The sequence below is a fragment of the Sus scrofa genome, chromosome 13 (assembly GCF_000003025.6).
Source record: "Sus scrofa isolate TJ Tabasco breed Duroc chromosome 13, Sscrofa11.1, whole genome shotgun sequence".
In the NCBI taxonomy this organism is placed as follows: domain Eukaryota; kingdom Metazoa; phylum Chordata; class Mammalia; order Artiodactyla; family Suidae; genus Sus; species Sus scrofa.
Window position 1 is genome coordinate 133,599,340 of NC_010455.5, and position 71,848 is coordinate 133,671,187.

General features: G+C 41.7%; 2 protein-coding genes across 5 annotated transcripts; both read left to right on the forward strand.

Annotated features, from left to right (window-relative positions):
- Positions 16,058–21,742, forward strand: SMCO1 (single-pass membrane protein with coiled-coil domains 1). The gene is made up of 3 exons (XM_021070156.1): positions 16,058–16,241; positions 20,003–20,152; positions 20,914–21,742. The coding sequence occupies exons 1-3, from the start codon at positions 16,192–16,194 to the stop codon at positions 21,356–21,358; spliced, it is 645 nt and encodes a 214-aa protein (XP_020925815.1). The 5' UTR covers positions 16,058–16,191; the 3' UTR covers positions 21,359–21,742.
- RNF168 (ring finger protein 168) lies at positions 26,195–59,914 on the forward strand. 4 transcript variants are annotated; one of them, XM_021070157.1, is made up of 8 exons: positions 26,207–26,459; positions 26,782–27,122; positions 37,058–37,134; positions 37,745–37,924; positions 40,811–40,932; positions 47,920–48,001; positions 51,784–52,687; positions 57,770–59,914. In XM_021070157.1, exons 2-8 carry the CDS (start codon positions 26,822–26,824, stop codon positions 57,829–57,831), a joined length of 1,728 nt encoding a protein of 575 aa, XP_020925816.1. In that variant the 5' UTR covers positions 26,207–26,459; positions 26,782–26,821; the 3' UTR covers positions 57,832–59,914. The 4 variants fall into 4 exon arrangements, with proteins under 4 accessions (XP_020925818.1, XP_020925816.1, XP_020925819.1 ...); XM_021070158.1 differs by having other exon boundaries at positions 26,455–26,694; XM_021070159.1 differs by having other exon boundaries at positions 26,195–26,459; positions 51,784–59,707.

Here is a 71,848-nt window from a genome sequence, read left to right on the forward strand (position 1 = left end):
TGAGGACAAGGGTTCGATCCCTGGCCTCACTCAATGGGTTAAGGAGCGTTGCCATGAGCTGTGGTGTAGGTTGCAGACACAGCTTGGATCTGGCATTGCTATGGCTGTGGCATAAGCCGGCAGCTGTGCTCTGATTCGACCCCTAGCCTGGGAACTTCCAAATGCTGTGGGTACGGCCCTAAAATGACAAAAAGGCAAAATAATAATACACACATGTAGGCATGACAGAGTAACTGGTCCCAGACTAAACCTCCTGTCTTAAGCAATTAGATAGCTGTACAAAATATATGAAACAATTGTCTTCAGTCATTGAACCATAGGCAGCTCAGGACAGTAATTTCTGAGAGAAAGGGAAAGAGGAAACGCAACCTATAATTTCCCTAGCATTCCGCCTGTTGGCATTTACCAAATATCAGCATTGGAAAGGGGATCGCAAGTAGAGCACGACAGACTTGCAGAGCTGAGGAGAAAAGAGTCAGAGCCTGTAGAGACTGAGGCAGCTAAAATTTGTGGAGCAGAATACAAGAAAGATGGGAGCTATGCAGAGAAGGAGATGCAGAAATCTGCGCAGAAGTTCCCTCAAGGCTTTGGCCAAATACAGATCTGAGCGAGCTGTGACGAGACTCCACGAGGTCAAGCCAAGAAACCCGAGGGGAGAATCCTTCCCGACCTCTTCCTAGCTTCTGGTGGTTTTCCAGCAATCCTTGGTGTTCCTTGGCTTGCAGCTGTAGGGCTACAATCTGCCTTGGTCCTCACATGGCAGTCTGCCTTTGTGTGTCTGTGTCTCTGTGTCTCTTCTCCTCTTTTCTATTTTTATTTGATTTTTATCTTTTTTGTCTTTTTAGGGCTGCACCTGCTGCATATGGATATTCCCAGGCTAGGGGTCTAATCAGAGCTGTAGCCACTGGTCTACGCTACAGCCACAGCAATGCCAGATCCAAGCCTCTTCTGAGACCTACACCACAGCTCACAGAAACGCCGGATCCTTAACCCACTGAGTGAGGCCAGGGATCGAACCTGCAACGTCATGGTTCCCAGTCAAATTCGTTTCTGCTGTGCCATGATGGGAATTCCGTCTCCTCTTTTTTTTAGAAAAAAATTTCTTGCAGCCACACCCACAGCATATGGAGGTTCCCAGACTAGGAGTTGAATTAGAGCTGTAGCTGCTGTCTACACCACACATGGCAATACCAGATCCTTAAACCACTGAGTCAGGCCAGGGATTGAACCCGAATCCTCACAGAGACAATATCAGGTCCTTAACCCACTGAGCCACAGCAGGAATTCCATTTCTTCTCTTCTTTTTTTTTTTTTTTTTTTTTTTGTCTTTTTGCTATTTCTTGGGCCGCTCCCGCGGCATATGGAGATTCCCAGGCTAGGGGTCTAATCGGAGCCGTAGCCACCAGCCTACACCAGAGCCACAGAAACGCGTGATCCGAGCCGCGTCTGCAACCTGCACCACAGCTCACAGCAACGCCGGATCGTCAACCCACTGAGCAAGGGCAGGGACTGAACCCGAAACCTCATGGTTCCTAGTCGGATTCGTTAACCACTGGGCCACGACGGGAACTCCCATTTCTTCTCTTCTTATAAAGACACTTGCTATGGTCTGAATGTGTGCCCTCAAAAGTCATATGTTGAAACCTCACACCAGACTGAATGGCTTAAACAGCAGAAAATTATTTGTCACATTTCTGGAGGCTGGAAGTCCAATAACAAGGTGGAGCTATGTTTGGTATCTCTTGAGACATCTCTCCTCGGCTTGCAGATGACTGCCTTCTTGCTGCGACCTCACATGGCCTTTTCTCTCGTGCATGTGCCTCCCTGGGGACTGTTCTTCTTCCTATAAGGATATTAGTCATATTGGATTAGGGCTCTACCCTATGACCTCATATAATCTTAATCACCTCTTTAAAGTCCCTGTTTCCAAATATACGTATATTGAGTGTTAAGTCTTAACATATGAATTGGGAAAGGAGACACACAACTCAGTGCATAGCAGCACTACATAATGGAATATTATTCAGCAGTAAAAAAAAAAAAGGTATGAAATACAGATATGTTCTATTATGGATGAACCTTGGAAAATTCATGCTAAGTAAAAGAAGCCAGTCACAAAACACTACATATTGTATGATACCATTTGTATGAAATGTCCAGAATAAGCAAATCTATACAGACTGAAGGTAGACAACGGTTGCTAGTGCTGGAGGCAGGGAGAAGAGGGATTGGGAAGGAACTGGGAGTGACTGCTGTTGGGTTATAGGGTTTCTTTTTGTGGTGATGTAAATGTTCAAAAATTGATTGTTGGGCTTTTTTTTTCTTTCTTTTCTTTTTCTTTTTAGGGCCACACCTGTGGCATTTGGGAGTGCCCAGCCTAGGGGTTGCACTGGGTTGCAGCTTCCAGCCTACATCACAGCCACAGCAACGCCAGAGCCAAGCCACATTTGCAACCTACACCACAGCTCACGGCAACGCCGGATCCTTAACCCACTGAGTGAGGCCAGGATCAAACCCACATCCTCGTGGATACTAGTTGGGTTCTTAACCCACTGAGCCACATTGGGAACTCGCAAAAAATGATTAGGGTAGTGGTTGCACAACTCTGTGAACATGCTAAAAACTCTTAAATTTTATATCTAAAATGAGTCACTTGTATGATATATGAATTATATCTCAGTAAAGCTGTTATAAATACATACTGTTTGATTCAATTTACTAAACATACCAAAATAGGCAAAACTAATGTAGAATAAGAGATAGTGGTTGTATTTTAGGAAGTGAGGGAGTGAAATAATTGGGAGGGGCCACAAGGGCCATGCCCAATCTGGAATGTTGGTAATATTCTATTTTTTCATTTGGGTTAAGGTTATATGAGTGTCTTCACTTTATGATAAATCATTAAAAGGAAAAAACACTACTTTCTCTCTATAGTCAATACTATCTGATACCAGATGTGTGGGATTTTCCACACCAAACAGTTCTCCAGGTCTTGGCAGACATTGGCTGAGTATCCTATAATTTAACTCAATTCTATAAACTACCCAGAGTTGGCACAGACCCACAGGTTAAGGGCTTAGTCACATAGCATTGCCCCCACTTCAGACAGAAATCAAAAGTCCTATAATTTGCATCTGTACATCTGAATGACTAGCTATAAATCAGGAGTCCCATGACCTCCTCCTCAAGTTTGATAATTTGCTAGAATGGCTCACAAAACCTAGGGAAATAGTTTACTTTTACCAATTTATACAAAGGCTATATTAAAGAATACAAATGACAAAGAATACAAATGAAGAGCCAGACGAAGAGAGACAGAGGGTGAGGTCCAAACGGGCCCTGAGCAAAGGAGTTTTTTTCCCTGTGAGGTTTGGGGTACACTACCCTACTGGCATATGGGTGTGTTTGTTTTTTGTTTGTTTTTTGTTTTTTTGTCTTTTTGGGGCTGCACCTGTGACATATGGAAGTTCTCAGGCTAGGGGTTGAATCAGAGCTGCAGCTGCTGGTGTACACCACAGCCACAGCAACAACAGATCCGAGCCGAGTCTGGAACCTACACCGCAGCTCAAGGCAACATTGGATCCTTAACCCACTGAGTGAGACCAGAGATTGAACCCCCATTCTCATGGATACTAGTCAGGTTCATTACCACTGAGCCACAACAGGAACTCTATACAGCTGAGTTCTTGTTCACCCAAATGGAAGCTCTCCAAACCCCTTTGGTTCAAATTTTTATGGAGGCTTCGTTAAAGTAGGTGTGATTGAGTAATTTACTGGCAGTTAGTAATTAACTTAACCTTTAGCCATTCTTCCTTCCCCGGAGTTTGAGGGGTGGAGCTGAAAATCCCAAGCCTCTAATCAAGTGCTTGGTTCTCCTGGCAACCAGCCCTACATCCCTAGGGGCTTTCTAAAAATTACCTCATTAAAGTAAATTCAGGTATGGTTGAAAGTGGCTTGTTATGAATAACCAAAGATAATCGTTTCACTTTTATCACTCTGGAGCTATTTTCCATAACTGGGGGTGAAACCAAATATTATAATAAAAGATGCTCTTTTCATCTGTTTTAGGACCCAGGGACAAAAAATAATTATAGCAAAAAATGTTATTACTCTTATCACTTAGGAAGTAACAAGAATTTTAGAATCTCTGTTCCAAGAACTGAGACAAAGACCAAGTAACGTATTTCTTATTATATCAATAACATCAGGGAGTTCCCATCATGGCGCAGTGGTTAACGAATCCGACTAGGAACCATGAGGTTGCGGGTTCGATCCCTGGCCTTGCTCAGTGGGTTAACGATCCGGCGTTGCCATGAGCTGTGGTGTAGGTCGCAGACGCGGCTCGGATCCCGCGTTGCTGCAGCTCTGGCATAGGCCAGCGGCTAGGTCTCCGATTCAACCCCTAGTCCTGGGAACCTCCATATGCCATGGGAGCAGCCCAAGAAATGGCAAAAAGGCAAAAAAAAAATAACAATAATAATAAAAAATAACATCACAGTCATGGAGTCTGTTGACATTAAAAATGTAACAGTCAGTTATTTACCAGCAAAAATGGGTTTAACTGGAAATAGCATAGAGCTGCAATTCAGGACAAACAAGTTACAGCAAAAAACATAGGGAAGTTCAACAAAGAAGATTTCTGAAAGGAGGAGTTGGAAGATGTTGTTTTGAAATAAAGTCCACTGGAGAAAAGTGAGAATTCAAGGCAATGACACTTTCTCATTGGCTGAGTTGCTGAGGTGGTAGTTGATTTCTTGTAGGATATTCAACACATGTCTTTTCTTGTTGGGGCCTGTGATTGTTGAGGCCATCTGATTGATGATTCTTCCGTTGTGTCTGTAACTGACAATTTACCTGTAATTGACTTTGCGTGGTACTGCAAGAAAGCGCCCCCTTCTGGCCTCCTGATGCCATTTTAGTGAGGTTTCCCTTTATGACACACAGCTTTCAGTGTGTGTTAAACTTCAATTTTTTTTTTTTAAATGGCTATACCTGGGGTATGTGGACGTTCCCAGGCCAGGGACTGACTCTGAGCCACACCAGTTCCTTTAACCCACTGCACAGGGGCAGGGATCAAACAGTGCCTCACCTTCCCAGCCACCCAAGTCACTGCAGTCAGATTCTTAACGCACTGTCACAGTAGGAACTTAAACTTTGACTTTTTAAAAACCATTATTAATTTTTAAAAATCAGTAGATTTGAAGTAGAGTAACCATTTGTATGTTTTCCGCAAGTTCCTTTTTTTTTTTTTTTTTTTTTTTTTTTTGTCTTTTTGCTATGTCTTGGGCGGCTCCCTCGGCATATGGAGGTTCCCAGGCTAGGGGTCTAATCGGAGCTATAGCCACCGGCCTACGCCAGAGCCATAGCAACGCGGGATCCGAGCCGCGTCTGCAACCTATACCACAGCTCACGGCAACGCCGGATCGTTAACCCACTGAGCAAGGCCAGGGATCGAACCCGCAACCTCATGGTTCCTAGTCGGATTCGTTAACCACTGCGCCACGACGGGAACTCCCCGCACGTTCCTTAATGGAAGTTTCCTTATGAACCCCACTGTCTGTGTGTATGCTTACATATGAAAAATAAACTAGAAACTGGAGTTCCTGTTGTGGCTCAGCAGTACAGCCTAGAAACTTCCATATGTCACACCTGCAGCCCTAGTGGCTCAGCAGAAATGAATCTGACTAGCATCCATGAGGACTTGGATTCAATCCCTGGCCCTGCTCAATGGGTTAAGGATCCAGCATTGCCATGAGCTGTGGTGTAGGTCGAGATGCAGCTCAGATCTGGTGTAGCTGTGGCTGAGGCTGTGGCCAGCAGCTACAGCTCCAGTTCGACCCCTAGCCTGGGAACCTCCATCTGCCACAGGTGCAGACCTAAAAAGACAAAAAAAAGAAAAGAAAAAAGAAAAAGAAAGAAAAGAAGAAAAGAAAAAGATACAACTGATAAAGTACTATTATTCAAAATATACAACGAAAAGGGAGCTCCTGGCTCAGCAGTTAACAAACCCAATGAGGATCCATGAGGATACGAGTTCAATCCCTGGCCTTGCTCAGTGGGTTAAGGATCTGGAGTTGCTGTGAGCTGTGGTGTAAGCCAGTGGCTACAGTTCCGATTTGACCCCTCACCTGGGAACTTCCATATGCCACAGATGCAGCCCTAAAAAGACAAAACAAAACAACAATAAGAAAACAATCTGATATTTAAAAGGACAAAACACTTGAACAGACATTCCACCAAAAGTAGATATACAGATAGCAAGTAAGCATATAAAAAGTATTCAGGAGTTCCCGTCCTGGCACATCGGAAATGAATCTGATTAGGAACCATGAGATTGGTGGTTCTATCCCTGGCCTCACTCAGTGGGTTAAGGATTCGGTGTTGCTGTGAGCTGTAGGTTGCAGACGTGGCTAGGATCTGGTGTTGCTGTGTCTGTGGTGTAGGCCAGCAGCTGCAGCTCCAAGTAGACCTCTAGCCTAGGAACCTCCATATGCCAAGGGTGCAGCCCTAAAAAGACAAAGACAAAAAAAAAAAAAAAAAAAAAAAAAGATTTTCAACATCATTTGTCATTAGGGAGTTGCAAGGTATAATAATGAAATACTGAGTTCCCATCGTGGCTTGGCGGGTTAAGAATGTGATGTAATATCCGTGAGGATTCCAGTTCCATCCCTGGCCCCACTCAGTGAGTTAAGTAAGGATCCTGCGTTGCCACAAGCTGCGGTGTAGGTCAAAGATGAGGCTTTGTTACCGTGTTTGTGGCTGTGGTCTGCAGCTACAGCTCTGATTAACCGCTAGCCTGAGGAACTTAACATATGCTTCGGGTGCAACTGTTAAAAAAAAAGAAGAAAAAGAAGCACCACTGCATACCTACTAGAATGGCCAAAATCAAAACCATTACAACACCAAATACTGGCAAGAATGCAGAGTCACAAGAACTCTCATTTGTTGCTGGCAGAAATATAAAGTGGTACAGCTACTTTGGAAGACAGTTTGGTCGTTTCTTACAAAACTAAACAAATTCTTACCATGTAATCCAGGAATTGAGATCCTTAGTATTCACTCAAATAAACTGAGAACTTATGCCTACACAAAAAAACTGCACATAGGTGTTTATAGCAGCTTTGTTCATAGTTGCCATGCCTTAGAAGCAACCAAGATTCCTTCAGCCGGTGAAAGGATAGAGAATCTGTGGTACGTTTAGATAATGGAATATTATTCAGAGCTAAAAAGAAATGAACTATCAAGCCATGAAAAGATGTGGAGGAAACTTAAATGCATATTACTAAGTGAAAGCAGCCAATTTGAAAAGGCTACATACAGTATGATTCCAGCTATGTGAAAAGACAAAACTGTGAAGACAGCAGTGGCTGCCAGAGGTTTGCATGGAGGGACAAATGAATGGGCAGAGCATAGAGAATTTTTAGGACAATAAATTATTCTGTATGATCTTACAATTGTAGATACAAGTTATTATACATTTGTCAAGAGCCATTGTCTGGACAGCACCTAGACTGAACCCTAATGTAAACTATAGAGTTTGGGTGATAAGAATGTGTCATTGTACAAAACTCTACTTAAAAGAGACACATGCACCCGCATGTTCATTGCAGCACTATTCACAATAGCCAGGACATGGAAACAACCCCAATGTCCATCAACAGAGGATTGGATTAGGAAGATGTGGTATATATACACAATGGAATACTACCCAGCCATAAAAAAGAATGACATAATGCCATTTGCAGCAACATGGATGGAACTAGAGAATCTCATCCTGAGTGAAATGAGCCAGAAAGACAAAGACAAAGACCATATGATATCACTTATAACTAGAATCTAATATCCAGCACAAATGAACATCTCCTCAGAAAAGAAAATTATGGACTTGGAGAAGAGACTTGTGGCTGCCTGATGGGAGGGGGGGATCGGGAGCTTGGGCTTATCAGACACAACTTAGAATAGATTTACAAGGAGATCCTGCTGAGTAGCATTGAGAACTTTGTCTAGATACTCATGTTGCAACAGAACAAAGGGTGGGGGAAAAATGTAATTGTAATGTATACATGTAAGGATAACATGACCCCCTTGCTGGGAAAATAAAAAAAAATTATATAAATAAAAGAAAATCTGGCAGAAGGGTTCTAACCAAAAAAAAAAAAAAAAAAAAGAATGTGTCATTGTAGGCTCATCGTTTGTAGCAGATGTACCACTGTAGTGCAGGATTCTATCTTGGGGAAGTTTGAGTCCCTGTGAGAGCAGGAATATATAAAAACTCCCTGTACTTTCTTCTCTTTTGCCTGTGTACCTAAAACTGCTCTTAAAAATAAAGGTCAATACTTAGGGGGAAAAAAAAGTTTGGAAAGCAAATATGACAGGGGACAAGTAGGGCCGGGAAGGTGAGTCTGGCATTAGAGATGAGGAAATTCAAAAAATTAGGCAGACAACAGGCCAAATACCAGACAGGCAATCATAGATGGAATGATTAGCAGATACTGTTTAGGTCTGTGTAGACAAGAGGTGGTCACTGCAAGTCGAGGGAAGGGAACACATTTTGGGTCTGGATGAGCAGGCAGCGTCCTAGAGGAAGCAGAGCTAATGGGTGGAATTGCTGGGATCTGATCCCAGAGCAGAAGCATTTGCTTTTTGCCCTGTTCTAAACATTCTTCCAGGGGCTGGGCACTGGTCCCCTGAAGGCTTATTCTGAGTGAGCTGAAGACAGAGATACTAGGTCACATCAGAGTTTCCACCATTGTTTTCTTCCTTCTCTGTCTTATTTCCTTGTCAAGGTTCTGGCCACAGATCTACCCGTAAGGAAGCTAATGTAAGCTCCAGAGAAATGAAGGGCTTCAGAAGAAATTCCAGCAGAGAAGAATCTAATATATAAAGTCTCCTTCACCGAACTGCCAATTCCTTAAGGACAGAGCCCCAATTATAAAAGGCTTACTCAGGGAGTTCCCGTTGTGGCTCAGTGGTTAATGAATCCAACTAGGAACCATGAGGTTGCAGGTTCAATCCCTGGCCTTGCTCCGTGGGTTAAGGATCTGGCATTGCCCTGAGCTGTGGTGTAGGTTGCAGACGCGGCTTGGGTCCCGCGTTGCTGTGGCTCTGGCATAGGCTGGTGGCTACAGCTCCAATTGGACCCCAAGCCTGGGAACCTCCATATGCCATGGGAGCGGCCCAAGAAATAGCAAAAAGACAAAAAAAAAAAAAAAAAAGGCTTACTCAGTAGGGCAAAGTTGTTATTCATCCTAATAAAAACACTAGCGATGAAACAGGTCTAGGGGAAGTCCTTGGGGAGTTATACCATCTCAACTCTGTCCTTTTGCCTTTCCACTTCCAGGATCGACACTGGAATCTAGGCCCTCATCACCTCACATCCGAGTGTGACACCAGTCTCCTGAGGGACATCTCTGCCTCTAGTTTAAGTCCCATGCCGGGGCCAGCTCAGCGGGATGGGGCTGAAGAACGGGTGCTGTGGAACTTAAGGAAAAAGTTAACATAAAACAAGACACAGAGACATTTATCTTAAGTAAAGGTGGGAACCGGGGGACTCAAGGTCCTGCCTCAAGAAACCACACGCTTTTATTGTGCTCTTTAGATGAGATCACGTGAGGAGTGGCTATGGGTGGATGATACAGGGTTTGTTTACTATTATATAAGTTCTTTTACTATTTTAAAAGCCACTTAGCTGGTAAAAAGTTAAGCTCTTACTCTGACCTCTAGGCACATAACAGTTCTTAAGCTTAAGCCATTTACTGTTTTTCAAGCAGGAAGATGGGATAAAGTAAGGCAAGAAGATGGGATAAAGTAAAGAAGGACAAGATGGAGTTTTCAAAGAAACATGTCTTGCGACATCTCCCCTTTTTTGTTTTTGCGGGAAGACAAAAATAGTTCTTGCAACTTTTTTCATTTCTTCTTGAATTATTCACTTCTTACATCTATAGACAGAACACAGTCCAAGTTAAGTCTCAGAGTCCAAATTAAGTCTCACGTGGAACTCCTTGGGCTTCTGCTGTGCGTAGACTGACCAGCTTCCAGGGGTGGCCAGAGCAGGGCTTAGCACTCTGATGATGGCGAAGGGATTCTCTGGAACTTGACCATGAAGAGATTCTCAAGGTGCTGTACAGCCTCCCTGGTGTCCATGTCAGCAGCGGATGCAGCCTTCTTCACTCTGATGTGATGGATCCATGGGGCAATACCCGCAACCTTTATAGCAGTTGGGCTTGCTATGCGACCCTCAGTTTACAAATGTTAATAAATGGCCACAAAGAATGTATCAAAGCCCATATCCCTACGCTGACTGAGTTAAAAATCTGCCTTAATTCCCCCCCTTTGAGTTGGAGACTCTAACTGTGGGAAAAGGGGCGACGACTGCTCTAACTTCTTCCTGCTGAAAAGGGGCATCGTTAGGGAAAGCAGTTAGGTCTCCACTCATGGAATGGTCAAGTGGGCTTTGATACATTGCTTTGGATACCTCAAAGAAATATTTTCACCAGGAGGAGGAGGTCAGCTGGTTCCACAGGGCAGCTCCAAAAGCTGGAGCTAGATTGGACAGCTCATGAATCTACTGATGAAGATCTAGCAGGGAATTAGACACATTCTGTGAACAATCAGGAATACAACATTTAGATTTTATAATAGCAGAGGTAACTCATATGATTTTTCTGATTTCTCTGGCTGGTTATGAAACATTTGCATGCCTTGGTCGGCATGTAATTGAAAGCTACCTTATGTCCTTTTGAACAGTATGATTTATGGCATCACCTTACTTTTAAAGTTAACTTACTCAAATATATTCTAAACAGTCCCCACCATGTTCAAAATTCTCTTCTCGATGTCCACTTGCCATACACCTTGTATCACTTTCTGTATCCATATTAGTCTGTCCCTTATTTTCCAACCAGAGCAATCAGCTTAAGACAGACTATCTTTCTTTTGCCTTAATAAGATGCAATTCCATTCCTCATTCCTTATATATTGGAAAACACACACATTCTACTTTTCTAAGGCAACCACGGACTGTCCTTTATAATTTCTAAAAACATGTTTTTCTTATAGAGACCATCTCAGGGTGGCACTGATCATATTGATTAATCATTTTAAATACCTTTAGTTTCTGTTTAGTAACTGATGTTTCAGTGTCTCATTTGACTTCTGTTAAACCTAGGTAAGATAAGATATTTTACCTAATGTTGACAGCTGTAACAACATGTATGTAGTTACCTTCCACATTTTAAGAATTTGTATATGCAAAACCTTAGTCAAGGAAATGCAGAATAAAGGCATCTTTTAAATCTAGTCCATTAAAAGCAGGCATAAACCTTGATTAGGCTCCATTGGCATGTGCATTGAGGCTTTAACCCCTCACAAAATCTCTTTCTAAAAGAGGAGTTGGACTCTGAAACAATCAGAAAGGTATTGAGAAAAGAAAATGGGTTCCCAGTCACAACTCAAAGGTTGTGTAAAGAATTTTGTAACTGGCTTGCCAGAAATATAAATGTGGCAGATTCATAAGGGAGGGGCCCAGGATTGGAGAGGAGGACTGAAAATTGGCTCTGTATTCCTGCATTTAGAGTCACCCAGGGCTGAGTGGTGATAAGGACAGGAGCCATTATGGAAATGTTCCATCAGTCTTGATCCTGGGCCTGAGGGGTCAACCACAGAGACCTTCGTCTTCAGGGGGGATCCCTCTTCCAGTGATCTCTGAGTCTTGGGGCATTCCCATTTAAAGGGTCCCTCTTTTCCACAGAGGAAACAGGCTCTGGGCATAGGTCTGCCCTAGTCTTCTCACCTTGGAAACTCCCAGGTTGACTCCCTGTAGCACCATAACTAGAGCCTCAGACTTTTCTCAGTCTCTCCTCTTGTTCTCTATTCATTCTTCCTGGCCCCGATTATAACATACTTGAGTTGCTACTCTGAGGAGGTGCTTCAGGTCCTGATGAGGGCCAAAAGCCAATTTTTGGAGCTTTCTCCATATATCTGGCACCAATTGAGCTATGAATTTATCCTTAAGAATTATTTGGCCCTCCATTGTTTCTGGGTTCCTTTGTATGTTTTCTCAATGCCTTTCTGAGTCTTTCTAAGAAAGCTGATGGACTCTTTTTCCCCTAGTAAACCTTCAATAGTTTTTAATGGGCTTTACTCATGAGGCTTTTAATCCCTGTACTATACAAGTAATAAAATGATTTCTATGCCGGTTGTGAGAACACTCACTGCGATGGAAACCAAAGTAAAGAGAGCTAGGACCAAATTATTTGGAGTGAGAGGCTTTCCTTCTCTTAGTAGATTTTCAGCTTCTCGGGTTAGATGTTTGATCTGACCCCAAGTGGGAAGATGAGCCCTTATCATCCTCCTTCTGGGGTCTGGAGGCAAGGGATGCTTCACAGCCTTGCTTATGATATGGTTTGATTCTTCTTGATGGAATCCAAACAGGTTGTAATCCATGACCTGGTGAAATACAAGCATATCCCTACCCCACGTGATAAGTTTTCCTGGAGACCAGAAGTTTGTTAATGGATCCTGCCACCAAATCAAGGGCTGTTCAGCATGAGAAAAGTTAATCTTATTTTGTTCTGTATAAAAATGTCTCTCTGCAGCTGTTTTTTCACCAGAGACCAAATTTAAAAAATTTGAAGTGAGTAAGCTTTTGTTTAAAAGTATTTGTTGTGACTTAACTATTTCTGGGTCTCCCCCTTTTTGTTTTTGAAAAGCCTGTTTTACATATAAATTGGCTCGTTCCACAATAGCCTGTCCTTGGGGGTTGTAAGGGAGACCAGTAGAGTGAGTAATATGCCATGTATCTAGGAACATTTTAAGTTGAGAACTGATATAAGCTGGACCATTAGCAGTTTTAATTGCTTGTGGCAGGCCCATGACTGCAAAACAGGCATATAAATGATGAATAACATGTTTAGCAGATTCACTAGATTGCGGAGTAGCCCAAATAAATTTAGAGTAAGTGTCAATACATACATGAATAAATGACAATTTCCCAAAAGACGAATAATGAGTAACATCCATTTGCCAGAGAGCATTTGGGACAAATCCCCTAGGGTTAACTCCAGGCTTGGATTGAGAAGGATTGTTAATAATTTGACATGCAGGACATTAGCGACAGTCATCCTAGCTTTAGCCCATGTTATTCCAAATCTCTTTTTAAGGCCTTGAACATTTACATATGTTAAATCATGAAAATGTTGAGCTTCTTGTAACACAGGTGTCACCAAGCAGTCAATTTCTTTATTTCTTGCAACTAGGGGCCCAGGTAAGTTAGTGCTCTGATATGAGTAATATAAAATGGGTATCTTCTTTCCCTTACAACAGTTTGTAATTCTGTAAACAAGTCAAATAACAAGATAGGTAAATTTTGTTTAATGGTAGCAGTTTCAATCATTTTGGCAGCATGAACGAATCAGAAAGACTATTGATAGGCTCAGGATAATCCCTCAAGGCATGGATTACAGCAGTTAGTTCAGCCTGAAAGCCCAGGTGTTTCTATAATTTTAGATTGATTAGCCACATAGCCTTCCCTTTACTACTCCCATCAGTAAAGATCACAGGGGCTTCAATGATGGGTGAATCCTTCACCTTTTTTGGAAGACTCCATTGAGTTTGCTTTAAAAATTGTAAAATAGGGTTTTTTGGATAATGATTATCTATTGATCCTACATAATCTGCAAAGGCAATTTGCCAACCTATATGGTTTTGAAAAAAAATTTGGATTTCCTTAACAGTTAAACTAACAATTATATGATTCAAATCTTTTCCGGACATTTGTACACAATGAGTACGACCTTTTAGAATAAGTTGTGCCATCAAGTCCAGGTACGGAGACAAAGACTTCGTGACATTATTGGGAAGAAAAAGCCATTTGAGAATATTTTCTAATTGCATCAATATTCCCATGGGGGAATGAGGAGAAGGTATAATTACTAACTGAATGGGCTGTTTTAGATTGACCCGACTTAGTTGCGAGTTTTGTATTTTACTTTCAATCTTCTTTAGTTCCTCTTCCGCTTCTGCAGTTAGAAAGTGGGGGCTGTTTAATTTAGAATCTCCCCTAAATAAGGAGAAAAGGTTTGACAGTTCATATGTAGGAATCCCCAAACAAGGTCTGAGCCAATTAATGTCTCCTAAGAGTTTTTGTAAATCATTTAATGTAGAAATTTGATCTCTTCTCAATTCTACCTTTTGAAAGTAAAGAAGGACAAGATGGAGTTTCCAAAGAAACATGTCTTGCGACAACTTCACATATGTCCAAACTCCCTATCAGGCTATCTAGAACGACCCACTCTTTTAAAAAAATTTTCAATTGGAATTCCCGTGGTGGCGCAGTGGAAACGATTCTGACTAGGAACCATGAGACTTCGGGTTTGATCCCTGGCCTCTCAGTAGGTTGACGATATGGCATTGCCATGAGCTGTGGTGTAGGTCACAGACGTGGCTCGGATCTGGCGTTGCTGTGGCTGTGGCATAGGCCGGCGGCTACAGCTCCCATTCGACTCCTAGCCTGGGAACCTCCATATGCTGCAGCTGCAGCACTAAAAAAACAAACAAAAAAGACAAAAAATAAAAAGACAAAAATAAATTTTTTACAAATTAAAGTATAATTGATTTACAATGTTTTGCCAATTTCTGCTGCATAGCAAAGTGACCCAGTCATATATGTGTGTGTATATATATATATATATATATATATGCATTCTTTTTCTCATATTATCTCCCATCATGTTCCATCACAAGAGATTAAGTGTGGTTCCCTGTGCTGTACAGTAGGATACTCACTCTTTTATAATCCGTGTTTGTCTCCTTACTAGCATGTTTCTTAGGACAAGGATTTTGCCTTACTCAGTCTTACTCATCATTTTATTCCCAATACCTAGAATAGTGCTGACCATTCATTCATAGGTTTTGACTATTCAATTGGTATTTATGGTGTTCAGTAAGTATTAAATAAGTGAATAAATCATTTGATGAATGAATAAATCCACAACCTGACTCTTATCAGTTTAAATGTTGTTGTTTTTCTTTTTCTCATGTGAATCTTTTGCTTGAGAGCTACTCATTGTTCCCTGACCGCATCATGTAGCTTGCCCCTCTGTGATTTTACTCACACCGTTTCTGCAGTTTGTAATATGCTTCTCTCTCTTTTCTGATAAAGACCTCCATTTCCTTTATGGCCAAGACCAAATCCCACCTTCAAGGTGAATTTTGGTCCAATCATCCAAAGCTTCATTGACCAACTCTCTCATCTTCCATGATTTTTATGGTCTGTATCTATTCAGCACACATTTTATGTACATTTTCTTTTAAGTATCTATTCTAGTCTAAGTACTTTCCCAGTTACTATTTAAACCCTTTGAATTCAGGAATCCTGTTTTATGTCTGTTTTTATTTCCAATACCTAATCTAATACTACAAGTTTTTTTTTTGTTTTTTTTTTTTTTTTGGTCTTTCTGCCTTTTCTAGGGCCGCTCCCAAGGCATATGGAGGTTCCCAGGCTAGGGGTTGCATCAGAGCTATAGCCACTGACCTACGCCAGAGTCACAGCAACGCAGGATCTGAGCCGAGTCTGCAACCTACACCACAGTCACAGCAATCCCGGATCCTTAACCCACTGAGCAAGGGCAGGGATCAAACCCACAAACTCATGGGTTTTTTGTGTTTGCTTTTTGTTTTTTTTGCACTGATACATGTCATAAGAGACCTGGGACTTGATTTAGATTATAAAGGGAATAATTTAGATTGTAAGTGAATCTAATACCTAAATGAATACCTACAAGTGAATAATTAAGCTTTTAAAACTTGGGGGTAATATTTCCATCAAATTTAATCCTAGTCTATATATACATTTGTGTACCCATATATCCATTTACCAGAATATGCACAGAGCTGCAATTACATCTGGTTGTTGCCCTATGTTGATGTAACATGGATCATTTTTCAAAGGCAAATATTATAGTGCATCCCAGGACACCTGTGTTCACACGATCAGTTCTTTGAAACTATATTTGGATGTACAAGCTATTAAAAGCTTCTTGTACTGAGTGACCTTTCAGGCAGAATTTAGATTGAATACTCACACGGCTGCGGCCTGTTACTGAGTGGAAGACAACAGGAAGCCCTGGATTTGGAGCTCTATTGGGGGTTTTGTTTTATTTGTTTTGTTTCTTTTCATTTTGTCTTAAGAAGATGAACCGTGAAACCACAACCCTGATATCCTTAAAGGAGACAATGACAAGGTTGCTAAGGGCTACAGGGAGGGAGCAAGCATGGGTTTGCTTTTCTGGGAAGATGGGTAAGAGGAGAAGAAGGAAGAATAAAAGTAGGCAAAGAACAAGAGACGTGCTAATTAGAATTCTTTCTCTGTCAAAGTGTTTAAAATTTTCCAGGTTTTTAAAAAAATGTAAATAATAAAAGAAAATCTACTCTCAAGTGCTATAATTCTAATTCTGTTAATGCATGTGTTATATGCTAGGTTTACAAAAAATAAGTAAAATGTGGTTTCTGCCCTCAAGGAACTCACAGCCTTAGGGACAGCAAAAGTTCAAAAATACTTAAAAATTTAAGGTGACCAACCTTATAATGGTGATGTTCTTAAAGGGCTATGAGAACATGAAGAGAGAAATTAATTTTGCCTTTGACACTAGGAAAAAAGAACCCTTCAAAGAACCCTTCTGGGAGTTGTCATTGGGGTGCAGTGGACATGAATCCAGTTAGGAACCATGAGGCTTCAGGTTTGATCCCTGGCCTCGCTCAGTGGATCAAGGATCTGGCGTTGCCGTGAGCTGTGGTGTAGGCCGGCAGCTATAGCTCCGATTGGTGCCCTAGCATAGGAACCTCCATATGCCTCGGGTGTGGCCCTAAAAAGTAAAACAAACAAAACAAAATCTTCTGAAAGTGTAAGTAAGAGTTTGTAAGAAATAAAAATGTGGGTGGGTACTGGCCGAGGAAATAGTACATGAAAGCCACCGATGCTTGGAATCGCATACTGTATTTAGCAGCTGGATGTCTCACTTGAGGGGTGGTTAAACTGTGTGAGAGGACCAACAAAAGATGGGGGCAAAAGGTAAAGAGGTTTATGTTTCCTGCTGAGGAGATCTGTCCTGGCACTAGCACTATCAATGGGCAAATCAGGGCTGCATAAAAGATATATAATATTTGAGTTATGAGATCAGAATTGTGCCTTAGAAGACTATCTCTGGAGGACAGATTGGAGGTGAAAAGAAATCCAGTTAGATTACTGTAATCCTGGTGATTCATTGTTTTAGTAGAGATGAAGAGGAGGGCATAGGTTAGAGACACATTGATGAAGAGCAAGAAAAAAAAATGATGAGTTATTCTGAGATTTCTAGTTCAAGGAATTGGGTAGATGGTGATGCTATGAGCTGAGCTGGAGAAGTGTAGTAGACACACAGATGTGCAGACATTTAGGATTTATTTGGAATGATCTGGAATGCCTTTTGGTGAGAGGATTCTGAACTGTTCCAATTGTAAACTTTTATACTGATTGGCAAAGTAGAGTTTATCTCTAGAGTTCCAGCTGGAGATGACTTGGAAGCAATATGTTTTTAAGGTCTAAACGTTAATACAAAGTGTTTGCCAGATAAATAGTTTTGATTTATATATAGAGAGATTGCTGGCATATTAGGTCATACAAGCCAGTTCTCCTCCAAAAATGCACAGTTCATGCGGAGCCTTATCTGTATGTAAATAGAATCTGAGGCAGTGAGAAAATTCCATTGCCAAAATCTCAGAAGATGGGGCAGGAGAGGACTGGTACTTAGTAGATTCAGCTTAAGACAGTTGAGTTTGACAGCACCATCCAGGTGGAGAAGTGTAAAACATAGTTGAGTATAAAGGTCTGGCGCTTAGGTCTGAAGCTAAATTAGTCTTGGGAGAAAGTGAAGACCAAGAGAAGGTGGTCAACGATAGAACCCTAGGGAACCACAACAGTGTTCAGGTCACTAGGGACATAGAGACTCAGGGAAGTTCCTTTAAGAAAGACAATGTGGGGAGTTCCTGTTGTGGTGCAGTGGTTAATGAATCCGACTAGGAACCATGAGGTTGCAGGTTCAATCCCTGGCCTTGCTCCGTGGGTTAAGGATCTGGCGTTGCCATGAGCTGTGGTGTAGGTCGCAGACGCAGCTGGGATCCCTCATTGCTGTGGCTCTGGTGTAGGCCGGCGGCTACAGCTCTGATTTGATCCCTAGCCTGGGAACCTCCATATGCCGTGGGAACAGCCCTAGAAAAGGCAAAAAGACAAAAAGAAAAAAAAAAAAAGAAGAAAAAGACAATGGCTTCAGACGAGTGAGTTGTTCCCATTCTTTGTGGTTTATTTTTTCATTTTTTTGTCTTTTGTCTATTTAGGGCCCGCACCCTCAGCATACGGAAATTGCCAGGCTAGAGGTCTAATCAGAGCTGTGGCCACGTGCCTACACCACAGCCACAGAAACGTGGGCTCCAAGGCACGTCTGTGACCTACACCACAGCTCACGGTAATACCGGATCCTTAACCCACTGAGTGAAGCCAGGGATAGAACCCACACCCTCATGGATCCTGGTTGGGTTTGTTAACCGCTGAGCCAAGATGGAACTCCAGTTCTCTGTGGTTTAGTCACATAATTCTGGTGCCACAGCATCCTCTGATGATCAGGGCTGTTCAAAGTTACTCAGACCCCTCCTTGGGTTATACTGCTTATAACCCAATTCACGAACATCAGAGATATCAATGATAAGAGACATGTTTTATTACTTCTTTGTACAACCTCTGCTGTTGGGGGACAGGCATAGAGATGCCCAAGAAACAGCCCCTGGAATTTCCCTTGTGGCACAGCAGGTTAAGGATCTGGCTTTTTCGCTGCAGAGTGGCTCAGGTCGCTGCTGTGGTGTAGGTTCAATCCCTGGCCCCAGAAATTCCATATGTTGTGGGCGTGTCCCCCCCTCAAAGAAATAGTCTCTGATCCCCTCCATCCAAGAGCTTACAATTCATGAAAAGCTAACTCTAAAAATAAAGCAGTGGATGGGAAACAACAAGTAATAGAAACAATCCCTGTGAGAGAGACAGAGGCTGGAAGGAGCTCTCCAGGTAGAAAGGCTGCAAGATTCAAGAAGGAGCAGAATTTGAGTTTATCTTTGATGAATAGGACTTGGACAGCCAGAATAATGTAGAGGAGTTCCTGCTGTGGCCCAACAGGTTAAGAATACAACCGTAGTGTCTCAATCGCTGCAGAGGTGTGGGTTCCATCCCTGGCCTGGTGCAGTGGGGTTAAAGGATCTGGTGTTGCCACAGCTGCCACATAAGTCTCAGCAGTGGCTTGGATTCAATCCCTGGCCCCCATTCCCCCCCACCCCCAAAAAAGAATAATGTAGAGAAAGCCACCTTGATAAATATTGGTCTCAGAACCAGTTAGCTATAAGCTGTTAGGCCTCAGTCTTTTTGGAACTCAATTTATCCGCAAAATAGTAAAAGTGACTTCACTTCTTATGGTTGCAATAAGAATCAAATTAATTCTTGTACAAAACGCTTTCTAAAATATAAACTGCAATGGAGTTCCCATCATGGCTCAGCAGGTTAAGAACCTGACTAGTATCTGTGAGGATGCAGGTTATATCCCTGGCCCTGCTCAGTGGGGTAAGAATCTGGCATTGCTGTGGCTATGGTGTAGGCTGGCAACTGCAGCTTCAATTCAACCCCTAGCCTAGGAACTTCCATATGTCATAGGTGTGGCCCTAAAAAGAAGAAAAAGGTATAAAGTGTGATACAGAGATAAGACAGGGCAGATATTGAGGTAATTAGACAATTCACATGTTTGGCAGTGTATGGAATGCAAGAACTAGGATGGATGACTAGGGAGAATGGCGAATGGGAACATGTGTTCATAACCTTAAAATTTCAATAGCTACCCAAATTTGGTAGTGCTTTTATTATCCCCTTACCTTAAAGCAAAACCTTAGTTTCGTGCCTTGACCTAAATTAACTCTTGATTTGTTTACACTATAGAGTAGACCACAAACTTCAAGCTTTAGAAGCACAGTTTAAAGAACTGGACTTTACCAAGGATAACCTGGCACAGAAATTTGAACATCATAGCAAGACTTTGGCAAACCAAGTAGCTCAAGATGAACTATGGACAGCAGTTCTGTCACTCAAGTGAGTATCCAATCAGAAATCAGTGAAAGAAACAAAGAAAAAGAAAGAAAAGAAAGCAGTAGATTTTGTGGTTCTGTGAGAGCCTGCAGTGGTCATTCTAAAATTGGATTTCTTGGAGGAGTTCCCGTCGTGGCTCATCTGGGAAGGGGCCTTAGTTTCTACAGAATTCAAAGACATACATCAATTACTACTATTTGCGTGTGTGTGTGTGTGTGTGTGTGTGCGCGCGCGCACTTTTTAGTGCTGCAACTCCCATGGCATGTGGAGGTTCCTGGGCTACGGGTTGAATCGGAGCTGTAGTTGCCAGCCTACACCATAGCTTGTGGCAAAGCCAGATCCCCAACCCACTGAGCAAGGCCAGGGATCAAACCCACAACCTCACAGTTTCCAGTCAGATTCATTTCCACTGTGCCACGATGGGAACTCCTTCAAATTGTTGTGTATCCCTTGAGGAGGAGCTAAGACTCTTAATGCTGAACTATTGTTTCTTGATAGCTTTCCCTGTTCTTGCATTCCCTCACTTCCCTTAAGATCATTGATTACTGAGACCTGTTCAAGAGCAAGCTTTGTGGCCAGGCTTAGACCCACAAGATGGCTTCTCTTACGTCAAGAGAGCCATGCCTGGTTCTATTTTTCTGGGGACCTGCTACCCCATTGGCTTGCAGTTCTCCTAGTAGTTTAGATACTTCCTTGAATTATCCTAACAAAATTCATTTTACGTTGGTACATAGAGCTTAAGATGCTCTCCACATTTTTTGTAGGTTCACCCCAATGGAATTGAATATTTTATACAGCTATGTCATTGAAGTCCTCATTTGCTTGCACACCCGTGTACTTGAGGAGCTGCCAGACCTGGTGAGAGGTCTTCCCACCTTAACCTCCATCCTTAGACGAAAAGTCAAGAACAAGCGCATTAGAGTTGTGTGGGAGTCTGTCCTGGCGGAGTGTGGGCTGCAAGAAGGAGACATCACAGCACTTTGTACCTTCTTTGTAGCACATGGTAACAAGGCAGAACACTATATTGCTAAAGTAAGGCAGATGTATATAAGGGATGTCAATTTTTTGATCACTAACATGGTAAAGAACCAAGCTCTGCAGGATGGTTTGCTGAAGGCTGTTCAGGTCATTGAGAAGGGGAAAGCAGTGAGGGCTCCCGAAGAGCAGAAGTCATCCCTCAAAGAGTTGATGCCAACTGTCAAAAGCTAATCTGTTACCCTAGACCCAGAGATTCCACTTCAAGTTTTTGCTCTTGCAAATGGGAAAAAAAAAAAATATATATATATATATATATACACACACACACACACAATTTAGTACAGGCTTATTTTTACAGCAAAAGTGAGGGGAGTATTAAATTGTGATATACTGATGCAATGGATACTTTCTGTGGAGTAATATAAGAGAATGAAGAAGTTCTTCATGTAATTGTATAGTAGTATGGAGTTATCACCAAGATGTGTTGTTTGAAAATATTTATTTCCAATGTATATTTTTAAAATGGAAAAAAGGCAAAAACAAATATACAGGTTAATATATCTATAAATGTCATAAACTTTTTCTGGAGAAATACATTAAAAAGTGATAACAGAATTCCTATTGTGGTTCAGTGGGTTAAGAACCCAACTAGTATCCATGAGGATGTGGGGTTTGATCCCTGGCCTCGATCAGCAGCTTAAGGATCCGTCATTGCCGCAAGCTGTGGCATAGGTCCCAGATGTGGCTTGGATCTAGCATTGCTGTGGCTGTGGCATATGCCAGCAGCTGCAGCTCCTATTGACCCCTGGCCCAGGAACTTCCATATGCCTTTGGCCCTAAAAAGACAAAAAAAAAGGGAGGTCCCATCATGGCACAGTGGAAACGTATCTGACTAGGAACCATGAGGTTGCGGTTCGATCCCTGGCCTTGCTCAGTGAGTAAAGGATCCGGCATTGCCCTGAGCTGTGGTGTAGGTCGCAGAATCCAGACGTGGCTCGGATCCTGCATTGCTGTGGCTGTGGCGGAGGCCAGCGGCTACAGTTCTGATTCAACCCCTAGCCTGGGAACCTCCATATGCCGCCGGTGCAGGCCTAAAAGACAAAAAACAAAAAACAAGTGATAACATTGTTTAACTTAGAAAACTGAGAGGCTAGGGGCTCAAAGTTAGGAGGAAGTGTTTTCTTTCTTTTTTTTTTTTTTTTTTTTTTTTTTTTGCTTTTTTAGGGCCACACTCCCACGGCATATGGAGGTTCCCAGGTTAGGGGTCAAATCAGAGCTGTGGCAGCCAGCCTATACCACAGCCACAGCAACGCAGGATCCAAGCCACATCTACAACCTCCACCACAGCTCACGGCAACGCCAGATCCTTAACCCACTGAACAAGGCCAACGATCGAACCCGCGACCTCATGGCTCTTAGTCCATTCGTTTCTACAGCGCCACGACGGGAACTCCAGCAGGAAGTCTTTTCATTGTCAATCCATTTTGTGGTTTTTGAATTTTGAACCATGTGAATGTATTATGTATTAAAAGATAAAGAAGCAAAAAAAAAAAAAAACCTAACATTTTGCATGTTGGTGTACATTTTCTCTCTAGTATATAGTACTACAGTTACTTCAACTAGAAAGGGAACTCACACTGACCATTTGTTTACATTTTTTGAATACCAAATGCCACATGCAGTAGGCGCTGTGAAGAAAAGAAACATTTTAAGTGTGGACCCTGCCCTACAGGTAAAGCATTATTTGGGACGTACACATTCAGGAAAACCAGAATGAGTAGCTCTTTGTAGAGATGTTGGGTAGAGAAGAATGAGAAGTAATACGAGATGATGTGTTACCTTGGTTCCTCCAGAAAATAGGTTGCTTGCCAGATACAAGTACTCAGTCTTGTCCTTTTCTAGACACACTGTTTAGAGAAACCATGCCTTGCAAGTGTTACTGAACCAAATTTGGGTCTGCTCATCATGCAGCAAAGCCAATCTACGGGCACAGGGTTATGGTGAAGGAAAGTGCAGCATTTACTGCAGGGCACCAAGCAAAGAGAATGGTCAGCTCATTCTTGGAAACACCAGAACTCTCCATGGCTTTCAGGGAAGGGTTTTATAGGCAATATTTGGTGTGGGAGTTGTAGCTCATGACCTTTCTTCTGATTGGTCAGTGGGGAGCTTACAGGGTGGTGTCTGGGGAGTCTTAATCATCGGACTTTCTGGTTCTAACCTGCATAGGTTCTTGTGATCAGCATGTAATCCCCATTCTTCACGGGGTGGGGGGGAGTGGTGCTTAGTTTCAGATTATTATGTATATTACATGCGGAGGAGCTAGGACTGCTTGGTCATTGAGTACTATTTAAACCATCACTACTTTTTGACTGCTTTCCCTTTGTTTTTGCATTCTCTCATGTCCCTCACTAGTAACTGCTTTGGTCTGCTCTTGGAACTCAGGGAAGACCTAGGAAACAAAAGCCTTTTTTTCCCTACAACTGAGAAATGGGACAAAATGGAGCTTTTGTTCCTGGGAGGGGCCTGGAGGGTCCTTCTTGGTTTCAACCCCTCCTTTGCTTTGATACTCCTCAGTCCTGTTGGGATAAGAAATGAAGCACAGTTTTGGATTGAGAGGTTAGTCACAGGGAACTTTAGGGTGTGTGTGTGAGGGGGCTTATTTTCAATAGAAAGGAAAGAGAATTCTCTACTGTGCTCACTCTACTGTTTCCAACTGGCCAAAATTTGCTCTTTGGGGAGTGACACCCCACCCCCAACACTTTCAGGATGCATCATCCGAGCCCTCATAGCAGCCACTGGGAAGCCAGTGCCTGCACTGTTCAGTGCCATGTATCACAGTAGTCCAGAAATGGAAGGAGGAGCTAGAGATTCCAGAAATGCAACTGGTTAGTCCCAGTCAGAAGAAGGTACTGTGGGTCCAGAAAGTAAATAAGACCAGGGAAATCTGAGCAATGGATGAAATGTACCTATTAAACAAGACACAGGTACAAGAAAAATAGAAATCTAAATGCAAGTGTTAGACAATAAGATTATAATAAAAAACACAATCACTAGGCAATATATGATTGAATTCAGAAGAGGGATATTATTGTGTGATGGAGAAATACCTTCTGGAGGAAGTACACTGAACTGATCCTTGAGGTAGGCAAAATCACAAAGCAACTTATTTAGGATAAATTGAGATTTCAAGCAATGGCCTGAAAGCACAAGATTTGCACAAGACAGTAAATGAATCACAACTGAATGTTTGAAAGAATAATGGGAGATTCCAAGGGAAAGGCATGTTGGCTCCATACTAGGGAGCCTGGAATCCCAGGCTAAGGATTGATACCATGGACAACTGGATGATAACTAGCTTTATGAAACACATTAAAAACAAAACAAAAGCTCCCAAAACACTTTACAAAAGACCCACACCTCCTAGTTTTGGCTTCATCTGGAAAACACTTACCTTCCCAGCCTGAATAACCTTAGCAAACCCCAAAGACCTTAAAGACTTTTCAGGCAGTGACTTTCTTTTCTCTTCCTCCACAGCCTCTGTCTCTAACTGTAGGAGAAAATATCCCTATAAAAAGGTAGAAAGGAGGAGTTCCCCTTGTGGCACAGTGGTTAACGAATCCGACTAGGAACCATGAGGTTGCGGGTTCGGTCCCTGGCCTTGCCCAGTGGGTTGGGGATTCGGCGTTGCCATGAGCTGTGGTGTAGGTCACAGAGGAGGCTTGGATCCCGCGTTGCTGTGGCTCTGGCGTAGGCCAGTGGCTGCGGCTCCGATTCGACCCCTGGCCTGGGAGCCTCCATGTGCCGCGGGAGCGGCCCAAGAAATAGCAAAAAGACAAAAAAAAAAGGTAGAAAGGAGAGACACCCCCCCCCCCCCCGTCATGATGACTAAGCAAAGTCCAGCCACCTGCCCCTAACCACCCCTCCCTCACGCATCTGCTGCAGTAAGCTTGCTTCCGCATCTACTACCTTGCCTGACCTCACTCTGGTCCGCCAAGCAGGAGCTCAGAAGAGGTAGCCCATAAAAACTTTGTGAAAGACTTCTTCCGGGCTCAGACTCTGGAGAGCAATCTCCTCTGAGCCTGCCGGCATAATAAACGTGAATTCTCCAACTTTCCCAGTGCTCACTTGGTTTCTCCCTGGGTAAAAGAGCTGAAACACTGCAGCCACAGGGCTGTCGCTAGAGCTGATACGCTGCAGCGCAGGGCTGTTGAGCAGCTGCCTTAACAAAACCAAGTGGGAAAACATTTCAAAATGCATAAAGTTAAAATATTTTCCTTTTGACTTCTTTTGTAATTTTGATTGGTCTAGACTGAAATTAAACAATAAAGCAGTGCCTTATAATTGATGCACATGTTGGCTAAGCCCCAGGATCCTGCCAGTCCTACAGTTTGTTTCCCAAGTACCTGTTAAATTGTAGCAAGTTTGCAGATTCTTTGACCACAGCCTTTCTCAGAAATCATCCTAGAGATGCTTTTACAAGAACTCTGGAAAGCGACCTAAGAGGCTTCCTTACAAATGAAAAGAAACAAGGGTAGTTTGAGGAGTACTAAGGGAAGAATTTAAAAATTATTGTCAAGCTTTTTTGGGGGGGGCGCACCCACTGCACAGAAGAGTGACAGGACCACGGATCGAATCCAAGCCACAGGTAAGAACTATGCAGCAGCTTCAGCAATCTGGGATCCCCAACCCACTGCACAGGGCCAAGGATCAAACTAGCCTCCGCGGCAAACCGGACCCTTAAAGCACTGCGCCACAGCGGGAACTCCATCGGCTTTTAATTTGCCTTTAAGTTTCACTTTTTCTGACAAGAGACCAACCTTGCGACATACCCTGATTTCTGCAGCCTCTGGGAGCAGAAATCAAGAGGGAAATACTAAAGTGCAGTCAATGTGACGACGCAGGGTCTGCGAAGAAAGGACTGCAACACACCGAGAAGACCAGCTCTGGGGGGGCGGGGCGCGGGGCTCGGGTCGGGCAGCGCGCGCAGACTCGGAAGTCCCGCCCCAATGTTAGCCCTCTCTACCTTTGGTTGGTTCTCTAGGTGGGAGGGGCTGTTTTGGCGGGCAGTCGTGACGTCACTAGCCCTTGTCGGGTTGCTACAGCACCGCGCCAAGGTTAGGCTTTTGGGTAGATGGAAGAGAGGGAGGGGCGGGCTCAGAGCGCCCGGAAGGGCTCGCGCGCGGCCCCCGACAATGGTAAAACGGAAGTCCTACTCCTTCGGAGCTCCTCGTCCGGGCGGAAGAAGCGTTCTTCCTCTAGCGGTGGCTGCGTAGCTGCGCGCCTCTGCGGTCTGCGGCTTGGCTTCCGGGAGCTACGGGAGCATCCTCACCTGGTAAGAGAAAGGAGGGGAACTTGGCGCGTGCCTCCTGCGGGGGCCAGAGAGCCCACCATCCGCCCTGCCGCAACGGCTGTTAATGCTGGGAGCAGTCAAGGTTCATTTGTTTTCATTTCGGACGTTTGTCTTAACATGGACAAACACACTTCCTTCCACGGTCGTACTGTTTACCTGACCCTCAGAACACTTTTTTGCTTTAAAGACATTTGATGTTCCCAGTCTCTGAATTCTGGTAGGCTACTGGGCATAAAATTTAAACACAAAACTTAATTCGCTTTCTCCGAACTTGGGCTGTAGATGAGGATTCTTTCTCTTTCAGGTGTTGATGTTGATTGAATATGCCTTTTTAGCATATTAAAATGGCTGTACCCAAGGACGCCATCCCTTCATTGTCGGAATGCCAGTGCCAGATCTGTGTGGAAATTCTATTTGAGCCTGTGACACTCCCTTGTAACCACACGCTGTGTAAACCATGCTTCCAGTCGACTGTCGAAAAAGCAAATTTGTGCTGCCCCTTCTGTCGCCGCCGAGTCTCTTCGTGGACTCGACACCGCACCCGAACAAATTCTCTTGTCAACATGGAACTGTGGAAGATAATTCAGAAACACTATCCAAAAGAATGCAAGCTTAGAGCCTCTGGGCAAGAATCAGAGGAAATTGGTGAGTAAAAATCCAGCTTGTTCATTGTCTAAAAACCAAAATCTTTTAAAAAGCGAATCATCACTAGTCTTTTTTTTTTTTTTCAAGGATAAAAAAAGAAAATCTGGGTTAGTATTTGTCCAAATTTTTCACATCTTTGAGTTTAATGGGCCCTAAAATGTTGGTTAAGGTCACAATGGCAAGATTTGGTTCATTGTTTTAAGGCATAGGCTTAGTTTGGTCGGTGTTTGTTGGGTTAAAAATGAAAAGAAAACCAAAAAAAAAAAAAAGAAACAAAAGAATTACCTACTAGGGTCTTAAATTGTGTCGAAAGTTATATAAATAGTCACAGATGAGCAACAGTCAGTATGGCAGCAGCAGAAGTAAGGAAACTGCTGGATTCCTGTGTTAATATTTTTTTTATTTTCAGTTACTTTTCTCTAACTTTCTTGCCTATACATCTCCATTCATTTAGTTCTTAAGCTTTCAACAAGCCTAAAATAGCTTTCTGTGGCCAGTTTCCTCTAGTTCAGTCATTTTTATTCAAAGCCCTCCACAGTGTGGACTTAACAACTCTTCATTTTGCCCCCAGACTTTAGCGGCTTGACCACTTATGTGGTCATTAAGCCCTGCAGTGTTTCTTCTCCAGGCTTAAATGTGATGTGGATGCTCTGGTGTACTTGCTTTTTTTGGGAATTCTTTTTATTATGGTAAAATTTGCCATTTTAACCATTTTTAAGTGTACAATTCAGTGTCATTAATTACTTTCACAGTGTTTGGAAACTGTCACCACTGTTGCCAAAACTTTCATCACACCAGACAACTTCTTTAACCATTAAGCATCCCATTCTCCTTACTCCATCCCACTCCTGCTTTTCGGAGTTTCTAATCTCTGTGAATTTGCTTGTTCTAGATAATTTATGTAAGTGTATTCATACAGCGAATGATCTGTTGTGTCTGTTTTCTTTCACTTAGCATAATGTTTCATGCCGCCTTCTTTTTCTTTCTTTCTTTCTTTCTTTCTTTCTTTCTTTCTTTCTCTTTTCCTTTTCTTTTCTTTTCCTTTTCTTTTTTTTAAAGGGCCAAACCTGTGGTATATGGAAGTTCCCAAGCTATGGGTTGAATCAGAGCTGCAGCCGCCTGCCTGTGCCACAGCCACAGCCGGAGCAATGCTGGATCCAAACTGCATCTGCAACCTACTCCACAGCTTGTGGCAACATCAGCTCCTTTAACCCACTGAGTGAGGCCAAGGATCGAACCTGAATCCTCATAGATACTACTCGAGTTGTTAACCCACTGAGCTGCAACGGGAAGTCTACCGCGTTCTATCTTTATCAGTACTCCATCCCTTTTTATGGCTGAATAATATTCTACTCTATGGATATATTGTATTTTGTTCCTTCATCCATTGTTGGACATTTGGGTAGTTTCCACCTTTTGGCTATTTCAATAGTACTGATATGAATATTCATGTGCAAGTGTTTGAATGTGTTTTCATTTCTTTTGTGTACATATCTAGGAGTGGAATTGCTGGATCATATGGTAATTCTATGTTTAGCTTTGTGAGGAACTGCCTGGCTAGTGTTTACCATTAAAATTGCCATTGTTTTCACGAGTGCCTTTAGACTTGGGCTAATCCATATTCTGTTCATTGTGAAGTCAGTGTCTTTGAGGGAAATCTTTGGAGCTCTCAGTTCTTACTGCCTGCCTTTTTTCCCTGGGCAAAACATCTGAGCCACTGCTCTCTAGCTGGAAGCAGAGACTACAGCTTATTTCTCTTTGTTGGAACAGGTCAGTGCATAGGCATGCTAGTTCTGGTCTCCTTGACTCTTCTAGAACTTTTTTTGCCCTATGAGTGGGCTGTAATGAGGGCAGTGGGGTCCCAGTTTCTTCTTGCTGTGCCTGAGTGGGAAGGGAATGGAGGAGGGAGCCCATGGTCAGCTCCACTCAGCTCTGCAACAAGGACTGAGCTGGAAGCCTTAAGAAGTGCTGATAGTCTGCCCTCCTGGAGGGATGCTATCTGGGAGCTGGGGAGACTAGGAGCCTTGTCTTGGCCACACCCACTTGGAGTGGAGCTTGCCTCTTGTTGAGTTTGGTAGGGGGAGAGCAGGTTGTGGCTGAAGTGCTGCAAATTTTTACTTTTCTTACTGAGCTTTAGTAGTTTTGGGGTGGGAGGGAAGTATTTCTTCTTTTGCTCTATGCTCATAGGACAGCTTCCAAGGGCCTTTAATTCAACCAGTTTTTAATACTTTCTCCGGTTATGCCTGTATTGTTGAAAAAACAGGTGTGTGAGCTCTCCTTACTCTGCCGTTCTGGAAGTTGATCCTCTTCACTTTGCTTTTCATGTAGATTTTATTGAAGTATAACATACATGTAAAAATGTGCACATCATAACAGTGAATTTTCAAAGTGAACATGTCTATGTAACCAGCACATACTGATTACTGTGTTGTATTGATAGTAAATAGTGAAAAATTTTGTGTTCTCTTTGGCTATTATGAAGAGTGCCATTGTGAACATTTTTATACTTGTATTTTGGTGAACATATGTCTACATTTCTGTTGGATATAGGGTGGAATTTGCGGGTCATAGAATGTAGATAAAGAGTTAAATCCTTTTCTGTGCTAATGAGAATATGTCCTTTGATTAAATCTCTAGCTTTGTTCCTTCCCAAACCTAATGAGGGTAAGACTATCAATGAGGTTACTAAGTAGCATTGCTTCTGGTAAATATTATCCTGATTGAAAATTGCCCCACTGGAGTTCCCTTCGTGGCCCGACATGGCTCAGCAGAAAAGAATCTGACAAGCATCCATAAGGATGCAGGTTCGATCCCTGGCCTTGCTCAGCTGGTTAAGGATCCTGCATTGCTGTGAGCTGTGGTGTAGGTCACAGATGTGGCTTGGATCTGGCGTGGCTGTGGCTGTGGCGTAGGCCAGCAGCTACAGCTCCAATTCGACCCATAGCCTGGGAATCTCCATACGCTGCAGGCATGGCCTTAAAAGACCAAAAAAAGAAAAAGAAAATTGCCCCTCAATTGGGAGGAATGATAGTACTGATTGGGATACTGTGCTTTGTGCTTCTCTTGAGTGTAGTGACTGTGGTAACTGGGAACGTTCCTTGTGGGGAACCTGTGCCTGTATTGCTGCTACAAAAGATTTTGGCTTCTGTGGAGCAAGGGTTACCTGGCTTTCTTGCTTTCATGCTGTTAGATTGATGCCAAATGTGGCCTTATGGTCCTTTTCTGGGTTTGAATGTTTAGTAGAGCCTATGACCATCCCTTGGTGGGTGTTACAGGTACAGTAAGCCTCAGGAGATACTGTCAAGCTGCATCAAAATGGTTTTACTAATTGATGTTGCTACCAGTAGTGTATGAGAGTTGTAGTTGCATCACATCCTTGCCAACACTTGGTTTTTCCTTTTCTTTCTTTCTTTTTTAAAGAAACTTTGGTAGAATACTTTTTTCAGCATTTTATTATGAAAAGGTTTTAATATATGGAAAAGTTGAAAGAATTTTATGGTGAAATCTCACATACCCATAATCAGATGCGACAGTTAACTGTTTGTTGTCGTATGTCTTTTCATCTATCCACCCATCAATCTTTTTTCCATTTCCCCTTAAAGATATATACAGTTAGAGATCATGATGAGCTTATAGCTGGAGTTCCCATCATGGCTCAGTGGAAATGAATCTGACTAGTATCCATGAGGATGCAGGTTCAATTCCTGTCCTAGCTCAGTGGGTTAAGGATCTGCTGTTGCTGTCAGCTGTGCTGTAGGTTGCAGATGCGGCTTGAATCTGGTGTTGCTGTGGCTGTGTTAAAAAGACCAAAAAAAAAAAAGTTTAGCTTATAGCTTTTTTCTTCCAATGTAAAATTTACATATAGTTGAAATGTACAAATCTTTTTTTTTTTTTTTTTTTTTTTTTGGCTGCACCTGTGGCATGTGGAATTTCCCAGGCCAGAGGCTGAACCTGCACCACAGCTGTGATCCAAGCCACTGCAGTGACAAGGCAGGATCCTTAACCCTCTGTATCACAAGAGAATTCCTAAAATATGCAAATCTTTTTTTTTTTTTTTTTTTTTTTTTTTTTTTTTTTTGCTTTTTTTAGGGCTGTGCCTTTGGCATATGGAAGTTCCCAGGCTAGGGGTCGAATCAGAGCTACAGCTGCTGGCCTACGCCACAGCCACAGCAACACCAGATCCGAGCTACTTCTGTAACCTACACCACAGTTCACGGCAGTGCCCAATCTTTGATCCACTGAGCAGGGCGAGGGATCAAACCCGCCTCCTCATGGATGCTAGTTGGATTTGTTTCTGCTTCACCACAATGAGAACTCCACCATGCAAAAATCTTTGATGCAAGGTTCTTTTACTTAGTATAATGTTCCACATTCATCCCTGTTGTGGTTTATTTTATAGTAGTTTATGTTATGGTTTATATAATTTATTTTCATAGTAGTTTATTTCTTTTTAAGTATCATTCTGTATTTTGTTGGTTGTTCTCCAGTTCGTGGTCCCAGCTTTTGGCTATTATGAATAAAGTTGCTGTGAAGACTTTTTTTTTTTTTTTTTTTTTGTCTTTTTACAGCTGCACCTGCGGCATATGGAAGTTCCCAGGCTAGGGGTCGAATCAGAGCTGTAGCTGCCAGCCTACACCTCAGCCACAGCAATGCGGGATTTTTAACCCACTGAGCAAGGCCAGGGATTGAACCCAAGTCCTCATGGATACTAGTTGGGTTCATTACCACTAAGCCATGATGGAAACTCCGCTGTGAAGATTCTTATACAAGTTTATTTTTGTGGTCATGTATTCTTTTTTTTTTCCCCTTGAGCAAATACTTATGGGTGGAATTGCTCAGTTATAGAGTAGGTATACATTTGATTGTAAAATAAACTACAGGGAGTTCCTGTTGTGGCTTAACAGGTTAAGAACCAGACTAGTATCCATGAGGATGCAGGTTTGATCTCTGGCCTCTCTCATTGGGTTAAGGATCTGTCATTGCTGTGAGCTGCAGTGAAGTTCACAGATATGGCTTGGGTCTGGTGGTGCTGTGGCTGTTTTGTAGGCCAGCAGCTGCAGCTTTGATTCCACCCCTAGGCCGGGAACTTCCATATGCTGCAGGTGCAGTGCTAAAAAGACAAAGAAATAAATTACCAGATCATTTTCCAAAGTGGTTGTATTATTTTCTAATTGCGGCAACAATGTACACACTTTCTGGTTTCTGCACATTTGTGTTAATTGTAACAAAGTATATAGGTTGGGTTGCTTAAACAGTATAAATTTATTTCTCAGTTCCCAAGCTGGGCCGTCTAAGACCAAGGTGCTGGCTAATTGGGTTCCTAGTGTGGGCCCGCTTATTATGTTCTCACATAACGAAGAGCTAACTAGCTCTCTGGTATGTTATAAGGGTGCTAATGCCATTGTTGAGGTCTCTACGCCTCATGACCTCCCAAAGGCCCCACCTCCAGATACTATGACATTGAATTAGGGTTTTGATGCAAATTTGGAGGGGATCCTTCAGTTAACTTAGAACATTTTTACCAACATTTGCTATTACCTATCTTTTTCATTTTAATTGTTCTGATGGATTTGTAGTAGTACTATCTCCTTGTAGTTTTAATTTGTATTTCTCAGGTAACTAATGATGTTGAGTCTTTTGTTTTTCATTGGCCGACCATTTGTATATCTTCCATGGAAGTGCCTGCTTGAATCTTTTTCCCTTTTTCTTCTCTTCATATCATTGAGTTGCAGGAGTTCTTTGGGCTTTTTGTTTGTTTGTTTGTTTGTTTTAATTGCCTCACGTGTGACAGATGTTCCTGGGCCAGGAGTCAAATTGGAGCTGCAACTCCATCCTATGCCACAGCTTGCAGCAATGCTGGATCCTTAACCTGCTGAGCCCCAGTGGGAACTCCAGGAGTTCTGTGTATGTGTTTGTTATATATCAGTACTTTGCCAGATATGTTTTGTGAGTATTTTCTGTGATTTGCATATTCATTTTTAAAACTGTGTCTTTTGATGAGCTGTAATTTTTAATTTTCATGAAGTCTAATTCATAAAGTTTTCTTCTTATGGCTGTTACTTTGTGTCCTATCTAAGAAGACTCTGTATAGGAATATGAAAATATTCCCTTTTTTTTCCCTAAAAGCTTTATAGCTTAAGCCTTATATTTAGGCCTATTGTCCATTTCAAATTAAGTTTTGAATAGTGTGAGATAGAGGTTGAGGTTAATTTTTTCCTTATGAATATCAGTTATTCCTATATCTCTTGTGGAGGTTTTCCTTGTGTGGATCTCTTCTATTCCATTGATTGATTTGTTGATTTTAATGTTAAATCACAGTGTCTTGATTACCGTAGCTTTATGGTACTGAGATAGACTGGAACCTGGGACTCTTTATTGTAGTACTTGCACCTGGACAAACTTCGCCTCCAGCAACAAATGCCAGAAAAATCAATAAGGGACTAAAAATAACTACATGCGTGTACACTTGGGGCAAATTGTGAGCAATACAATACAAAAAGGCCAAAACCCAACGGCCACTTTTTTTGTTTGTTTTTCTTTTCAAACCACTATTTTCCCATTTATTTTGGTCAGGAAACAGTCCTATTCTTCAAAGGCCTGTAGATTGACTCCCACCGACCCCCTCCCCCAACTGCTACTTTTGAGGAGCAAAAGGAGGGTATTATGCATGATCCTTGTACTACAGCACCACCAATGTAGTGAGCAGATCACCTACCTAACCTACCCCTCAGGGAGCAAACAAGGGTACAGGTTAACTTGTTCTCACTCCCTTGTGTCTGGCCTCTTATCAATTTCTATTGATTGAATACTCCAAGAGCCTAGGCCAGTAATAGTAAACCTCCAAGGCACACAGTGGTAGTTCTCCAACTGTTTCATGTTTACTTTGAGTATTCTAAGTCCTTTCTAATTCCATGTAAATTTTTTAATCAATCTGTCAGTTTCTACTGAAAGCCTTGTGGGAGTTTAATTGTGGTTGCATTGATGCTAAAGATCAAATCGGGGAGAATTGACAAAATAACATACAGAGCCCTCTACCCATGAAAATAAATATTATATCTCTCCATATTTCTCTCAGTAGTGGTTTGTAGTTTTTCACTGAGGTTACATTACATATTGTTACATGTAACATAACAAAAAGATAGATTGAAGTCCATACTTCTGAATGTGAGCTTATTTGGAAATGAGGCCTTTACAGAGGTGATCAAGTTAAGGCCATTAATGGATGGGCCCTAACCCATTATGACTGGTATCTTCATAAAAGAGGAAAATTTGGAGTTCCTGTTGTGGCTCAGTGGCAGTGAACCCGACTAGTATCCATGAGGATACAGGTTCGGTCTCTGGCCCCACTCAGTGGGTTGAGGATCTAGCGTTGCTGTGAGCTGTGGTGTAGGTCGCAGACACGCTGTGGCTCTGGTGCTATGGGCTATGGCATAGGCCAGCAGCTGCAGTTCCAGTTTGATCCCTAGCCTGGGAACTTCCATATTCCTGGAGTGCAGCCCTAAAAAGCAAAAAAAAGGGAAAGAAATAGTTCACAAATAGCAAATACTTGCTGCATGTAGATACTGGAAGCATATTAAGGCAATTTAAATTTGTTGTGTCTTTGAAAAAGTTACTAACCTTAGTTTAGATTTATCTGTGCACAAATCAGTAAACTTTAAAAATCTCAGTAGTTACATTAAAATTTTTTAAAAAAATTACCATTCTCTGCATGCTGTAGAGTAATTAAGCATCTTCTGTAAAATTGCATGTTCCTTTCCTTTGCCCATTGTTGTAGTGTGTTTATCTCAATGTGTAGAAGTTCTTGTTATATTCTGGATATTAATTCTCTATTGATTTATATATTTGCTAATAACTTCTTTCTGTTTATTTTAACTGTGTGATGTTTATCCTTATATACAAGTTTTGTTTTGGGATTTCTGTTTTTTGTTTTTGTTTTTTAGGAAATCTACCCTATCTTAAGATTTTGAATTTATTGCTTATATTTTCTTCAGTTATTTATAGTTTCCATTAATATTTATTTATTTATTTATTTGCCCTTTTTTTGCCTTTTCCAGGGCCATTCCCACGGCATATGAAGGTTCCTAGGCTAGGGGTCGAGTCGTAGCTGTAACCTCTGGCCTTTGCCAGAGCCACAGCAACATGGGATCCGAGCCGCGTCTGCAAACTACACCACCGCTCAGGGCAACGCAGGATCCTTAACCCACTGAGCAAGGCCAGGGATCGAACCTGCAACCTCTTGGTTCCTAGTCAGATTTGTTAACCACTGCACCACTCGCCACTATGGGAACTCCTAATTTTTTTTTTAATTCACCTGGAATCTGAGTGTTGTACAAGATAGGCATCTTTTTTTTCTTCTGGGAGTTGACAGAACTACTCTGCTTGAGAAATGATATATCCTCATTGCATACTGTTGCCCTAATGAAATGCTTGTTTTTCAGAGCCGTTTTGTAGTTTTCATTTTTTTTTTAACTTTTTTTGTAATAATTTTTTTTAAGTATAGTTGATTTACATTGTTGTGTTAGTTTCAGAGCTACAGCAAAGTGATTAAGTTATAAGTATACATATTTTTTTCTGATTCTTTTCTCATATAATTTATTACAAAATATTGAGTATAGTCCCCTATGCTTATACAGTAGATTCTTGTTGGTTATCTATTTTACATATAGTAATGTATGTATGTTTGTTTGTTTGCTTTTTTGGGCCACACCCGCAGCATGTGGAGATTCCCAGACTCAGGGTTGAATCAGCTGTAGCCGAGGCCTATGCCATAGCAAGATCAGATCCGAAATACGTCTGCGACCTACACCACAGCCCACAGCAACACCAGATCTTTAACCCACTGAACGAGGCCAAGAATTGAACCCGCAACCTCATGGTTCCTAGTTGGATTCATTTCCACTGTACTCCCAGTGTATCTATGTTTTCAACTGTTTCTTTTTTTTTTAATGTGCTTTTCAATTTAAAAAAAAAAAAATTTTTTTTTTTTTTTGACTCTGCCTGTGGCGTGTGGAAGTTCCTGGGCCAGGAATCAAACTCAAGCCACAGCAGTGACAAAGCTAAAGCCTTAACCATTAGGCCACCAGGGAACTCTTTTAACTGTTTCTCGATAGCTATGTCAGTATCATCCTTTCTTAATTTAATTCTTTTTAATTATATGTTTTGAAATCTAGTATAGTAAATCCTTTTTCATTGTTTTCTTTTCCTTTTTTTGCTTTTTAGGGCCACAACTGCAGCATAAGGAAGTTCCCAGTCTAGGGGTTAAGTTGGAGCTGCCATAGCCACAGCAATGCCAGATCTTAGCTTTGTCTGAGACCTACACCACAGCTCATGGCAATGCCAGATCCTTAATCCACTGAGCAACGCTAGGGATCAAACCTGGATCCTCATGGATACTAGTCAGATTCTTAACCCACTGAGCCACAGTGACAGCTCCCTCATTGTTCTTTTTCTAAATTATTTTAGCTAGTTTTTATTGTAAGTACGTATAAAGTGATTTACTTTTTATCATTTTGTGTAATGTAAAATTTACATAACATAAAGTTTACCATTTTTAAATATACAGTTAAGTGGCATTAAGTACATCATACTGGTGTGCAACCATCTCCAGAACTTTTTTATCTTTTGCAATTGAAATTGTGCCCATTACACGATAGCTCCCCAATTCCCCCTCCCTCTAACCCCCTTTTACTGTTATTTTAATGACCTCTTGGGCAAGAGCTAAGTGTATGTATTCATATGCCATTTTGAACCAGAAGACCTCTGGCCTTTCTTTTCAAAAGAAATTTCATAAAATGATATTGCAATAGCTGTTAATAATTACACATTTATTTTAATTTTGCATTTTGTATTAATACAGGTTTAATGGAAAAGCAAAGCAGCTAGCCATAGAATTCTTTGTTGCCTATAATATTATTTTCTTTCTTGATCTTAAACAGTTGATGACCATCAACCAGTCCGCCTATTAAGTAAACCTGGGGAATTAAGAAGAGAATATGAAGAGGAGATAAGCAAGGTAGGTACTCTTTTTTGGAAAAATTCTCTGCTGTATTTTTTATACATTTACTATTTTTATTAAGAAATATTGCATACGACGTGGATGAAACTAGAGACTCTCATACTAAGTGAAGTAAGTCAGAGAAGGACAAATACCATATGATATCACTTATATCTGGAATCTAATATATGGCACAAACGAACCTATCTACAGAACAGAAACAAATTCATGGACTTGGAGAACAGACTTGTGGTTGCCAAAGGAGAGGGGGATGGACTGGGAGTCTGGGGTTAGTAGATGCAAACTATTGCATTTAGGGTGGATGAGCAATGAGATCCTGCTGTATAGCACAGGGAACTATATCTAGTCACTTGTGATGGAACATGATGGAAAATAATGTGAGAAAAAGAATGTGTGTATGTGTGTGTACATGTGTGTATATATGTGTGTGTGTGTGTATGACTGGGCCACTTTGCTGTATAGCAGAAGTTGACAGAACATTGTACGTCGCCTATAATAGAAAAAAATAAAATTGTACACACAAAAAAAATTTGCGTGTGTACTAAAAATATTTGCATGTGTACTAAAAAGTTCAGAGAAGGATTGTCAGTTATTAATCATTTTTAAGGTAGAGGCAGAGCGACGAGCCAATGAGGAAGAAGAAAACAAAGCCAGTGAAGAATATATACAGAGGTTATTGGCAGAGGAGGAAGAAGAAGAAAAACGACAGGCAGAAAATAGGCAAAGGGAGATGGAAGAACAGCTGAAACGTGATGAAGAGCTGGCAAGAAAGCTAAGTCTTCAAATTGTAAGTTTTAAGAAAAAACTTTGGCTTAATGTTCCTATTGCTTTGAATGTGTGATTTTAAACAATCTAAAGAAGTGTTCACCGTAACTAGAAACTATTTCTGACATATTTGCTCTCCTTAACATTTTTTGGAAGGAGTTCCCATTGTAGAGCAGTGGAAACAAATCCGACTAGCATCCATGAGGACTTGGGTTTGGTCCCTGGCTTCATTCAGTGGGTTAAGGATCCCACATTGCTGTGGCTGTGGTGTAGGCCAGCAGCTGTAGTTCCAGTTCAACCTCTAGCCTGGGAACTTCTTTATGACTCAGGTACAGCTCTAAAAAGCAAAAAAACACATATCATTACATTCTTGCTCTAACCCAAATATACTTAAAAAAAAAAAAACCTTTTTTTAATACGTTTAATAACGTATTAAAAAGTAAGTTTAATTATGTAGGAAGGCTATTGAGTGAAAAATGCCCTTTCCCCCTCTCAATTCTCTACCCTCATTTCTGTTCCATTATATCAGGGCTTTCCCCAAAGGTGAGCAGTATTAATAGTTTCTTATGACTTTTTTTTTCCACCTATAAAGGATGTATGAATAACACTTTTTTCCTAACCTTTTTCACTCAATATTTCTTAAGACATTTTTTTATTACTACATATAATCTATCTATAATTCTTTTTTTTTTTTTTTTTTTAATCTTTTTCGGGCCTCACCTGAAGCCTATGGAAATTCCTAGGCTAGGAGTTGAATTGGAGCTTCATCGCAGCTCATGACAATGCCAGATCCTTAACCCACTGAGCAAGGCCAGGGATTGAACCCACATCCTCGTGGATACTAGGAGGGTTCATAACCCACTGATCTGGAACTCCCAGATCACTTTTTGAAAGTGAAGCACATTAAATTCTTTTTTTTTTTTTTTTGGTCTTTTTGCCATTTTTTTGGGCCGCTCCTGCGGCATATGGAGGTTCCCAGGCTAGGGGTCTAATCGGAGTTGTAGCCGCCGGCCTACGCCAGAGCCACAGCAACGCAGGATCCGAGCTGCATCTGCAACCTACACCACAGCTTACGGCAGCGCCGGATCATTAACCCACTGAGCAAGAGCAGGGACCGAACCCGCAACCTCATGGTTCCTAGTCGGATTCGTTAACCACTGCGCCACGACAGGAACTCCTAAATTCTTAAGTAACATATTAAACCTGTATTTTGTTATTTTGCTATAGTTAAATTACTGCCTAGGGGACAGGAATTAAAGAAGAGGTGATAGAGAGTTCCCGTTGTGTTCAATGATAACAAACCCAACTAATATCCATGAGGATGCAGGTTTGATTCCTGGCCTCGCTCAGCAGTTTAAGGATCCAGCATTGCCATGAGCTTTGGAGTAGGTGTAGGTCCTGGATGCAGCTCAGTTCTGGCGTGGCTGTGGCTGGCAGCTGCAACTCTGATTCGACCCTTACTCTGGGAGCTTCCAAACTCTGAGGGTTTTTTGAGGATGTGGCCCTAAAAAGCTAAAAAAAAAAAAAAAAAAAGAAAGAAAGACCAAAGGATACCATGGGACCCAGCGATTTGAAAAAACCTGTCAGAATCACTTGGAGTTCTTTTATTTATATAGTTTTTGTCTTTTTAGGACCGAACCCTCAGCATATGGAGGTTCCCAGGCTAGGGATTGAATCAGAGCTATAGCCGCGGGCCTCTGCCAGAGCCATAGCAACTCAGGATCCAAGCCGCATCTGCGACCTACACCACAGCTCATGGCAATACCAGATCCTTAACTCACTGAGTGAGGCCCGGGATTGAACCTGTGTCTTCATGGATGCTAGTCATATTCATTTCTGCTGAGCCATGACGGGAACTCCTGGAGTTCTCTTAAAATACAAACTCCTATACCTGTTCTAAATCTACTGAATCAAAATCTCTGGGGATGAGGTTAGGGAATACCAATCCCAGAGGCATCTAGGGAAGTCTGATAGGTATTCAGTTTTCAGAATCTCTAAGTTAAACAGTTCCTCTGCTTTCAAACAAATATCTTAAAATATACTTATCAAAATGAAGTATATACAGAGAGTTTGTTTTTTTTTCTCTCCCATTTTTGAAAGGCCTATCATTCATAATAATATACCCAAATTTTAGATTGTATGCTTTTGGGGGAGAGCATGTGGAAGTTCCTGGGCCAGGGATCAAACCCAAGCCACAGCAGTGAATAACACTGGAGCCACAAGGGAACTCCTATATGCCCTTTTAAAAATATATTTCCTTTTAAAATGTAAGTGGAATAGCTTTGGAATGGTACACAACTGGGAAATTAAGCAAGAGACAGACTAATAGCATAACAAGTGGATTCTTCTCATTTTCTCTTAGGATTATAGGAGCAGATCAATTGATATTTTAGAATAATTTTTGTTTACTTGTAAAAGTTTGGTGGTCCAAGGCCAAATGTCTAACCACCAAGTATATTAATTTTTCCAGTGATGTATTGAGAGACTGGTATAGCAAGTAAATATTCTTGGTATTTATTGGTATGCCCTTAAATCTCCAAATGAAAATTATTTTACATAAAATAACTTTTATTCCAGGTAAAGCCACAGCTCATTGAATTTTATTCTACAGATTAATGTAGTTATAAATATATGAAATTAGTCATTAGAGAAATTAGCAGAGATTTTCAGCTAACAAGATTAGTATCACCATATTTGTGTTTATAATGTAGATGAAAACGTAATTTAGACCAACTAAGATAAACTCAATCTCATTTATACTAATTTTTGCATGGTCAGTATTAGTCAAAGGTTGTATGGAATTTACACATGAGCATAATTCCTTAAATGTCTATTGTGGATTCTGAATTAATCAAATCAGTAGCTTATTTTATTTTAAAATTGTTTTATGCTTTTTCTGTTGTTGAAGAACAATTTCTGTGGCGGAAGTGTCTTGGCATTGCCCTTGAATTCCAAAAAATCTGATCCAGTCACAACAAAGTCACAAAAGAAAAATAAGAACAAGCCAACAAACACTGGAGATATTGAAAAGTAAGTGAACGTGACTATTTATCAGTTTATTTATTGACCACCTGCTTCATGCCAATGGTTTTTGTTCATAGAACCTACTACTTATCAAAATTTTGTGCATCAGCTCTGCATGAAAACTGTCCAGGGAGTTCCTGTTGTAGTGCAGCGGAAACAAATCCGACTAGTATCCATGAGGATATAGGTTTGATCCCTGGTCTCGCTCAGTGAGTCAGGGATCTGGTGTTGCCGTGAGCTGTGGCATAGTTTGCAGGTGTGGCTCGGATCCTGTGTTGCTGTGGCTGTGGTGTGGGCTGGCAGCTGTAGCTCCAATTTGACCCCTAGCCTGGGAACTTCCATGCAGCAGGTGCGGCCCTATAAGCAAAAAAGAAAGAAGGATGGAAGGAAGAGAAAAAAAAAAAAGAAAACTGTCCAGATGATCTGAGCCTGATGTAAAGTGAAAATAAGAGAGATGTGCATGTACCTTAGATTTCTGGCTGGCATGAAGAGACTTGTGAAGCCTGTTTTATCTTGTTGGCTCGGATTTCCATCTTCTCATTTTCTCAAAATTAATCAATTGGGCTCCCTTTTCTTTTGGTTTAGATTCACATGAGAAAAGCGAGTCCCCTAAAAGGTCATCCTCATTAATGGAGTTTACAGTGTGGCATCTAGATCATCCCCCCTCCCCCTCTTTTTCCCAGTTTGTGTTTTATATTTCTTCTCTACTGTACAGAAAACACAAGTCAGGTAGTCAATGATGAGGTGAATTTAGTTGCCCTACAGTGTCCCTCTAGCAGCAGGAAGAGTTGATGAACTGCAGTTTAGACTTCAAAAACATGTAGGGGCTTTTGGTAAGAATAAACTGGTGAATTTAAAAGCAAAAATTTAAACTGAGAAACTAGTGAATTAAAATTTAATACAGATAAAGTCTAGTCTCTAGAATGAATGTATAAAGAATTCTATACATCAACAACAAACTAGGTAGAAGTGATGGTTGCACAACTTTGTGACTGTACTAAATATACACTTTTTTTTTTTGTCTTTTTTGCTATTTCTTGGGCTGCTGCCACGGCATATGGAGGTTCCCAGGCTAGGGGTCGAATCAGAGCTGTAGCCACCAGCCTACGCCAGAGCCACAGCAAAGCGGGATCCGAGCCATGTCTGCAACCTATACCACAGCTCACGGCAATACCGGATTGTTAACCCACTGAGCAAGGGCAGGGATTGAACCCTCAAGTTCACGGTTCCTAGGCGGATTTGTTAACCACTGCGCCACGACGGGAACTCCCCACTTTTTTTTTTTTTTAAAGCTGCATCCATACCTGTGCCATATGGAAGTTCCCAGACTAGGGGTTGCATTGGAGCTGCAGCTGCCACCCTGCCACCACAGCCATAGCAACACTAGATCCAACTCCTAATGTACACTTTAAAACGGTTAATTTTAACATGAATTTTACCTTCAATTTAAAATAATTAACAGAAAGATCACTAAAGTGTTTGAAAATTAAAAAAAACTACTACGGAGTTCCCACTGTGGCTCAGCGGTAATGAACCTGACTAGTATCCATGAGGATGTGGGTTCGATCCCTGGCCTTGCTCAGTGGGTTAAGGGTCTGGCGTTGCCATGAGCTGTGGTGTAGGTCACAGATGCAGCTAAGATCCTGTGTCTCTATGGCTGTGCCTGTGGCTGTGGCCGGCAGTTGCAGATCTGACTCGACCCCTAGCGGGAACTTCCATATGCCCCAAGTGAAGCCCCAAAAAGAAAAAAAAAAGCAAAACTACTAAATAACTGGTTAAAGAATAAAAGCTTTTTTTATTTTTATGGCCGCGTCTGTGGCGTATGGAAGTTCTAGATTAGAGTCTAATCGGAGCTACACCTATGGCCTATGCCACAACCATAGCAACACTGGATCTGAGCCACATCTGTGAACTACACCACAGCTTGCAGCAATGCTGGGTCCTTAACCCACTGAGTGAGGCCAGGAATTGAACCCACATCCTCACAGACACTGTGTTGGGTTCTTAATCTGCTGAGCCACAGTGGGAACTCCGAAAGAGTAAATCTTGATGGAAATATAGAATTGAAAGTATTATACATCAGAACTTCTGAGATATGGCTGAAACAATATTCAGAAGGCATTAAATACTGTATCAGAAAAAAAAGAAAGATTGAAAATATACCTAAAGTGGCAGATCTATAGCAAAAACAAAGCAGACTCACAGACTGGTTTCTAGTGGTACCAGTGAGAAGGGAAGGGGGAGGAGAAGTAATAGGAATAGGGGATTAAGAGCTACAAGCTATTAAATATAAAATAAGCTATAGGGATATTTCCCTTGTGGTTCAGTGGGTTAAGTATCTAGCATTGTCACTGCTATGGCTCTGGTTACTGCTGCGGCACAGATTTCATCTCTGGCCCAGGAACTTCTGCATGCCATTGGTATGGCCATAAATAATTAATTAATTAAGCCACAAGGATGTTTTATACAACATGGAGAATATAGAAAATATATTACAACAACTGTAAATGGAATATAACCTTTGTTTTTTTTTTAAATTTAGTTTTATTTTTTTTCCTTTTAGGGCCACACCCATGTCATATGGAAGTTCCCTGGCTAGGGGTCAAATCAGAGCTGCAGCTGCCAGCTTGTACCTTAGCCACAGCAACACTAGATCCAAGCTGCATCTGTGAACTGTGCCAAAGCTTGCGGCAATGTTGAATCCTTCACCCACTGAGTGAGGCCAGGAATCAAACCCACATCCTCATGAAAACTAGTCGGATTCTTATCAGATTGTTAACCCACTGAGCCACGACGGGAACTCCTAGAATATAACCTTTAAAAATTTTGTATCATTATATCGTACACTTGTAATTTCTATAATGTTGTATATCAACTGTACTTCAGTTAAAGAAGAAAGAAAGGCTGGAGTTCCTTGGTGGTTCAGTGGGTTGAAGATCCAGCACTGTCTATCACTGCTGTGGCTCTGATTACTACTGTCCATGTGGGTTTGATCTTTGGCCTGGGAATTTCTTTCTTTTTTTTTTTTTTTTTTTGTCTTTTGTTGTTGTTGTTGTTGTTGTTGTTGCTATTTCTTGGGCCGCTCCCGCGGCATATGGAGGTTCCCAGGCTAGGGGTTGAATCGGAGCTGTATCCACCGGCCTACGCCAGAGCCACAGCAACGCAGGATCCGAGCTGCATCTGCAACCTACACCACAGCTCACGGCAACGCCGGATCGTTAACCCACTGAGCAAGGGCAGGGACCGAACCCGCAACCTCATGGTTCCTAGTCGGATTCGTTAACCACTGCGCCACGATGGGAACTCCGGCCTGGGAATTTCTGTGTGCCAAGGGCGTGGCCAAAAAAAAAAAAAAAAAACAGGAAAGGAGAGGGAAAGAAAAGAAAAATGACATTTCCAGGAATACATTGCTGGTTTAATACTAGACAGTGAATCAATGCAAGTTAACTTATTTACTATTTAAATATGAAAAGCATGGGAATAATTCTTAATAAAATAGGAATAGAAACTTAACCTGTTTAAGGATATCTGCCAAAAGACCTATACGAGATGATGTCATACTTAATGGTAGATAATAGCAATCATTCCCCTTTTAAGACCAGGAAAACACAAAGGTAGCCTGCTGTTTACCACCTCTATTCAGTGTAGGTTTCAGTCTGTACAGTAAGACAATGGAAGGAAATAAAAGATTATAACCTTGGCAAGGAAATAAAAAGAAGCTATTGTTGTTCAGAGGTGGAATAATTATATAGAAAGACCAAGAGTTCAGACATACATTTTTAATATTAATAATAGTTTAGCAAATATGGTTGGTATCAAAAACTACACAGTCTGGGAGTTCCTGTCGTGGTGCAGCAGAAACGAATCTGCCTAGTAACCATGAGGTTGTGGGTTTGATCCCTAGCCTCACTCAGTGGGTTAAGGATCCCACGTTGCCCTGAGCGTGGTGTAGGTTGCAGGCTTGGCTTGTATCCAGTGTTTCTGTGGCTGTGGTGTTGGCTGGCAGCTGTAGCTCCGATTTGACCCCTAGCCTGCCAACCTCCATATGCCTCGGGTGCAGCTCTAAAAAAAGACAAAAGACCAAAAAAATCCTCAAAAACCTGTGTAGTCTATTGCAAACATAACTTTAAGATTCTGTTTATAGGAATTCCCTGGTGGCCTAGCAGGTTAAAGATCCAGTGTTGTCACTGCTGTGGCTCTGGTCACTACTATGGTATGGGTTCAGTCCCTGGCCTAGGAACTTCCGCATGCTGTGGAGCTGCCAAAAAAAATAAAAGATTCAGTCTATAGGCGCATCAGAAAATGAAAAGTACTTAGAATAAATTTATTGAAAAATCTAAAAGTCTTTATGGAGACTGTTACGAAGTGCATCCTAAATATGTGTTTTTTCTAAAACATGGTTGCAGGAGTTCTGTAGTGGCACAGTGGAAAGGAATCCGAGTAGGACCCATAAGGACATAGGTTCGATTCCTGGCCTCGCTCAGTGGGTTAAGGATCTGGTGTTGCTGTGAGCTGTGGCATAGGCCAGCAGCTGTAGCTCTCTGATTGGACCCCTAGCCTGGGAACCTCCACACTCCTCGGATGTGGCCCTAAAAAGCAAAATAAATAAATAAATAATTGGGGTTTTTTAAGGGCCACATCCTCCGAATATGGAGGTTCCCAAACTAAGGGTCAAATAGGAGCTACAGCTGCTGGCTTGTGCCACAGCCACAGCAACACGGGATCCAAGCTGCATATGGGACCTCCACCACAGCTCATGACAACATCGGATTCCTAACCCACTGAATGAGGCCAGGGATGGAACCTGTGTCCTCATGGATGCCAGTCAGATTCGTTTCCACTGAGCCATGATGGGAACTCCTTAGATTTTATTTTATTATTTATTTATTGTCTTTTTTTTTTTTTTTGCTATTTCTTGGGCCGCTCCCACGGCATATGGAGGTTCCCAGGCTAGGGGTCGAATTGGAGCCGTAACCACCAGCCTACGCCAGAGCCACAGCAACGCAGGATCCGAGCCGTGTCTGCAACCTACACCACAGCTCACGGCAACACCGGATCGTTAACCCACTGAGCAAGGGCAGGTGCCGAACCCGCAACCTCATGGTTCCTAGTCGGATTCGTTAACCATGGTTCCTAGTCGGATTCGTTAACCCGCAACCTCATGGTTCCTAGTCGGATTCGTTAAGCCACGACGGGAACTTCCTTAGATTTTATTTTAACGTCTTATATGCTAACGTGTTGGTGTTTTGGATACAAAGGAACTTATGATTTTACATTTTGAGAGCAAATAGACATTTTTTCATTTTTTTCTTTAATTATAGGAATAAAAGCTAGCTACTCTTTGAAAATCACCCAAAGTTACCACAACTTGAAGAGAACCAACATTTCTGCCTTTTTTTTTTGTTTGTTTTTTTTGGCTCTTTAGGGCCGCACATGTGGTTTATGGAGGTTCCCAGGCTAGGGGTCCAATCGGAGCTGTAGCCGCCAGCCTGTGCCACGGCTCACAGCAATGCCAGATCCCCAACCCACTGGGCAAGGCCAGGGATTGAACCTGCGTCCTCATGGATGCTAATCGGGTTTGCTAACTGCTGAACCACAATGGGAACTCTACATTTCTGCCATTTTTTAGCATAGTTATAATTAGGTACTTAGATTTTTTACAATTAAAGAAAAGGTATCTAGTTCCTGTTGCGGCTCAGTGGGTTATAAAACTGACTAGTTAGTATCCATAAGGATGCAGGTTCGATCTCTGGCCTCTTGCAGTGGGTTAAGGATCTGGCATTGCCACGAGCTGTGATGTAAGTCACAGACTTGGCTTGGACCCTCCGTTGCTGTGTCTGTGATGTAGGCCGGCACCTGCAACTCCAATTCAACCCTTAGCTTAGGAACTTTCATATGCAGAAGGTGTAGCCCTAAAACAAATGAAAAAAAAGATATCTACCATCTTATAATTTATGATTTTATTTCCATTTCTTTTATGTTTTCCATTATATTACACACTTGATATTTTCATTGGCAAACAGCCTATTAAAAGACGCCTAGAAATTTAGAGATGTGTTCTTATGCTGATCTGTTGATAAATCTTTTATGTCTCTAGGCAGATAATTGAAGTAAAGTATGTATATTTATATCAAAATGGTAAAGATCTAATTGTGGACCCTTTCTCAATACTAGAGATAAAGAATGTAGAAGTTCTGGCATTAAGAAACAAACGTATTCCTTCTGGTTTGAAATGTCATTGCTATTATTTTTGGGAAAACTATACAGTCTTAGGTTGTTTTGATGCTAGTATCTACCTATTTAAATTCTTTTTCGGAGCTCCTGCTGTGGCGCAATGGGATTGGTGGCATCTTAGGAGCACTGGGACATGGGCTTGATCCCCACCCCAGCATAGTGGGTTAAGAATCCAATGTTGCTGCAGCTGAGACTTAGGTCATGACTACGGCTTGGATCCTTGGCCCAGGAACTTCATATGCCGCAGGGCGGCCAAAAAGGAAAAATAAATAAATAAATCTTTTTTGTTTGTTTGTTTTTTGTTTTTTGTTTTTGGCCACACCTGTGGCATAGGAATTTTCCAGGCTAGGGATCAGAATCCAAGCCACGGCTGTGACCTACACCACAGCCGCGGCAATGCCAGATCCTTAACCCTCTACTCTGGGCCAGGGATTGAACCCATGGTGCCTCAGAGACAATGCTGGATCCTTAACCTGCTGTGCCACAGTGGGAACTCCTAAATTCTTTTTAGAATTAAGAAATATTTATATTTGACTTTTACTTCTTTTTCTTGTTTTTCACTAAAATATCGATACTTGGACTTTGCTCTAGAGTTAGACCAAAATACTTGAGACAAAGGGATGAAATACACTCTTTCTGATGCATCAGCCAAGCAGCAAGCCAGACAACCTTCAGCATAAATAGCTAATCTGGCTTAATTATATTGAGTACCTAACACGTGTGTTACAAGGCATTCAAATTTTGGTAATTTTTTTTAAGGTATTTGTCACCTAAATCTCAACTTGGGTCAGCATCACAGTCTGAAGTTGTACAAGAAGATAGGAAAAACTCCGTGTCTAAGGTATGTGAAGGCTAAAAGTATTCTTGGTTTGTCAAATTTACTAGGTTGTTAATACTTGTAGTTTTCTAACTTTTTTTTTAAGTCACTGTAGTAAAGAGAACATCCTTTCTTAGTCATCTTAGGCTCACCTAGACTAGAAGTCAGCAAACTTGTTCTCTTAAAAGCTAGAGAGTAAGTATTCTAGGCTTTGTGACCCATGTGGTCTTAGTCGCAACTATTAACTGATGCTGTTGTCATATGAAAGCATCCATAGACAATATGTAAACAAATAAACTTGTCTTTGTTCCTACAAAACTGTTTATGAAAACAAACAACAGGCTGAATTTGGTCCATGAGCCATAGTTTCTAGATCCCTGACCTAGATAATCAAACCCACAAACCTGAATAGGCTACCCAAGGTGCCAGCTTCACTTAAAAGATTACAGGAAGGAAAACAGCATGCTCGTAGGGCAGCATCAGGCATAGCTGTTCAGCATGGGTTCATCTGTTCAGCTCTGCTCCAGCTTGCGGAGCTCCCAAGTGATGGCTTGGAAATGAGACCATAGAGATGAGTATAGTAACTGCCCAGGCTTAGAAGTCCCATATAAGAGGCAACTGTTGACCATAACAACTCATGGGTGTAGCTTCCAGGGGTCCTGGTAAGGAACATAACACAGTCAAAAGAGTTGTAAGTCACTTACAGAAGCCCTGAGCTTCGGCTTCCTGCAAGGGGTTTACACATCACTCACATTTGTCCTAGGACAGATGCAGTTCATCAGCAAAGGTCATTTTTACCATAAGCTATGGGGCCTAGTAACACCTGACATTCCACTGTTATCAGGTTTCCAGGAAAACAGAACTAGGAAAGGTGAGCTGACACCAAAGTCAGTTTCCTACGTAGAAGTTTTAACCTTTTATTTTCAGATTCCTGAATTTTTTTTCAATCCAGTTAGGTGGTTTTATAGCACCTAACATTTAGTGGACATTTATGTGCCAAATAATGTATGTATTTCCTTTGGGGGAGCAGTGCTGCACCCACAGCATATGGAAGTTCCCAGGCTAGGGGTTGAATTGGAGCTGCAGCTACTGGCCTACACCACAGCTACAGTAACACCAGATCTGAGCCACGTTTGCGACCTGCACCACAGGTCATGGCAATGCCAGATTCTTAACCCATTGAGCAAGGCCGGGGATCAAACCCATGTCCTCACGGATTGTAGTCAGGTTGTTATTGCTGAGCCACAATGGAACTTTTTTTTTTTTTTTTAAAAAAAACGGCCGCACCTGCAGCATGTGGAAGTTCCCAGGCTAGGGGTCTAATCAGAGTTGCAGCTGCAGCCTAGCCTACACCACAGCCATAGTAACACTGGATCCAAACTGCATCTACGACCTACACTGCAGCTTCTGGCAACACCAGATCTTAACCCACTGAGTGGGGCCAGGGATTGAACCTGCATCCTCATGGACACTTTGTCAGGTTCTTAACCCACCAAGCCACAGAGGGAACTCCTTGGTATCATTTATACTCATCTTTCCTTCAATATTACAAATTAGTAGACTTGCCACTAGATTTTATTATTTAATGTATTAATAAATACACATTATTGCATCTTAAATTGTAAGCTTTTTGGTAATTGTAGTATAAATTGTTCGCTTTGTATCATATGTATTTATTTTTATGTTTAAAAATATTATGCAGAGTTCCCCTCGTGGTGCAGTGGTTAACGAATCTGACTAGGAACCATGAGGTTGCAGGTTCGATCCCTGGCCTTGCTCAATAGATTAAGGATCTGGCGTTGTCGTGAGCTGTGGTGTAGGTTGGCTTGGATCCCACGTTGCTGTGGCTCTAGTGTAGGCCAGTGGCTACAGCTCTGATTAGACCCCTAGCCTGGGAACCTCCATATGCTGTGGGAGCGGCCCTAGGAAAAAAAAAATTATTCTTGGAGTTCCCGTTGTGGCTCAGCAGTAACAAACCTGACTGTTATCCATGAGGACGCAGTTTCGATCCCTGACCTCTCAGTGGGTTAAGGATCTGGCATTGCCGTGAGCTATAGTATAGGTCACAGACGCAGCTCGGATCCCGCGTTGCTGTGGCTATGGTATAGGCCGGCAGCTGCAGCTTCGATATAACCCCTGGCCAGGGACCTTCCATATGCTGCAGGTGCGGCCCTAAAAAGACAAAAAAGATTTTTTTTTCTGTCTTTTCTAGGACTGCACCCGTGGCATATGGAGGTTCCCAGGCTAGGGGTCTAATCAGAGTTGTAGCTGCCGGCCTATACCAGAGCCACAGCAACGCCGGATCCGAGCCATGTCTGCGACCTACACCACAGCTCACGGCAATGCCGGATCCTTAACTCACTGAGAGAGGCCAGGAATCGAACCGCAACCTCATGGTTCCTAGTTGGATTCCTTAACCCTTGAGCCACAACAGGAACTCCAAAAAAGATTTTTTTTAATTAAAAAAATAATAGGAGTTCCCCTCGTGGCGCAGTGGTTAACGAATCCGACTAGGAACCATGAGGTCGTGGATTCGATCCCTGCCCTTGCTCAGTGGGTTAAGATCCGGCATTGCCTGGAGCTGTGGTGTAGGTCGCAGACGTGGCTCGGATCCTGCGTTGCTGTGGCTCTGGCGTAGGCTGGCAGCTACAGCTCTGATTAGACCCCTAGCCTGGGAACCTCCATATGCCGTGGGAGCGGCCCAAGAAATGGCAAAAAGACAAATAACAAAACAAACAAACAAAAAAATATATATATATATTCTCTACAGCAGAAATTATCACAACATTGTAAATCCACTGTTCTTTAACAAAACTTTAGAAAATGAAAAAAATATATTCTCATAAGAGATCTGTAAGCGCCACAAAAAATGCCAAAAGGAAGAGATTTTGTGACACAAAAAGGGATTAAAAAAAAAACCCTTGGGCTAGGGGAAGTTTATAAGGTGAGAGATCAGATCATGGTGCCAGCTCCTGGCCATATATAGAGCTAGTTTATGGGGTTTTGTTTTATTTTGTTTTGTTTTATTTTATTTACATTTTGGTTGCCCCCGAACCATTTGGAATTTCCCAGGCTAGGGAGTGAATCCAAGCCACAGCATGGCAACACGAGATCCTTAACCCATTGCACCCGGCTGGGAGTCAAACCTACACTTCCATAGTGGCCTGAGCCTCTGCAGTTGGATCTTTAACCCACTGTGCTAAGGCAGCAACTCCCTGTGGGCAACGCCAGATCCTTAACCCACTGAGCAGAATGAGGCCAAGGATCGAACCCACATCCTCATGGATACTAGTCAGGTTTATTACTTCTGAGCCACAATGGAACTCTTCCCTGTGGAGTTTTAGTTAGTAGGTTTTTATGGGAGTGAAAATGAAGAAATGCCTTAATCTAAAGTGGAACACAGAATAAAAATACTATTAAGGGAGTTCGCATTGTGGTTCAGCAGTAACAAACCCAACTAGTATCCATGAGGTTGTAGGTTCGATCCCTGGCCCTGCTCAGTGAGTTAAGAATCTGGCATTGCTGTGAGCTGTGGTATAGGTTGTAGATGCAGCTCGGATCCCGAATTGCTGTGGCTGTTGTGTAGGCTGGCAGCTATAGCTCTGATTTGACCCCTAGCCTGGGAACTTCCATAGCCTGCGGATGCGGGTTCCCCCCAAAAATACTATTAGAATTCATATACCTTGTTAGTGGTAATAATAATTACCTTATTGCGAAAACTCAACTTTGATATCAGTGTAATTAGACTTATATATTATGATTTGACGATTTCCCCTGGTTCACTCAGTCTTTTTCTGTTTCTATAGGAAACTGACAGCAGTGGTATGAAGAGCCCTACATGGCAAGACACAGACGTTGAGGAAGATATGCCAACACTTTCTCCACAGATATGCCCTGAAGTTCAAGAGCAAGGTGTAAAACCTTCAATGGAGTCACCTATGCCTCAGTTATATGCCAGTGGTAGAGAATGGTGCCTTGAAGGACAAATGGAAACAAAAGCAAGCAATCATGAGAAAGAGTTATGTGTCATAAATCATGAGGGACCTAAAGCCAGAGTTCCCGACTCTGAAGAAGCTGCAGTTAAAACTTGTGGCAAAACAGAGAGTGGGTTCACTGTCTCTGATACGACACCGATAATTAGAAATAACACACCGGAGATAGAAAATGAAGAGTCTAACCTACTGATCAATAAGGATATCTTCAAAAGGAAAAATCAGGAATCTTTGTTTGAAGCAGTCAGGGACCCATGCTCTTCTGCAAAAAGAAGAAAAATGTTCCCCACAGCTTCCTCAGATGAAGAGGAAACAGAAATCAGCTTTACTCAAAAACTGATAGATTTGGAACATCTACTTTTTGAGAGACATAAACAAGAAGAACAGGACCGGTTGTTAGCATTACAGCTTCAAAAAGAGGTGGATCAAGAGCACATGAGGCCAAACAGGCAAAGAGGATCCCCAGATGGCTATCAGTTACGTGCTACGTCCTCACCTCCAGACAGATTGCTAAATGGACAGAGGAGGAGTTCCAAAGATAGGAACTTCAAAAGACAAACTGATCTAGAGCATCCAAAACCTCAGAGAGGCTCAAAAAATGAAAATTGGCAAACTTCTTTTAAGATCCAGTGGAAACATTCAGTTAACGGAAGAAATATACCAAATTCTATTAGAGATAATTGTAGTGTACCTAAAACTGCTCAGTCCCTACAGCCGAGTAAGTCCCAGAAAAGTATTTTTCAGATGTTTCAGAGATACACAAAGTAATGGATAGGTAAAGGGAGTATTTTATAATCTAGTAAAGCTGGGTTGTGAAGCTCTCTATCATAGATTCTTTATAAATTTTCATTAATTCTGCTTTGTGGGCACATTCATTATCCTTAATTAAAGGACTGTGCGATCACAAGGGAGGGACGTACAAATGTGTTTGTGCCAAACTCAGTTGTAAGCAAGGGTCACGGTCCTTTTCTTTTTTAGTAACTGATATGCTAAGTTGATAGTCCTTATGGATAAAAATGCCTTGGCCAGGGAGTTCCCTGATAGCCTAGTGGGTAAGGATCTGACATTGTCACTGCTGTGGCGGGGGTTCGATCCCTGGCCCAGGAACTTCTGCATGCTGCAGGCGTGACCCAGAAAAAGGGGGGAAAAAACACTTGAAAAAAAATAAATGCCTTGACTAACTCCCAAGAAACCTTCATTTTCATGTGTTTTCAAAAAATGCATATTTAATGGCCTTTGCCCACCTTTTTGGCATGACTAATAAAGCAATACTATAATAGTCCAAGTATTTAATCTAGGTAGGGTTTAAAATCTAAATTTTGTTGCAACTCTACCATCTATTTGCAAAGCACTTGAAATTCATCTTCCGTAACACTACAGTCATCTAGTTTCCATTTCTACTTTAATTAGTTTAAGTATTAAAAGCATTTTCTTTGACGTAAAATTAGGACTAACACGAAATCAGAAAAATGAGAATTTTCTGGAAAATTAGGAATTAGTTGACAGAAAGGAAACTAGACTCTTGGTGCAGAAGGAGCTAAGAGTTGGGATGAGGCTCAGTGGGATGGATTGACAATTTGGAAATACTGGAACCGAATGGGTAATCAGACAGGTGGGTTCCAGGATGGAGTGGCAAGTGTAGTTTGCCCCAGTATTCTGCTTCATTCTTTCTTTGCTAAATAACACAGAAAACATTTGAGTTTTACAGCTTTTCATACCATAGTATATAATCTGCTATTCCAGGGAAAGAAAAAAAAAAAGGTATTGCTCTAAGAGAATTATATCACAGTATCCTAGATTGTAGAACCTGGCTAACCATGTGTTTATTTCTTCAAGTTATCATTTATATTGGTACTGACTTTTATTTGTGTTTATGGATAAAAGTAGAAAGTATGATACTTGGGTTTTGCTCTCTCTTACCCCTGAAAGTTAAGTCAGAAGGCAGCAATTTCATTTGGTGAAATTTAACTTAGAGATTGTTAATCTTCTATTTCATTAATGTGAACAACCTTGAGCAAACAACAGTTTTGACAGCATTTCTGCTGATGTCTAGTTAGCCATCCTTTTCAGGTGATTATACAATAAAATGTCCTAGGGCTAGTAATTCTAGCTTAAAGTTGTCTGTATTTTTACACATTGTTACAATTTTTTTCCTCCAAATTTTATAACTGAAATTCTATAATCTCTGCATACTTGATGGCATCCACTTCAGTATTGATTGGGTGATTATGGGTAGAATTCTGATGCTGATTTAAAACTTAGTTTGCCCTTTCTCAAAAGTGCTTGACCTCTGAGTAATAATTGTGTTGAAATGAAGCATAGTTAATAATTAACCAGATATGTCTAAAATAGACTAAAGTCTATCGTTTCATCAAACCAGTATTTTTATAATAAGACTAGTTTTGCTTTCCATTTTATGGTAGATACTGTTGGACCCCTCAAATAGAGTTATATAAGTAAATCTTCCTGGAATAGTCCATAACCAAAAGGGCAGAAAATAGTGTAAGGTATTTAGTATTTACATATATAACCACTTATTTGTGAAGAAGTTTTCCTGACTAAAGTTGGTTTCAAGATAAATTTTAATTTCTCAATTAGTCTTTATGATACTCCGACCATGTATGCATTTTTGTGAGAAATCAGTAAATGTTTTGTGTCAGTCATTAGAACGTATTGATACTTTTCCTCCCATTTTATGGAAGGGATATGAGAGTGTTTAATTTCTCAGGGAGTGCTAAAACTGTGTAGAGGTTGAGTATCTGAAAATTAAAGTAATTATTAAAAATTAAAGGGACTATGTGTCTTATCACCGTTAAAAATAAAAATTAACACATGAAAATAAAAAGTTGTGCATAACAAAAACTACTATAAAGGAAAATTGGAAGACTATGCAAACTGGGGATGATATAGATGTGAATTACCACAAAGAGCTAATTTCCTTTGTAAAAATTGTCTGCCAGTACATTAAAAAAAAGACTTAACAACCCAAAAGAGAAATTAGAAAATTTTATGTTCCCAAGAAACTTAGTTCCCAAGAAAGGAAGTAAATGGCTCTTAGATGTGTGAAAAAATACATAGTATTCTAGTGCTCATATATTTCCCCAACCTTCAGATTAGTAAAGAAGGTGGGGGTTTTTTGGTCTTGTTTTTATCTGTGTATATGTTTTGGGGTTTGTTTCCAATCTTGGCAAGAGTGTGAGGAAATAGGCACTCTTACAGGTTACTTGGTATGAATAGACAATTTAAAAGCCCTAGAGGGATAACCTTGACAATTCTACCTCTAGGGATTTCTTTTTTTTTTTTTTTTTTTTTGTCTTTTTGTCTTTTTGCTATTTCTTTGGGCTGCACCTGCAGCATATGGAGGTTCCCAGGCTAGGGGTCTAATCGGAGCTGTAGCCACTGGCCTATGCCAGAGCCACAGCAACTTGGGATCCGAGCCGCGTCTGCAGCTTACACCACAGCTCACAGCAACGCCGGATCGTTAACCCACTGAGCAAGGGCAGGGACCGAACCCGCAACCTCATGGTTCCTAGTGGGATTCGTTAACCACTGCGCCACGACGGGAACTCCCCTCTAGGGATTTCTTTTTTTTTTTTTTATTTTTATTTTCCCACTGTACAGCAAGGGGGTCATGTTATTCTTACATGTATACATTACAATTACATTTTTTCCACCCTTTGTTCTGTTGCAACATGAGTATCTAAACAAAGTTCTCAATGCTATTCAGCAGGATCTCCTTGTATATATATTCTAAGTTGTGTCTGATAAGCCCAAGCTCCCGATCCCTCCCACCCCCTCCCTCTCCCATCAGGCAACCACAAGTCTTTTCTCCAAGTCCAAGATTTTCTTTTCTGGGGAGATGTTCATTTGTGCTGGATGTTAGATTCCAGTTATAAGTGATATCATATGGTATTTGTCTTTGTCTTTCTGGCTCATTTCACTCAGTATGAGATTCTCTAGTTCCATCCATGTTGCTGCAAATGGCATTATGTCATCCTTTTTTATGGCTGAGTAGTATTCCATTGTGTATATATACCACTTCTTCCGAATCCAATCCTCTGTCGATGGACATTTGGATTGTTTCCATGTCCTGGCTCTTGTGAATAGTGCTGCAATGAACATGCGGGTGCACGTGTCTCTTTTAAGTAGAGCTTTGTCCGGATAGATGCCCAAGAATGGGATTGCAGGGTCATATGGAAGTTCTATGTATAGATTTCTAAGGTATCTCCAAACTGTTCTCCATAGTGGCTGTACCAGTTTACATTCCCACCAACAGTGCAGGAGGGTTATAAGTACCTCCTTTTTTTTTTTTTTTTTTTAACTTTTTTTCCATTTTTGTTTTTGGCTTACTTTTGGCTTCCCCGTGGCATATGGAGTTCATGGGCCAGGGATCAGATCCCAGCTGCAGTTGCAATCTACACTGAAGCTGTGGCAACACTGTGTACTTAATCCATTGTGCCAGGTCAGGAATCAAACCTGTGTCCCCAGGCTCCTAGGGATTTCTTAAAGCTGTCTTCACCTATCTGTAGAGTGGCATGCACAAAACACTTTTGTATGGCATTGTTTGTAATAACAAGCTTAGAAACAACCTTAATTGTATCAATTAACAATACATGATGGTAAAATAGAATACTATACAGCAATTAAAAAACCCACTTTACTGATATGAGAAGAACTATAAGATGTAGTTAAAAAATACAAGATATAGGATAGCATACATAGCATGCAATCATTTGTCCAAAGAAGAGAAATATATATATATGAGAGAAACTTGTCAGCAGGGAGAGAAACTGGATGGCTGGAAAGTAGTGGAAGAATAACTTTTCACTATATGTTCTTTTATATTTTGAATTTTCAATCATATTGAATATATATCATTAGTCAAAATTAAAATGTTCTTGGAATTCCCTGGAGGCCTAGTGGTTAAGGACTGGCATTGTCATTGCTATGGCTTGGGTTACTGTTGTGGCTTGGTTAGATCTATGTGCCAGGGATTTCCGTATGCCTTGGGCACAGCCAAAAAGCAAAAAATGTAAATGTTCTTAAAATATTGCAAGATAAAAGATACTTATGCATCCTAGCCTACACCACTCTAGATGGTCCTATTTTGCCTTTAAAATGTAAGAATCAATTCTGAGAAATTTTTCAGTGCAAAAAAAAATTAGCATTGTGAATTTTTGGAAATAGCATTGTGAATGAATTAGAATATATTTAGATTTAATGTACTTTTAAAAAAATTATTTGGAAATCAAATCATATGCTTTTCAGGTAGAATTGCTACAGAACTGCAGTCCCACTGAGAATCGTGAGAAAAGCCAGATAAAAATGTAAAATTTTCAGAGTTCCCTGGCTTTGTCACTGCTGTGGCTCAGGATCCGTTCCTGACCAGAACTTGTGCATGCTGAGGACACAGCTGGGCGGGGGTGGAAGTAAACTTTTCTACTTAAAAGCTGCTGGGGAGTTCCCATTGTGGTGCAGTTGAAATGAATCCAACTAGTATCCATGAGGATGCATGTTTGATCCCTGGCCTTGCTCAGTGGCTTAAGGGTCCAGCGTTGCCATGAGCTGCAGTGTAGGTCGCAGACGCAGCTCAGATCTAGCATTGCTGTGGCTCTGGTGTAGGCTGATGGCTACAGCTCTGATTCAACCCTTAGTCTGGGAACTTGGGTGCGGCCCCAAAATAAATAAATAAAGAAATAGCAAGCTACTGAAAGAATGAGGATTAAGTTAGGGGCTACGTTTCTAGACAGGGGAAACTTGAGAGGTGAACTGATATTTGCAACCACTTTTTTGCTTGTAGCATGTGCCTGTTCTGAGTGCAGGACAACAATCCAGGCTGCTGCTGGTGAACCGAGAAACTGACAGAGCTCTTGGCCCATCTCATGAAGCTGGAGTGACAATAGTGGAGACTTGAAACACAACGTCGGTTTTCCCGTCAAGATAACTGCGGTTTAAAACTTTGGAGCAAAGGCTAAAAGACTGAAAACCTTTGAGAAACAGAGGAGCTGTCATCAGGCTTGCAGTGCTGATGAGATAAGAACAGAGTTCAGGACCTACCAGAGGAAAAGAGCCTGTTGAACACATCAGAGCCTCATTTGAAAGCCCTAGCACAGAAGTTTACAAAGTATATCTCAGCAGCCAAACCTGCACGCTGCCAATAGTTATAGGGCCGTGAGCTAAGAATACTTTTAAATGACTCTTAGATACCTTAGTTCACAAACATTTATTCCGTAAGGAGTTGAGCTATGGGACTAGTAATTTGTGCGTGCATTTTGGACCACCAAACCAAGGGCAGGAGGTGCAGCACAGAAGAAAGTAATTTCCTTGGGAGTCCATTGTGGCACAGCAGGAACAAACCAACTAGTGTCCATTGAGGATTCGAGTTCAATCCCTGCCCTCACTCAGTGGGTTGGGGATCTGGCGTTGTGGTGAGCTGTGGTGTAGGCTGGCAGCTGGAGCTCCGATTAGACCCCTAGCTTGGAAACTAACATATGCCGCAGCTGCAGCCCCAAAAAGGGGGAAAAAAAAAGAAGAAGGAAAGAAAGAAAAAAGAAGAGTTCCCGTCGTGGTTCAGGGGTTAACAAACCTGACTAGGATACATGGGGATTCGAGTTTGATCCCTGGCCTCCCTCAGTGGGTTAAGGATCCGGCATTGCCATGAGCTGTGGTGTAGGTTGCAGACATGGCTCGGATCTGGTGTTGCTGTGGATGCGGCGTAGGCTGGCATCTACAGCTCCAATTGGACCCTTAGCCTGCGAACCTCCATATGCCGAGGGTACAACCCTAAAGAGACAAAAAAAGACCAAAAAAAAAAAAAAAAGTAATTTCCTTTTAACTTGGTTCCTGCCTATATGACCTTAGATGAGCTACTTACTCTCCCTATTTTTTTTTTTTTTCTTTTCTGCAGCTTATGGAAATTACTGGGCCAGGGGTGGAATCAGAGCTGCAGCTGGGGCCTACACCAAGCCATGAAAACACTGCATCCAATCCACATCTGTGAGCTATGCCACAGCTTGCAGCAACATCAGATCCTTAACCACTGAGCTAGGACAGGGATCAAACCCACATCCTTACAGAGACAATGTCAGGTCCTTAACCCATTGAGCCCCAGTGGGAACTCCCTTAACCTCCCTTTATAAATTTGTAAATGGAAATCAATGTATGGAACAGAGTTGCTATCAAGTCCCAGCAAGCTTTCTAATTCCTCAACTACAGGGATGCCAAGAACCCCTCTCTGAAATTTCCTCTATAAAAAATTAAGGCCATCAGGCATCAGCACTAATTCCCAGAGCCCCTAAGGAGGGTACACTCTGGAAATAACAATAACACTAGGATAAGATTTAAAGGAGGGCATTTTAGTAATTGAAATGGATGATAATGAATTACAAAACATTTTCCCCATGGGAACAAGAATCCCCACGCACCAAGGAAAAGATTGATTGATTTTGATAGCCAGGATAAGTAAGCACTGGAGCAGGTTGTAAACCTGTCTCATCAATCAATGACAACTTGGTTCACTGAACACAGCTCTGAAAACCAAACAATCAGTGAAAGCTGTATGCTTTCAAAGTCCGCTAATCATCAGTGGCCTCAGGCCAGTAAACACACTTTCTGCAAAACCAATACCATCACACTTCTGCACACAGGAGATTTAAGGATTGCTTTGTGCAGTGCTGGTCTCCTGACCACTGGAATACTAGTGCTTTACTTAAGTAATAAACTCACATTTGAGGTCTTAGTTATTGAGTGTTGGTCTCATATTTTAATACCAGTTTGCTTCTTACCGTTTGACTTTAATGTATGAAGCTTTTTTTTCTTTTGCCATGCTTAAGTCTTTGATCTTCAGATATTTTTTCTTTGTATTAAATTTTAACAATATATTTTACTTAAGATATTTAAAATATTATTTCAACGTGTAATCATGATTAAAACTACTTATGAGAAATATTTTACCTTCTTAGTTTGGATTAGCTGTATTTCAATAGACATATATTGCTAGTGGCTACGATATTGGACACTGCAGTTCTCAAACATCATCTCATGCCGGAGTCCATCATTTCTTTGCTTGATGCCAGAGGGAAACTTTCAGTAGTCTCCTTGCTACCAAAAGGAAGTTCAATAAACTACAGCTAGGATGCTTTTCTAAAATTAAATCTTGGAGTTCCCGTCATGGCACAGTGGTTAATGAATCCAACTAGGAACCATGAGGTTGCGGGTTCGGTCCCTGGCCTTGCTCAGTGGGTTAAGGATCCAGCGTTGCTGTGAGCTGTGGTGCAGGTCGAAGACATGGCTCGGATCCCCCGTTGCTGTGGGCTGTGGTATAGGCTGGCAGCTGTAGCTCCAATTAGACCCCTAGCCTGGGAACCTCCATATGCCTCAGGAGCGGCTCAAGAAAAGGCAAAAGGACAAAATAAATAAATAAATAAATAAATAAAATTAAATCTCATGTTCTTTTCCTCTGTAGAGCTCTGAAGAGTTTTTTTTTTTTTTCTTTTTTCTTTCTGTCTTTTGTCATTTTAGGGCTGAACCCGTGGCATATGGAGGTTCCCAGGCTAGGGATCTTATCAGAGCTGTAGCCACCGGCCTACGCCACAGCCACAGCAACTCTGGATCCCAGCCGCGTCTGCACCCTACACCACAGCTCACAGCAACATGGATCCTTAACCCACTGAACAAGGCCAGGGATCAAACCCACAACCTCATGGTTCCTAGTCAGATTTGTTAACCCATGAGCCGTGACGGGAACTCCTGTTGGAAGTTTTTTAATCACAGTTTCAATTTCACTACTTGTGATTGGTCCGTTCATCTTTTCCATTTCATCTTGGTTTAATCTTGGAAGATTGTTCTTTTCTAAGAATTTGTGCATTTCTTCTAGGTTGTCCGTTTTATTGGCATATAGTTGCTTGTAGCAGTCTCTTATGATCCTTTATATTTCTGTGCTGTCTGTTGTAACTTCTCCTTTTTCATTTCTAATTTTATTGATTTTATTCTTCTCTCTTTTTTTCTTGATGAGTCCGGTTAAGGGTTTATCGATTTTGTTGATCTTCTCAAAGAACCAGCTTTTAGTTTTATTGATCTTTTCTATGGTTTTCTTCATTTCTTTTTCATTTGTTTCTGCTCTGATCTTTATGATTTCTTTCCTTCTGCTAACTTTAGGTCTTGTCCATCTCTATTTGCTTTAGATGTAAAGTTAGGGTTTTTATTTGAAATTTTTCTTGTTTCCTGAAGTAAGCTTGTATTGCTATAAACTTCCCTCTTAGAACTGCTTTTGTGGCATCCCATAAGTTTTGTAGTGTTGTGTCTTTGTTGTCATTTGCTTCTAGGTATTTTTAAGTTTCCTCTTTGATTTCTTCAGTGCTCCATTGGCTGTTTAGCAGCATGTTGTTTAGTCTCCATGTGTTTGTGTTTTTTGCATCCTTCTTTTCTTGTTGTTGATTTCCAATGTATAGTGTTGGAAAAGATGCTTGGTATGATTTCAATTTTCTTAAAGTTACCAAGGCTTGATTTGTGGCCCAGAATGTGATCAATCCTAGAGACTGTTTCCTGTGCACTTGAGAAGAATGTGTATTATACTGCTCTCAGATGGAATGTTCTAAAATATCAATTAAGGAGTTCCTGTCGTGGCACAGCGGAAACGAATCCAACTAGGAACCACGAGGTTGTGGGTTTGATCCCTGACTTCTCTCAGTGGGTTAAGGATCCAGGGTTGCTGTGAGCTGTGTTGTAGGCCAGCGGCTACAGCTCCAATTAGACCCCTAGCCTGGGAACCTCCATATGCCACGGGTGCAGTCCTAAAAAGACAAAAGACTATATATATATATATATATATATATATACACACACACACACAAAATATAAATATATATATATACACAAAATATAAATATATATATACAAAATATAAATATATAGAGAGAGACAAAAAATATATATATATATATTTAAAGTCCATCTGGTCTAATGCATCATTTAGGACCTGTGTTTCCTTGTTGATTTTCTGTCTGGATGATCTGTCCATTGCTGTGAGTGGGGTGTTAAAGTCCCCCATTCCTATTGTGTTATTGTCAATTTCTCCTTTTAAGGTTGTTAGCAGTTGTCTTATATATTGAGGTCATCCCATGTTGGGCGCATGTATTTACAACTGTTATATCTTCTTCTTGGATTGATTCTTTGATCATTATATTTACAATTGTTGTATCTTCTTGGATTGTTCCTTTGATCATTTGTCTCTTATAATATTCCTTTTTAAAATTATTTTTATTTTTTCCATTATAGTTGGCTTACAATGTTCTGTCAATTTTCTACTATACAACAAAGTGACCCAGTCACACATACATATATACATTCTTTTTCTCACATTATCCATCATGCTCCATCACAAGCAACTAGATATAGTTCCCAGTGCTCTACAGCAGGATCTCATCACTTATCCATTCCAAAATCTCTTATAATATTCTTTATTTTAAGGCCTATTTTTTCTGATATGAGTGTTGCTACTCCAGGTTTCTTTTGATTCCCCTTTGCATGGAATATTTTCTTCCATCCTCTCACTTTCAGTTTGTATGTGCACCCAGAACTGCAGTGGGTTTCTCGAAGACAGCATATATATGGGTCTTGTTTTTGTATCCATTCAGCCAGTTGGTGTCTTTGGGTTGGGGTATTTAGGTTCATTTACATTTAAGGTAATTACTGATATGTATGTTCTCATTGCCATTTTATTAAGTTTTGGATTTGTTTTTGTTGCTCTTTTTCTTTCCTTCTTGTTCTTTTCTCTTGCGATTTGATGACAATCTTTAGCGTTGCTTTTTCTTATTTGTGTGTGTATCAATTTGGTTTGCAGTTACCCTGAATTTTTTTTTTATATAGGAGTCTATATATATAACACAAGATTGTTTTAAGTTGTTGGTCTCTTAACTGGAAGTGGATCTCCAGTGTCCTGCATTTGTACCCTCCTCTTCTCACGATTTCTGATTTTGGTGGTATATATGTGTGTGGATGATTTCCTACCTTTACTATATGTATGCCTTCACTGGTGAGCCTTGTCATGTGTGGTATTTTTGTTTCTAGTTGTGGCCTTGCCTTTTCCACCTAGAGAAGTTCCTTTAGTATTTGTTGTAAAGCTGGTTTAGTGATGCTAAATTCTCTTAGCTTTTGCTTGTCTGCAAACCTTTTGATTTTTCCTTCAAATCTGAATGAGAGCCCTGCTGAGTAGAGTAATCTTGGTTGGAGATCTTTTACTTTCATCATTTTAATATATCCTGCCACTCCCTTCTGGCTTGCAGAGTTTCTGCTGAAAAATCTGCCAATAACCTTATCGGTGTTCCCTTTGTATGTTCTTTTTTTTCCCTAGCTGCTTTCAATATTTTCTCTTTGTCTTTAATTTTGGTCAGTTTGATTTATATGTGTCTAAGGGTGTTCCTCCTTGGATTTATTTTATATGGTACTCTTGTGCTTCCTAGAGTCGAGTGAGTGATTCCTTTCCCGTGTTAGGGACGTTTTAGGCTATTATCTCTTCAAATATTTTTTCCAGCTCTTTCTCTCTCACTTCTCCTTCTATAATACGGATGTTGACGCATTTAACATTGCCCCAGAGTTCTCTTAGACTGTCTTCATTTCTTTTTAATATTTTTTCTCTTTTCTGTTCCACATCAGTGATTTCCACTAGTCTCTCCTCCACCTCACTTATTTGTTCTTCTGCCTCCGTATTCTGCTGTTGGTTGCTTCTAATGAATTTTTTTATTTCAGTTATTATATTTTGCATGTCTGCTTGCTTAATCCTTAAATCTTGTATTTCTTTGCTCAGTGTTTCTTGTAATGTATCAGTCTTTGCCTCCAGCCTATTTCCAGTGTCTTGAATCATCTTCACTATTATCAGTCTGCAATCTTTTACATGGAGGTTGATAATCTCCAGATCACTTAGCTGTTTTTCTGGGGATTTTTCTTGCCCCCTTATCTGAGTCATAATTCTCTGCCTTTTGATTTTGTATAGATTTTTGATATGGTCTCCTTTTTGCCGACAATAGAGTTGTAGCCTCTCTCACTTCTGATATCTGCCACCCTTGTGGCTGAAGTTGATAGAGAGCCTTGCTGTAAGCTTCCTGATGGGGGGAACTGGTGCCTGCCATGCCTGCCCACTGGTAGGTCGAGCTGATTCTTATCTCCCTGGTGTGTGGGGCTTTATTTTTGGGTGAGGTTAGAGACTAGAGGTGGCTGTGTGCCTGTGGGAGTCTTTAGGCAGCCAGTTTGCTGATGGGTGGGGCTTTGATCCCACCTGGATTATTGTTTGGCCTGGGGCTTCTCAGTGCTGATGGGTGGGGCCAGTTTTTTCCCAAAATGTCAACCTCTAGAGGAACACGTGCTGATGAATATTCCTGAGAGCTTTGCCTGCAATGTCCTTCCCCCACAACAAGCCACGTTCGCCCCATTTTCCCAGGAGATCCTCCAAGAACTGCAATCAGGTCTGACCCAGATTCTGCTTTGCCCAGATTCTGCAAAGCCTATGCGTGCGTTTCAAGAATGGGATCTCCATTTCCCCCAGTCCCATGGAGCTCCTGTGCACAAGCCCCACTGGCCTGAATGCCAAATGCTGTGGGGGCTCCTTCTCCCAATGCCAGATCCACAGGCATGGGGACCTGACGTGGGGCTCAGAACTCTCAGTTCTGCAGGTGAGTCTCTGCGATACAGTTACTTTCCAGTCTGTGGGCTGCCCACTGATAAGTTCCTGGGAGGATGGAGACAGACTCTCACCCTCCTAAAAGTGGCCGTGACCTTGGAGACCTGGTACAGCCCAGCACAAGACCTATACCCTCTCCCAGAATGTGCAGCATAGATTAACCACCAACAAGGATTAACTGCCCTCTGTCCCAGGACTGGACTACCTACCCCTCCCCACCTACCACTCCATTGGCCTTCCCCTCCTCCTCTTTCGGGGTCCTTCCTGCCGCAAGTTCCCGCCATGAACTCCAGCGAGCCACAGGTTCCCGTCAAGGATCCTTTATAAGGCTAGCACCTCCTCACAGTCAGAGCTGGTGCCATCCTGAGCTCAGCCCATGCCCCTTTGATGCCTTGACAAATCTCTTTTGCTTTGCCAACTAGGCTTTGCAGTTCCTCCCTCGGCAAACCTAGCACCCACCCAGCAGGTATGGGGTTGCTTATGTCATGCATTCACCCCTCCTACCATCCTAACGTGGCCTCCTCTTTGTCTTCTGGAGTAGGATATCTTTTCTGATAGTTTGCAGTCTATTTGGTTGAAGGTTGTTCAGCAGTTGGTTGTAATTTTGTTGCTTTTGTGAGAGAAGTTGAGCTCCAGTCCTTCTATTCCACCATCTTAATCCCCCAGATAGTTTTTCAATCATTTTGAAAGTTCAATCATTTGGAACATTTCATTCAATCATTTCATTTTGGGCTCTAGGAGCTGATGGTGGCCCCCCAACAGCTAACAGATTGATTCGTTTTTCTATCTTTTTTTTTTTTTTTTTTCTGAAGGCACTTTCTTCACAGCTGTAAAGATGTTACTCTTTCCCTCCAATACATGTGTGTTTTATATGGTTTTATTTTTTATTTTTATTTTATTTTATTTTTTAGGGCTGCAACCGAGGCATATGGAGGTTCCCAGGCTAAGGATCAAATCGGAGCTGTGGTCACCAGCCTACGCCACAGCCATAGCAACATGCAATCTGAGCTGCATCTGTGACCTACACCACAGCTCACAGCAACACCAGATCCTTAACCCACTGAGCGAGGCCAGGGATCAAACCTGCATCCCTCCTGGATGCTACTCAGATTCCTTTCTGCTGAGCCATGACGGGAACTCCTATACGGTTTTATTTTTTATTTAATTTTTTATTTTTTTGTCTGTTTGCCTTTACGTGAGCCACTCCCACTCCCGCGGCATATGGAGGTTCCCAGGCTAGGGGTCGAATCGGAGCTGTAGCCACCGGCCTACGCCACAGCCACAGCAATGCAGGATCCGAGCCGCGTCTACAATCTACACCACAGCTCACGGCAACGCCGGATCGTTAACCCACTGAGCAAGGCCAGGGACCGAACCCGCAACCTCATGGTTCCTAGTCGGATTCGTTAACCACTGAGCCACAACAGGAACTCCCGGTTTTATTTTTTAAGTTTAATTATTTGACTCATGCGATGTTTAACCTGGAGTAGTGAGTAAGGTATACGGTCCAACTTTACTTTTTTTTTTTTTTTTTGTATTTTCTAGGGCCACACTTGTGGCATATGGAGGTTCCCAGGCTAGGGGTCTAATCAGAGCTGCCAGCCGCCGGCCTACGCCAGAGCCACAGCAACTCGGGGTCCGAGCCACATCTGCAACCTACACCACAACTCACGGCAATGCCGGATTCTTAGCCCACTGAGGGAGTCCAGGGATGGAACCCACAACCTCATGGTTCCTAGTTGGATTCGTTAACCACTGAGGCACGATGGGAACTCCTAAAATTTTTATTGTTTATTCAATTTCCCCAATACCATTTTTTAAAAAGTCCATTATTGCTACTAATCTGAGATGCCCCTTATAATATTTCCATACATGTCAGTGTCTGTAACTAGATTTCCAGTTTTGTTCTATTGGCATGATATCCACTCTTTTTTTGGTTGCCCCGCAGCATATGGAGTTCCCGAGTGTTAGGTTTGCCGAGGGAGGAATGTGCAAGGGCTAGTTGGTAAAGCAGAAGAGATTTGTCAGGGCATCAGAGGGGCATGGGCTGAGCTCAGGATGGCACCAGCTCTGACTGTGAGGAGGTTCTAGGCTTTTAAAGGATCTGTGGTGGGAATCTGTGGCTGGTCGGAGTTCATGGCAGAAATATGTGGCAGGAAGGATGAAGAAGGAGGGAAAAGTCAAGGGAGGGGTAGTGGGGAGGGGTAGGTGGTCAGAGTCCCTTGACAGAGGGCAGTTAATCTTTGCAGGTGGTTAATCTATGCTCCACACTCTGGGAAAGGTCTTGTGCTATGCTGTACCCATGTTCACAGCAGGTCTTCAAGGTGAACAGTCACATTCAGGGGGTGAGGGTCTGTCTCCATGCTGAAAGGGATCAGATCCAAGCCGAAGCTGGGGCAATGCCAGGGATCCTTGACCCACTGTGCAGGTCCGGGATTGAACCTGCGTCCCAGCATTGCACGCACACCACCGATCCCATTGCACCACAGCAGGAACTCCTCTACTCTTGCATTGATAGCACATTGTTTTAATTACTAAGTTTTTATGATACAGCAAGTCACCGCTCATTACTCTTTTTTAATCTCACAATATTCCAACTTATTGTTATTTTTCTATATAAACTCGAGAATCTCATTCTGTTTCTGGCAATCTCTTACCCTAGCTATTTTCTTCCTTTCCTTCCTCATCAGTGGCTGCTACCAAGGAGTATAGCCTCTACTTTCTAAAGGGATTCCCTCTCTCTAATCTGCCACCCCTGGGCCTATGGCATTTTTTGCCTTTCTTCTCCACCTCCCTCTGACACCTTCTCCAATGCTCTGCCTGGCCCATTTGTTCTCAGATCTGCTCACAGGACTTCCACTCAGATGGGATTCTCACCCTCTGCAGATGAATTCTTGCTGATGTTTTTCTGAGATTTTCTACCTTTACAACCTCAAGGCAACTTCTTTTTGTTGTTGTTGTTGTCTTTTGTCCTTTTAGGGCCACACCAGTGGCATATGGAGATTCCCAGGCTAGCGTTTGAATCAGAGCTGTAGCTGCCAGCCTATGCCACATCCATAGCAAAGTAAGATCTGGGCCACATCTGTGACCTGCACCACAGCTCATGGCAATGACAGATCCTTAACCCACTGAGCAAGGCCAGGGATCAAACCCTTGTCCTCATGGATCCCAGTTGGGTCCGTTAACCACTGAGCCATAATGGGTATTCCCTCAAGGCAACTTCTCATTCTTCCCCACTGCACCTTTTTGGCTTCCCAGGTTGGTTATTCTATAAAAAGTGTTGGAGGCCATATTGGGAAACCTCGTGTGGCAGGGAACAGTGAGTGAGCTCTAGGAGCTGAGGGCTGCCTCCACCCAAGAGCCAGCAAAAAACTGAAGTTCTCTGTACCATAGCTGCAAGGAACTGAACGCTACCCACAACCATGCAGACAGGGAAATGGATCCTTCCCTCAATGGAGCCTCCAGATGAGAACTAGCCCTGGCCAACACTGTTTGCAGCCTGATGAGACCCTAGCAGAAGACATTGCTAAGCCATGCCCAGACTCCTGACTGAGATAATACAGGTGTGTCCAATGAGGATGCTCGCATTATATTGTTACACATCAAGAGTTAACTAATAAAGGGAGTTCCCGTCGTGGCGCAGTGGTTAACGAATCCGACTAGGAACCATGAGGTTGCGGGTTCGGTCCCTGCCCTTGCTCAGTGGGTTAACGATCCAGCGTTGCTGTGAGCTGTGGTGTAGGTTGCAGACACGGCTCGGATCCCGCGTTGCTGTGGCTCTGGCGTAGGCCGGTGGCTACAGCTCCGATTCAACCCCTAGCCTGGGAACCTCCATATGCTGCGGGAGCGGCCCAAGAAATAGCAACAACAACAAAAGACAAAAAAAAAAAAAAAAAAAAAGAGTTAACTAATAGGAAGTTCCCCATTGTGGCTTGGCAATAGTATCCATGAGGATGAGGGTTCGATTTCTAGCTTTGCTCAGTGGGTTAAGGATCCAGTGTCGCCATGAATTGAGCCACAAATGGAACTCCACTCTAACACATATCTTTTGATTGCCCCTCCTTTTCACCCTTGTCCTGGGAATGAAACCTGTAAGGACTAAATCTGGAGGCTCCCTTACCCTCTGAGGTCTAGCTGAATTATGCCAAGTAGAGCCCGAGCAGGAAACCAGAGAGAGAGGAGAGTATGATTGGAGTGTTTATGTCCCCTGCTGCTCTGCAGAATCCCTGCAGTCTGGCTGGCTATGCCCCTCAACTGAAAGTCCTAGCTCCTATGAGGTCTTGTCCACCGCACAGTCTCCCCATCACACAGTCTCTATTTTCCCAGTTCTGGTAGCTGCTTCATCCTCTCTGCCCCTCTGATGGAGTGAGAACGGCTCTCTGGCATTGCTACAAGGAACCATCTTGTGTTTTCCCTGCACCATGCCCACGTTTTTGTAAATCCTCTATCTTCTCAAATTATCCAGTTTAACTGAGCCACCTATGTCTTGCCAGGCCCCTGACTGGTACTGTTAGCTACACTAGGAAGCATAATAGATATGAAAAGTCGTGACAATGTTCCATATCTTGAAAACTCATTGAACAGTTCACTTAAAATGGATGCACTTGTGTTGCACGTAAATTATACCTCAACAAAGTTGATTTTTAAAAAATTAGACCATGACATGGGCCCATGCCCACTGGTCTCCATGGCTCACTTGATGATCCTCCATGTCTTTTCCATGGCACAAAAGACCCCCGCCTACATGCTCCTCTGTGACTCAAGAGGTTCCTGAACCATACTGGCCAATGGGGACCTGCTGTATAGCACAGGAAACTGCCCAAAACTCTGTGATAATCTAGATGGGAAAAGAATCTGAAAAAGTATGGATATGTGTACATGTATAACTGAATCATTTTGTTGTACAACAGAAATTATCACAACCTTGTAAATCAACTATATTTCAATAAAACTTTTAAAAATGAAAAAAAAAAAAAAAAGAGAGAGAGAGAGAGAGAGATTCCTGAACCACAGAGAAAAATACATAACAGGGGGGAAAAAAACCACAACTAACCTTCATGGCTTGCTCAAGTCATTATGCTAGTTCTATATATTTGTTCTGCATAAAGGTAAACTATTTAAATTTTATAATCTTCAGGTACTAAGAGAATGAGCCTTGACTGTATGTGTGCTGTTCTATTTCTCCTTCCTGTCTGCAGATCTTAGGAAATGACAATCTTTAAGTTTGGAGACTGTGGTCTATTTCCTCTACCCTCTCTCTACTATCCTTCATTTTAGCTATTTTCAACTAGTAGTCAGGAGGAAAAGACACCTATTCCCATGTACTATTATGTGACAACCTTTTGTATTCAAAATATTATCTATTAATTTCAGTGACAGATTTCCAGGCATTTGAAGAAAAGTTAAAATGCAGAACATTTCTGGAAATGCTATTGAAAAATGACCTTGCCTGGGATGCTACTAGTATCTGCTCTCCTACTCAAGTCACTTTCTCTAGAATTTCCGCTTTTCGAAACACCACTTGTGTTTGTATTTGTGCATCTCCACATTCTCATAAATGTCTAGAAAGGCTTACAGTGGTTATGGGCCTCCAGAGTGTGTGTGGGGAGGGTACGGGGCAGTATCACAGAAGAGACTGCATAATCATTTGTGTGTATCCTTTTATAACTTGGACATTCATCAAGGACTGCACTATTAATGTTGCATAATTTTGGTATAAATATAAGGATGTTAATTAATTTCAGAAACTATTCAGTTTTTCCACCCTCACTCTAAAGAGGAGAAATCAACTTGCCACCACATATTTTTCAAGTCCCAATTGCAAGCATCAAATGTCTGGGTTTTGCATTAAGATGCTGTTATGAATCACACTTAGGATTCTAACTTATTCTGATATTAACCATAGTAAAATATGTGCCAAGAGCCTTAATCTATTCAGTTTCACTCATCACATTTAAATTATGTCTTATTTGGGGACAACTACAGGGTTCCAACAAGGACGGGATTAAGATGGTGGAATACAAGGACTGGAGCTCAACTCTCTCATAAAGGCAACAAAATTACAACCAAGTGCTGAACAACCTTCAATCAAATGGACTGGAAACTTTCAAAAAGGTATCCTACTCCAGAAGACAAAGAGGAGGCCACATCAAGAGTACTATATACAATAGCCAAGACATAGAAACAACCTAAATGTCCATCGACAGAGGAGTGGATCAAGAAGATGTGGTACATATACACAATGGAATATTACTCAGCCATTAAAAGGAAAGAACTAATGGCATTTGCAGCAACATGGATGGACCTAGAAATTATCATGCTAGGTGAAGTCAGTCAGATGGCGAGACACCAACATCAAATGCCATCGCTTACATGTGGAGTCTAAAAAAAGGACACAATGAATTTCTTTGCAGAACAGATACTGATTCATAGACTTTGAAAAACTTATGGTTTCCAAATGAGACAGGTTGGGGGGTAGGGGTTATACAATGAGAATTTGGGATGGAAATGCTATAAAATTGGGTTGTGGTGATCGTTGTATAACTATAAATGTAATAAAATTCATTGAGTATTTTAAAAAAAAGAAACTATGGAAAAAAATAAAGAGTTCCAAAAGGTAAAAATTAAAATATGACTATATAAATGTATGAGATGATCATCTTCCCAAGAGTTAACATTTACTGAAAACTATGGGCTAGGCACTATGCTTAATATTTCATTTCATCTTTCAACCATTCTATGAGGTAGACATGATGACTCTGCCTGGAAACTGAAACTTCAAGAGGTTATTTGCCCAAGATCAGATAGCAAGAATAAGGCCAAGTCAGGATTCAAAAGGACAATTTGACTCTAGCGAGAACTCAGGCTCAGTGTTCTGTTCAAAAAGAAAGTAAGCCAGGATCCAACTTAGAAGAAAAAAGGAAGGGCTTGTGTCCAGTTTTATAGATCAGACAAAGGGATGGCATGCTGTATTTTATAAAGAAGTCAGGATGGGTGTCATTTCCAAAGGGGATTCTTTTTTTGGGGGGAGGGGGCACACCTGAGGCATATGGAGGTTCCCAGGCTAGGAAGTGAATCAGAGCTGTAGCTGCTGGCCTATCCCACAGCCACAGCAACACCATATCTGAGCCCCATGTCTGCGATCTACACCACAGCTCACAGCAATGTCGGATCCTTAAACCCCTGAGCAAGGCCAGGGATCAAACC

Coding starts and splice junctions, on each gene's coding strand:
- SMCO1 (XM_021070156.1), top strand. CDS start 16,192: ATGAACCGTGAAACCACAACCCTGATATCCTTAAAGGAGACAATGACA. Junction 16,242..20,002: donor TTAAAGGAGACAATGACAAG/GTTGCTAAGGGC, acceptor TTTACACTATAG/AGTAGACCACAAACTTCAAG. Junction 20,153..20,913: donor ACAGCAGTTCTGTCACTCAA/GTGAGTATCCAA, acceptor CATTTTTTGTAG/GTTCACCCCAATGGAATTGA.
- RNF168 (XM_021070157.1), top strand. CDS start 26,822: ATGGCTGTACCCAAGGACGCCATCCCTTCATTGTCGGAATGCCAGTGC. Junction 27,123..37,057: donor GCAAGAATCAGAGGAAATTG/GTGAGTAAAAAT, acceptor GATCTTAAACAG/TTGATGACCATCAACCAGTC. Junction 37,925..40,810: donor GAAAGCTAAGTCTTCAAATT/GTAAGTTTTAAG, acceptor CTGTTGTTGAAG/AACAATTTCTGTGGCGGAAG.